Here is a 72,089-nt window from a genome sequence, read left to right as displayed (position 1 = left end):
GTTTGACCCTTGAAATGACCCTTTGACCTTTCAAATTTCCTATAAGCCTGATTTGACCCTTGGGATTTTAACTTGAGGGTCAAATTTTGTTAAAATCATGGGGATTTTGCCTTGTAGTCAAAATGACCCTCAGGATTACATAGCTAGTGAACACCCTGCTTAGTACTGGTTGCTTCCAGGAACGGATTATCATTTGGGAGTGTTTTAATAAGCTTAAAGCTTCCAACACAATCAAAATAAGATAAAATTGTAAAAACTAAACCAAACCTTATGTTAACATGTCCGAATGATCTTTCTGACACTGTTTATTGTTGGATATTAACTCACTTGTCAGAAGTTGCTTTTGATTTTTAGTTTTTTTTTTGTTGTTTTTGTAAATCACATAAGGTGCAATGAATATTACATACATGTAATGTATTCCTTGATATTTTTGTAATTGACAGTAATCATTGCAGTATTATATCATTTTAGAGATTTCTGAATAAAATTTGTAGACTTGAGCTCGAAGAGTTCACTGGAGGGCATTTATTTCTATACTACTAGTATATTAATTTGAAGTGAATTTGTATTTTCATATTCAACAACTCTCTTATAGGTGGAGGAGACTGTAGAAAAATACATGAAGGAAAATATTCAAAAGAATGCCACTGTTTGGGATAAGGTACAAAGTAAATTCGAGTGCTGCGGAATCCACAATGCAAGTGACTGGAACCGTGAGACCCTTCCATCAGCTTGTTGTCTATCACCAACTAGTGGATGTACGTTGAATGATACCAAAAGTTACTACCATGATGGATGTCTGGATAAATTTACGACATGGGTCGAAGATCATGTTTACTATGTTGGGGCTGTGGGTGTCGCATTCGCCTTTTTACAGGTAATTTCATCTTCCTCACCAAAGTTCATTCTACCATAGTGCTAAACTGAAATGAAAAAGCAGTGTCTGATGTAGTGGAATTAAATCTTTTTTTGAAACACCTGTCTTTATGCTCAACTTTGTGACGAGGTCTTGCATCTTATATCACTTTTTTTATTTAATAATCACATTTTTGTTAAAGTCTCTCATTACATGACTAATCAACCATAACAGAAAATCTGCAGGGACATATATCCTACCAGGATAAGGATCTCAGTTGAAGATATATGTATATCTTTGTATTGAAATACAAAGTTAAGTTGCAATCTTCCATAATCTGGAATCCCTTCCAAACCAGATGATTTTCAAAGTCCCAAAAAGTCCATTTTTACGTTAATATTTTTATTGAAATATAAATAAATCAATGCTGCCTGAAGTTTGGAAGTGTTCTGTTTGAATTTTGAAAAGAATAATTCTAAAATATTTGCATGAAAGAAATAAATTTATTTATTATATACATACAAATGAAATATTGAGAAATATTGATGAAATAAAATGTGTATTTTCATTTTCCGTATTTTCACTGTAAAAATTTATTTTTCACTGCAGTGAAACATATTTTTCCGTACTTTCACTGGTGTCTTGCAGGACTACTTTTTTTCTAAATAACAGGGAATTCTTTCAAATAATAAGATTGAAAACGATAAAAGTATATAATTAACAGAAAATTCAAGTTTTGTTTCCATTAATACAGGATTTTTTTACATCTTGTGGCATGAAAATTATCATATTTCACTCGTGGCTACTGCCACTCGTGAAATATTTATTTTCATTCCACACGATGAAAATAAATCCTGTATTTATAGAAAAAAATTTGAATATCCTCTATATATATGGAATTCCCCAAAAGCAAATGGTGCATGCATAAAGCTATTGTTAACTGGTTTAAACCTTAATTAAAGCAGTTGATCATTTGTTAGGATACATTTTTATTATGTGGTTATGTAAAGTATTTATGGGTGTTTAAAAACAGAAACATATGTTACATCTCTTTAGAGAATGGACCATTACTTTATGGCAACTTAATTATTGTTTATCAGTTTATGAAAATATTTCATTAGATATTGTTTTATAAACTTTTATTATCTTTATAAGAAATCTTTTACCAATGCTATGTGTTTTTTTTTCAAGCTTAGGTTTACAGATTAAGATTTTCATGATTTGCTTTTATTTTATCTTTCCAGATAATTGGAATCATGTTTGCATGCTGTTTGGCAAGAGCTATCAAGAAGGAATACGAAGTTGTGTAATCCAGTCCATGTAGTGTATGAATAGACATAATTTTTGAACCAGTCTGTTTAAATATTTACTAATCAAACAACAGGGGAAAAAGAAAAGAAAGTGGATGATTGTTTGAAGGAATTATAGCATTTTCCATTAAGTGTAGGATTTTCTGTATAACTTTTGTGGTGATGGAATAGTTATTGTGAAAAAAAAATCATTAAAAAAATTCAACAAAAACCAAATCACTGATAAAATTTAAAGCTCACCGATTTAGTGAGCGATGTTTGTTAAAAATATTTAACACTTATACAATCTGAAACTTTACATTTCTATTGAGGTCAATATGATATCGAGTCAATATTCAATTTTTCAAGTCAAAAATTTCTTATCTTGCTTTCAGTATTTGGTATTTATTGACCCTGCTTAGGAACTTAAATAAATTTTCACTGAAAAAAGTGCCCGTTGAAATTCTATGGTCACAGGAGTAAAAGTAATATGTGGTTGTTTGTTAGAAATTAGAGCTGTCGTTCAATAAGGAGTAGTTAAATTTGGTGTTAAAGTTCTTCATCATGCTTTCTATGGTTAAGGTTAAGGTTTGTAATAAACTTGAATTGGCAATTCTTGTGTGTGTTTGACAAATTTGATAATAGATTTCTTAACAAAGATACATGTTACCAAAAAACAAACAAAACAGGTCAATGTTAAGGGATATTTCTAGAAATTTCTCCTGTCAGTGCTGATCAGCTAAGTGGATACATATTTTCACATCAAAAACAATGATAATATCTAGATAGATGCATTAAAACAGTTTTACTTACCATAACAGTATTGAAACTGTGTCATCTATAAATAGAATTCTCATTTTTGTTGTGACAAATAAATTCTTTCGCTGTTTAGAAATTCTGTTTAGAATTTTAATTGAATAAGCAATATAGAGGCAATTCTTTCTTTTTATTAAATTTCCAATATAAACAACTGGTAGACAGAAAATAGTTCTGAAGTTAAAATTTACTCGGTCTTGGACTCGGAAGCGGCAAAATCAACTGTCCATATTGCCATGGTTTGTCCCGGACAAATGCAAATTTTTTCAAATATACTTAATGTTATGGATAAGTTTAGAACTTCAGATAAATCAGGACAAGAGAGTCAAAATCAGAATTTACAAGCCCTGAGTCTTGAAGTTTACAAAGAAACATTGTACCATAGATGACTTTAGATGTTGCCTTATTGAATGAACAAACAATTAATATTAAATTCATTTCATTTCTCCGTGAATCCCTTGTTTTGAAATATTGTTGTCAGAGACTTGCAAGCTCTTGCAAAGAGCTGGTACCCACCTTGGCTATAAGTTATTTTTTTAATTCTAAATTGTATCTTAATAGATTATTTAATACAAGAATTTTTCTGGTTCACATATTTGGTCTTGTCTAAGTTAAACTTGTTGAAATATATTTTTACTGCTTTATTTTATGTTTTAAGTAAAACTGTTGAAATCATGTGTAAATGTGTTCATCTGAGAGAAGACAATGTATAGTTTGTGATATAATAGAATTCATGTTACATGTTTTTATATAACTGTTTGTTGTTTCTCATTTCGTTTTGAAACTGTCTTCAGAGAGAATGAGCAATTAATTAATACAGCGCTAGCGATAACCAAATATCAGATGGCAGAAATTTAACCCACATGAAGAAATTTTTTACAGTTGTGCAATCTTATTACATGATACAAAATGGGTCTAAAGTTTAAGGGGTGGGGGTATATCATTTAAGATTTTTATGTGTGATTTTGTAGGGCAAAATAATTGACAAAGTATGATTACAATAATATATGTTTATGGGATGTTTTCTTGTATTTTGGACATTACTTCACTAAAAATATTGGTTTGAGTTACTATTGAACACCTTAATGTCTTTAAAGAAATGAGGGTGTGAGGTGTGAGACAAGAAGTCATTTATACACAGTCATATGTATATATTTTAAATGATCTTGAGGGGAAAGGGACATAATATGTACACTTACATGTATAATAGTGACATATCTAGACTTTCACTCAAAGTAGTTTTCCTGCTCTACGTCAGCGCAGTTTAATGATTTAGCATCAAATAAATCAAGTGACACTCCCCCCTCCCCCCCCCACACACACACACACAACTTTAATAAACTTCCAATCAGTTTACAGTAAGTGACATTAAGCAGAAAGTGAAGTGAAAATAATTTATACTTTCACTTGAAGACTGAATACAGTACTCATAAAGTGGAATTTAATGACCTTGTTTTGAATAAAAGGAAAGTGGCATACTTTAGTCAGGCAAAATATTCTTGTAAATCCAAGCTTGTTTTGTTATTTGAACTTACAGAAAAGTATTTGCATCATTCCTTCTGCTACAGTTTTACATTTTTGTGGGCTTTTCTGTTTTCATATAAAGAATTTTGTTACTTTACTTTGTATTACTAGTTGTATAATCATGTATGTCTTATATTAGAATCACTCTAAATTCTGGTCAATTATGAGCATTAATTTTCAAAATGTGTTTTTTGAATTTGTTTTGCTTTTTTTAAACGATATTCACTAAATTTTCTATTCAATTTATGTGGAGTACAAAAGAAAACAATTTTATTTTTTTAAGCTTAAAAAGGGTGCAACCTTGTTTGTTGATTCTTGATTTAAATATTTCACACGGTTCAAGTAAACCGAAAAAATATATGAGCCGCGTCACAACAAAACCAACGTAATGCATTTGCGACCAGCATGGATCCAGACCAGCCTGGGCATCTGCGCTGTCTGGTCAGGATCCATGCTGTTCGCTATCAGTTTCTCTACTTGTTATAGAGTTTTTAAGCGAACAGCATGGTTCCTGATCAGACTGCGCGGATGCGCAGGCTGGTCTGGATCCATGCTGGTTGCAAAGCCACTAAGTTGGTTTTGTTGTGACGCGGCTCATATGGCAATCATCTTAAGGTATAAAGGTTTGACTGTCGCTGTATTTTGGTATGAGAAGAGATCTATTTTTGTAAAATATTAAAAATTACTACTGCATTACAAATTATGTTAAATAGATTTTATCATAGTTTAACTTCTTCCTATTTATAATGTATTTTGGATACTTATATTTTCTTCATATTATTGTTGTTTAACATTAATCTTTAAAATAAAAGCTGTCTTAGAAAAAAATGAATGCGTTTTTGCTAAATATACAGAGAAAAAAGATTACTGATTTTATACCATCTACCCTGGACCCCTCAGCATTTCCTGTTTGAGCAACACTTAAGGAAGAAGAAAAAAGTAGAGCTATTGTCATGACCGTCTGGATGGCGTTGGTGTACGTTAACCTTCTGTTTAAGGTCCATTTTCTCGATTGAAATCTGCATTTCCAGTGTTTAAGTACGCTTCGAAACCAAAATTATCGTCCGGATCAAACCATGCGTTAAAGTTTGAATTTGATTGACCTATTATAGATATGTGTTACAAAGACCACATGTAAAGACAAAGGTCTGCTATTAGAGGACATTTTATATATACTTTCCAATTTAGTAAAAGTGTAATTTGCAGCATATCAAGATTGAAAATAGAACTTCCTTACCAAATTCATTGAAAACTAACCCGTTACCGTGCTGAAATTCTTATATGAACTTGTCCATTATCAATTTAGGGATATGAATTAAGTCAGTGTTGTTTGCAGCAGGTGGAAGGTTTAATAATCAATGAATTCATCTAATTGAATATGAAAGACATTTTCACATCTCGACATGTTTCTACAAACCATCACACATGGTGTTTTAATCTTAAAATGCAATCAGCAACATTGACTTGTCTACATGCCCGTCAGTACTTTGACATGATCTGGCGACTTTCTGGCCTTATCATAAGGGACAGATCTATACTTTTTGGGCTGCATGGTGATTTTGTTACCCTCTTAGACAGTTCCCAATTTAAAACAGGATAAAATTGAATTATCTACACAAATTACTGGAGAAGAAGTAGCCGTATAGAGGTACTATTTTACTTCTCAAGAAATTTAAATCTATATCCCAGAGAACGAATTTGTCACAGGGAATAGTAAATTAGGTACTGTTGTTGGAATTTGATTAAACCTCCTAACAATTATTTGATCCAATCAGTATTCTGCTACAGGAAAAAACAGATTTTTAAAATCACAAGGGACTATGTTAAAATTAGTTTCAATTTGATTTTAAGTTACAAGAGTTGTTAGTAGGACAGTGATCCACTATTCTCAAGTGTTTGATGGTAAAACAAGTGTTAGGAGTTCAAAAAAGGTCCATAATTCTGTTAAAATCCATGTTTGAGTTATGGGCCTTGTAAAGTGACCTATTATTCTTTCAAATAACTGTGTGAAATTTCAACCCATTCCCTGTTGTAGTTTAGGAGATACCAATTTGTAAGCAAAAAAACCAATGTGTTACGCTGATGGCTGTGTGAGTACAATAGCTTTCCCTATTCTTTGAATAGTCAAGCTAAAAATGGTAGGATATGATTAAATAATAAATATTTTTTTACAGAAAATTTGTTGCATTAAGATGGTGTAATCACGGGATGATTCTACACAAAAATTGTGCAAATTTTTCAACTACTTCCATGAAGTAGTGTAAAAATTAAATTTTATTAGTGGAGCACATGATGGTATAATAATTGTATCATTAAACATCATATGATTTTAAAATAATATGACCATAAAATGAATCACAAGTTAGCATTTAAAACATGTGTATGGTAAATGGGGCATTGAAGTGTATTTAAGGTCATGTGAAATCAGTTTTAGTGATTTCTAAAATGCTCATGACAATAATACCTTGCCAACATGTGCATTCAAAATATTTTTTTTAACCCAGACAGTATGTGTGTCTCTCCACTTAATGTTTGTAAATGGGCTAGTCCAGCTTCAATTTATGGAACGGTCTATTATCAATTTTGGGGATATCAAGATTTAGATTCTATTACATACCTTCCATGATGGATTCATTCACTTAAATGTAAATGTTTTATAATTGAAATATATGTTAAAATATTATATGTCCTCATGATTAATGTATTTTTAAATATCTATAAAGTGTGACATAATAATCAAATAGTCATATGTGCTTGATAAATTAATGATTATTATATATCATATAATTATAGAATGATAAACTGTGTATAAATTCATATAATAAATACATATAGATCTATAAAACTGTGACAAAATTAGTCGATTCATGCACACTATCGGAGGACAGGAATACTATTGATAGTTTAAACAATTTTATCTCTGTTTACTGGTTATGGTACATTTTAATCAAAGTCATGTACATGCCTTTATCTGTCATATGACAGTGTGTAATCAATTTTGTATAGATCTAATGTGACAATTTGACACTAGATCTAATGTGACACTTTGACACTAGATCTAATGTGACAATTTGACACTTTGTGAAAGATATGTTTATTGTATAAGACGACTTAAAGTAGGGAGGATATTTTCTGTTCTGTAATATATATCCAACTTACAGTTCAGGGGCATTTAGCAGGGTTTACATCATCTGACACCGGCCCAACAGCATATAGCATGTTACTACCAGGAGTTTTAAAAACCAAATGTCAAAATCTCTTTTATTTTGAGGTGTTGTATTATAATTGACTTGTGCATTAAATACATGTATTCACTTTTTAATGCTAGTCTCATATGAAGTTTATCAGTTTTATTTATAGAACAGAAAATGAAAATATATATTCTGACATGTTCCATTAATAGAAATGATGTAGTTAATTAAAAAAAAAATAATATTCATCCTCTCATTTCTTCATGTCATTACAAGATCTTATGACGTTGGTCATAACCACATTTACGAAACTAGTTATTTTTTTGCAGCAATTAATTTAAAGTCAGTCATGACACAGTTTCTTTAACTTTTATTCTTATTGTCTCGCATTTTTGAAGAAAAAAGGGGGATATAGAAAAAGGCTCCGTCCGTATGTCCGTCCATCTGTCTGTTCGTCCTTTACACTTTCGTGTCCGGTCCATAACTTTGTCATTTATCAAAGGAATTTGAAATAACTTGGCACAAATGTTTGTTATAAGAAGGCAATGTGTCATGCGCAACAACCAGACCCCTACCACCAGGGTCAAGGTCGCACTTGTTCATTCAAGGTCAACATTGTCTATTTGAGGGTATATTTCGTGTCCGGTCCATAACTTTCTTAATTTTGAAAAAGATTTTGTAAATACTTGCCACAATTGTTCACAATAATCAGACGATGTGTCATGCGCAACAACCGGTCACGTACCTCCAATGTCAAGGTCACACTTGGAGGTCAAAGATTAACATAGTCTGTTATAGGGTATATTTTGTGTCCGGTCCATAACTTCTTCATAGATCAAAGGATTTTGAAAATACTTGGCACAAATAGTCACTATAATAAGACGATGTGTCATGCGCAACACCTGCATTCCTACCTCCAAGGTCAAGGTCACACTTAGAGGTCAAAAATTAACATAGTCTGTTATAGGATATATTATGTGTCCAATCTAGAACTTCTTCGTAGTTCAAGGGATTTTGAAATAACTTGGCACAAATAGTCACAATAATAAGACAATATGTCAAGTACAACACCTGCACCCCCTACCTCCAAGGTCAAGGTCACACTTAGAGGTCAAAGGTTAACAGAGTCTGGTATATTTTGTGTCCCATCGATAACTTTTTCATAGATCAAGGCATTTTAAAAATACTTGGCACAAGTAATCACAATAATAAGAGGATATGTCAGGCGCAAGACATGAGTCCCTTCCTCCATTGTCACACTTAGAGGTCAAAGATTAACATAGTCTGTTATAAGGTATATTTTGTGTCCGATCTATAACTTCTCCATAGTTCAAGGGATGTTAAAAATACTTGGCACAAAAAGTTACAATTATAAGACGATATGTCATGCACAACACCTGCACTCCTACCTCCAAGGTCAAGGTCACACTAAGAGGTCAAAGCTTAACATGATAGATTTTTAAATTCCGTGTTTCATTTTATTTCTTGAATAATTTACTGTTTTATTTGCAGATGTAGCATTGATCATAATTTTGGCCTCAGATCCAATACCTCAATCTTTTGAAATGGCACAATTTTATGCTTCATATAAAACTTCCCTGAGGTGAGAACGTTGGTAACTCTGTTACAAATTGTTGTTTGACTTATGATGCAATAGGTTTGTTTATTTTAGAAAGTTTTCACTATAAAAGTGTATGTTGTGTCTGCATGGTCAGACTTGTTATATGTGCAGGCAGGCAGGATTATAATCTGGGTTTTATACATGTTACAGTACGGCCTGATAAGCAGTTTAGTATCAACACTAGCCTAATAGTTTACATATGTACATGTATATTGACAAGAAGTTATATCACGAGGGCATGGCACAAGTGATATAATGATGCACATCCGAACGACTATTTTGATTCTAACATGATATCAACAAATCAATGTTGTCGTACCTGACATCAAGCTAAATTGCGCCCAATTTGTTTCAGTACATATTTTCAGCATGTCACATTTTTAATGGTTATGTCACATTTAATGGTTACGTCACATGTCTATTAGTTTCATCACATGTCTAGATATAGAATGTCAACAGGGATTTTATAGCATAACACACACTTTCGGTCCTTCTATGTTCAAAAGGGAAAAATGTGGGTTGTGTAAGAATAATATATACATATGTAATATTGCAAAAAGCAAATTTTAATAGAATATTTAATGGTCTTCTGCTTTTGGCAGATATAAGCAGGTACAATGTAAAAAAAATAAAAAAAAATTATGGGATTTTTTTTTAAAAAAGGTAAAATAAAATAAAAAAAGTTAAGAGGAAAATTTGTGACTTGAGAGCCCTGAGTGGCCATATCAATAATTTAATGGCAATATACCAATGATTTAAAGATAAAATCCACAGTGTTAGAGAGCACAACTCTATATGACTTAAATTCTATTCAATAATTAAATTTTTTCATAGAAAGAATGTTATAAATGTTACATATGCTGTAAGCTAATCTCTTTTGCGGTGCCAACTAAGTAATTTAATAAGTACATTGTCTATATATAGAATCGAGTCATATGGTTCTAAGATAAGCCAATTTTTCAAAAAAAAGTGTCCATTTACATTATAACAGTTGTACAATTGTAATTTTTTTTTTTTTTTTTTTATAAATTCCAGTCATGAAATAGCTTCATAGTTATTTCTGATAGATTGTATTAACCCTGACCTTGCTGGGATGGCAAAAACCATTAGCCTTTGCCCAGGTCAGCCTGTACCGCCATGCAGTCTGAGATGAGAGAATAGAAAAAAACTTTGTTTTTTCAAATGTTGTAATAAGTCACAATGTGTCACTTTTATTTTAAAATTTCACCCTTTAAAAAAGAGAAATATGACTTTGTTTATATTTGATAAGTCACTGGGAAGTAAAATACTTCTTATACTGAAAATTTATATACCTTTATGCAAAATTTTGTAATATTATAAAGAAGTGTAAAAACTGAAATATTTTTAATATGAAGTAAAGAATATTTAATGATCTTTCTTTTAAACTTTGTAAAAAAACAGAATTATTTTTGTTAAGGTTAAAAATATTTTATGATTTTTTTTAAACTTTGCAAAAAAACAGAATTATTTTTGTTAAGAAGTTATGAATATTTTATGACTTTTTCAACATTTTAGACGTTAAATGTTTGCTATATTAGTGGAGCATATGATTCCATTCAAAGTTTTCTTCTTTTGCAGTTCTCTACTAATAAATTAGGACAAGTATTCCAGTAAATTTAGATATTTCATATGCATAAAATAGGACAATTATTCTAGGAAAGCATGCCTGAAATACATGTATTTATAAACAGAACAATTATTCCAGGAAAGCATGCTTAAAATATAAAACAGGACAAATATTTCTGTAAAATGTTTTATTTGATCAGAACAATAATTATTATTTTCAGGAATATGAAACGGGGACAATTATTCCTGGCAATACCTAAAATATGAATCATGACAATTAACTGTAACTTTGCCTGAGAGTCAAATTTTGCATTGATTTTACAATGTTGTAGAACAGTGATATAAAATTGCAATATATTTTCCCTTTGCATGTGGTTTAATTACTGTTAAACAGGATCCATGCTATACCAGGATAGTTGTCAACTTGTAATTAAAGTACATAAAAAATTATACTCTTATTAATGTACTTTCTGTTTTCTATTTGTGGTTATGACAAATACAGTAACAATATCACCAATAGTGCAAGTTCTACAGACATCTCATAGGTTGTTTAATTATCCTCCTGTTTCTTACAACAGCTAGGACATACCAAAAATATTCATATCTTATCATGGAGGAATTAAGGGGATTTTTCCTCCTGCATAATAATTATATGTCATCTTTGTATGATAACATCAGTAGTTTCTGAATGGCCTCATTATATATTGCCTTTCAATAAACTGAATTAGTTATTGTCACTGGCTTTTAAGCACTTGCCCCATATTGTTTTGGGCTCAAGTTACTCTTTAGAAGGAACTTCTTTCATTAGCTTGTCTATTTGAAGAAAAGGGAAGCTATTGTACTCACCCTGGAGTTTGCCTCAGCATTGGCATCACTCTTTGGATAAAATTTTGTCTGCAATTTGGTATATCTCCAAAACTGCTGAAAGGGGATGAAACAACCTAACATGATCAGAACAGGTTCCATAATTCTTAGTTACCTTTTTTAGAGTTAATGCCCTTTTCATTCTGTGAAGCATCAATAATAGTGTAGCAGCACTGTCTTATGGCAAGCTCTTGTTTCCACTAGCAAACAGAACTGGTGGATGTACTTGTTTGCCTTTAATTGCGTCTGAGATAAATTAATTTTATTATACATACACGTGGCATCTGAGGTACATGTGTATTCATTTTCCAAGCTTTTTATTTTTACCTCATTTTATATATTACATTTTAATCTGATGACTATTATTCTGCTGAATATTTCCAATTTCCAAAGAAACCAGGGATTGTGAATGACAGGTTAATTATGTTGTGGTTAATTTGAAGGAAATTCCCATTTTACTTTTTATTAACTGGCTGTATATTGTTTAGATATGTTTTATATTGTTCGTACATATTTTACCACATATCAAGTAACTGTTAGTTTGATATAAAGATTTTATAATGCTTTAAATTTCAAATTACCGAATCAATTCTGACTAAAGAATGAATTTCATTTTTTGTTAACACAAATTATATTCATTTCAAATAATACAGAAGTTCATTAATATTTTCCAGAGTAAAGTTTCAGTTGCAAATCTTAATATTATTATCTAAATTAAGCAATTTAAATCTTATAACTTCTTTAAAGTACATTAATAGCAAAATAGTTGAACCCTATATTTTCTTATCATTGTTCAAATAGTACAATAATTGCATTGTTAAATCTTTGTTATATATCAAAGAAAGGAATTTTGAAACAAATTCCTTATGAAAGAAAGTGTACATAAAAAAATTATAATGTATTCTTTCCATTTTTAGCTTGTCTTTTTGAAAGATTTTTTTTTTTCATCTGAATGGTTGTCATACCAAAAGTTTAAATGTATCCCATTACTCTAGTGACAGCATTGAAGTCATTGACATGAAACTTGGAACCTTTATTTTGTAACAATGCACTGTTGAAACACAAGGAGCATCATTAAGAATGCTTTATTTTAGAGTTATGCCCCTTTTCAACATAAAATTTTGTCAAAATTGATTATTAAGTGGAATGATTTCAAAATTGTCAAAGGACTGACACTTAACTTAAGCCTTTATGAAGTGGCAACTTGTGAAAGTTCCTATATATAATATAACTGTCTGCTTAATATAAGTAAATGTATGTTCTATAAATAAAGTACAAGTAATAAAGAAATATAGTTTAAACAAAGATTATGGTAAACACAGTATTATAAATTATTGATTTGCATACACTGTCAACAACCTAGTTTAAAGACAAACTTCTCACAGGTTAAGTTTCTGTTTGCCGTTACATTTATGTTGATTGTATATACCCCCACACAAGCAAGGTCAAATTTTATCATATGAAATTTGATTTGTTTATTCATTGAGTTGTATACAGTAGTATAATAATGGCTTGTGTTTAACTTGTTCTATAATGCAGCATTATGTTAGATATACAATAAGTTGACTACTGTATACAATCTTCAAATTGAGAAAGAATTTAACATTATAAACAGAACATATATACATGTTTTGTTGAAAGCTGTAGAATTGAGGTAACAGGATCATCATGGTTTAGATAAATGATAACATTAATTAAATTTGTATAATCATTTATTATTTAATAAACTTAAAACCATTTTCTAACTTAAAATTTTTAACATAGAGCAAAAAGTGGATTTTTCTGAGTTTTTTCTAATATACAAAAATGTACATGTCTATGCCTCTGTTTCAGTTCCTAATATTATCAAAAAAAGATTTGGCTATATTAGCCTCAGCTAGAATATAAAACTTTTACTGTAGGCAGCTTTTTTTTGCCTCATAAAGCAGTGTGCCTATAAACTGACAAGTAATAACTCATTATGGTATTAGATTAATAACCAAAATCAATGCAAACTATTTACTCTGCAAATATTTTATGACATTAACAGAATTGATTGAGATTATTTTCATTAAATATTTGTTTATAACAAAACCTAAAAAATGATTAGCCTTTGCCACTAGTATATATAGAACCCTCTGGCATACCTAGTGCGCACTGCACGCTGGCACAATAATGCATTTTGAATATTAAAACCTCTCTGTCATGGATCCTAAATAGAGCTTTGCATGATAAAATAATTCCTCTATAAAACATTTTTAATGTGACATATGGAGTGCAAACTAAACAGAAATAATTTGTTCAGTTGTACATATAAAAAAAGATATTCTGTTTTACATGCTTTGGATACTTATCAAACCTAAGTGTTTGACCTTATGGATTTTAAGTTATTGTGGTTTATTGCCAAAAAATATTTTTCACTGGCATAACATTTTTAAATCTAGTACACAACATCAATATAATTAACTTTGATAGCCGAGTTGTGGCTATAATGATACATGTATATTATATATAAAGGAAATCAACTTTTGTCATGTTATAATTATATATAAGGCAAATTAACTTTGTCCTGCTATTTATGACTTATATATTCACAACTGATTTATAAGGAAACTTATACTTATGACTGATATATTCAATGGAAATCAACTGTCGACTTAATATATACATGGCTAATATATAGATATCAACTAAATATGCCATACTACTATTTATGACTGATAATTCATGGCTAATATATAAGGAAATTAACTATTGCCCTACTATTTATGACTCATTTATGTATGATGGCTAACATGTAAGGAAATTAACTTTTGCCCTACAAATTATGACTGATATATTTATGGCGAATATATAAGGAAATTATCTTTTGCCCTACAAATTATTACTGATATATTTATGGCGAATATATAAGGAAATTAACTTTTGCCCTACAAATTATGACTGATATATTTATGGCGAATATATAAGGAAATTATCTTTTGCCCTACAAATTATTACTGATATATTTATGGCTAATATATAAGGAAATTAACTTTTGCCCTACAAATTATTACTGATATATTTATGGCTAATATATAAGGAAATTAACTTTTGCCCTACAAATTATGACTGATATATTTATGGCGAATATATAAGGAAATTAACTTTTGCCCTACAAATTATTACTGATATATTTATGGCGAATATATAAGGAAATTAACTTTTGCCCTACAAATTATTACTGATATATTTATGGCGAATATATAAGGAAATTAACTTTTGCCCTACCAATTATGACTGATATATTTATGGCGAATATATAAGGAAATTAACTTTTGCCCTACAAATTATGACTGATATATTTATGGCTAATATATAAGGAAATTATCTTTTGCCCTCTACCAATTATGACTGATATATTTATGGCTAATATATAAGGAAATTAACTTTTGCCCTACCAATTATGACTGATATATTCATGGCTAATGTATAAGGAAATTAACTTTTGCCCTACCAATTATGACTGATATATTTATGGCTAATGTATAAGGAAATTAACTTTTGCCCTACCAGTTATGACTGATATATTCATGACTGATAAATAAGGAAATAAACTGTTGCCTGATATATACATGGCTAATATATAAGGAAATTAACTTTTACCCTTCTATCTATGACTGATATATTCATGGCTGATGTATATGGGAATCAAATTTCTGCTCTTATTATAAGGAAACCAATTTTGCTGTACTATTCTTGGCTGATATACAAGCATTACTATTCATGACTGATAATTATATGAATCTGCTATTCATTGCTGACAGGGGGAAATTGATATATAAGGATACAATGTATATAAGGAAATGAACTTGCAAATATTGAGTAACAGACAGGAATGTCAGTAATTGATAGCTTAAATGAGCCGCGTCATGACAAAACCAACGTTATGCGTTTGCGACCAGCATGGATCCAGACCAGCCTGCGCATCCACGCAGTCTGATCAGGATCCATGCTGTTCGCTTACCAACTCTATTACAAGTAGAGAAACTGATAGCGAACAGCATGGATCCTGATCAGACTGCGTGGATACGCAGGCTGGTCTGGATCCATGCTGGTCGCAAACGCATTATGTTGGTTTTGTTGTGACGCGGCTTAAATTTATATCAGGAGTGTTCCTTAATATACACTACCGGTATAATGTATAGGAACTACAGACACAGCCATAGGCAAATTCTGATTTTGTACTTTTTATATTGTTACATTATTAAATTTTATGTTTTAGTTTTTTTTTTATTAACTAAGTCTTTGGTCCTTTTCTCATTTTTAAAAGTCATCCATAATTGTTGTTTATATAGGAACCAAAAATAATAAGAATTCCGTCTTTGCGACAAATTCATGCAGCAACTTACTTGGCGTGGATATATTTAACCTTTAAATGTTTACAATTTGCAAGAATCAATTATATAAAATTAGCCATCCTTAAATGGGAACATTATTGAACTACCCCTGTACAATTTGCACAGATGGACTATACATATTCTTTACTTGGCACAGACTAGATTTATCCAGATACAGTACAATATCATTGAAATCTACAAGATTGTATACCTACATGGATTGCAATTAATCAACATTTTGTTCTATTGGAAGTATTAAATGTAGCGTATAAAACAAACAAGAGCAACAGCTTGCATCTAGTACAACTGTTTTATTATAAATTTGGTAGTATCAAGTCATGTATGAGAAAAAACAAGTTAATCCTGTTTGTATCCGAGTGTCAGGAACATGTGTTAGGGGCTCTCCGTGTGGTCACATGACCTTTAAGTCGCTCACAGTATTAGTCAATATTACAATATTTCCTATAATGACAATCTTCTTTGCCTTTAATCCTCTTGCTGACACGTGTAAGGGGTTGTGTTTGGTCACATGACCTAAAAGTAACTCCCAGTGTGAGACAATATTTAAAATACCGGTACCATTGGGCTAGTGGTTAAGGCGTCTGTCTTCAGATCTGGAGGTCGAAGATTCGAGCTCCACGGGGAGCGTTAATTGCAGGATGAATGTTTCTTGTGGGACTCATTCTGAAATGGCCGCTTCGTCAGCCGCGAGGTCGTTTAAATGAATGGTTACCGATTTCTATCCGCCTGCTTGCGCCTGGCATAGTGGTAGGAGTTGGGAGGTACATGGTATGCAAGCAAAAGGTGTCTCATAAGTCAGAAATGGCTGGCCCTTTCAGTAGGGGTGACACTATAATAAACAAGACCTTTTTATAATGACAATTCTTTGTCATTAATCCCGTGCTTATTTTGTGTAATGAATTTGCCCTGCTTTAAGAGACCAGAAAAGTCTATCATTTATTATTTAACTTTTAACTTGCTGAATTTCTAGAATGACTTTTCCAGCTTCCAGTTTTGGAACTGTCCTTTATCAATTTTGTTGATATCTTGAAGTTTAGAAGCAGTCAACAATATAGAGTTAAATGTGTCAGACTGTGGGGATGTTCAGACTGACATATAGCAAAACTTTAATTACTTTTTCTGTTTACAGCACTTTTAGGGTTAAAATGAATTTTAATTTATCAGGTTCAGAGTTTTTAGTGAGGGCAATACTTTTAATAATTTCACAAAAATTATAATACAAAAAATCCATTCTTGCAATTTTAGAACAATTGGACATGATTCTTATCATAATGAAAACTTGCTTCATCACTGAGTGTAATCCTTCACTAGATTCATTGTGACAACAGAGCACATGGATCCATCATTTTTTTAGGAAGAAAACAGGGTCTGCATGGTACAGTGCAAAGAAAATTGTTTATTCATAATTTTCTTGTCTACGGTGTAGTAACAGCATACATTTTTGTAAAAAAAAACCCAACCTTTAGGGAAACAAACATAATGTGTAATGTAAGAAAATTGCGAGCTAATTTAGAAAGAAAAAAAACATTTTCAAAACATCTTACATCATAAGCATTCAGTAATGATGATTTTGTCAAAGTACATGTATATTTGTCATGACAGTATATACTTGAACACAAATATTTATACAAACATAAATAGCTTCAGTATATAAATAGCATTAAGTAGTATTATATATAAGCTGCAACCAGTATGTCATACTTGTCATAAATAAAAACTGGAAAGGCCAAGGTTGTATTAAACATCATGAGAGAGAAGTTATTATAATGTATAATGTTATCATGATAAAAATAATTACAGTGGTACTTGGATATTTTTACATAACTATTTTCCGACAGTGACCAGAGGCCTTATGAACTTTTAGTTAGATCAGGATATTAACTGAAGTTATCTAAACTTAGTCACCTTTTAAGGTCATATTAGGTTAATAGTAATCATAATTATAGCTTTCTGCCCAATATCAAAATGTACTTTGTAAATATTGTTCTAATCTTAAATGTTATGATGAATGAATATGTTTAAACCAATAATAATGATAAAAAAAATGATATTTTTCCTTATTTTGAGGACAAAAATTAAAAACAAGAGCTGTCGGTAGGACAGCAACGCTCGACTATTCTTAGTGCTTGACAGTAAAAAAGCCTTGATAATGTAAAATTTTCTAAGTTAACAAAAGGGCAAATTTTTCTTTAAAACCATGTTACAGTTATAGGCCTTGAAGAGAGTCCTATTATGTCCTTAAAGAACAGTATAAAATTTCAACTTGTTTCAAAGCCAGATGTCGATAGAATATGAAAATATCTGAGGTGGTATTTAAACTTAAATGTAAATTCTAAGTCAAAAAAGGGGCCAAATTCTGTCAAAATGCTTGATACAGTTACCTCCTCCTGTCTACAGGTAAGGGTCATGATGGTGAACAAGTGTGCAAAGTTTCAAAGCCATATGTAAATGGACTTTGAAAATATTTAAGGTATTACAAAAACTTTAACGTAAATTCTAAGTCAAAAAGGGGGCATAATTCTGTCAAAATGCTTGATAGAGTTACCACCTCCGTTCCACATGTTGGGGTCATGATGGTGAACAAGTGTGCAAAGTTTCAAAGCCATATGACCATGGACTTTGATAATATTTGAGGTATTACAAAAACTTTAACGTAAATTCTAAGTCAAAAAAGGGGCATAATTCTGGCCAAATGCTTGATAGAGTTACCTCCTTCTGTCTACAGGTTGGGGTCATGATGGTGAACAAGTGTGCAAAGTTTCAAAGCCATATGTCAATGGACTTTGAAAATATTTGAGGTATTACAAAAACTTTAACATAAATTCTAAGTCAAAAAGGGGGCATAATTCTGTCAAAATGCTTGATAGAGTTACCTCCTCCTGTCTACATGTTGACGTCATGATGGTGAACAAGTGTGCAAAGTTTCAAAGCCATATGTCAATGGACTTTGATAATATTTGAGGTATTACAAAAACTTTAACGTAAATTCTAAGCCGAAAAAGGGCCATAATTCTGGCCAAATGCTTAATAGAGTTACCTCCTTCTGTCTACAGGTTGGGGTCATGATGGTGAACAAGTGTGCAAAGTTTCAAAGCCATATGTCAATGGACTTTGAAAATATTTGAGGTATTACAAAAACTTTAACATAAATTCTAAGTCAAAAAAGGGGCATAATTCTGTCAAAATGCTTGATAGAGTTACCTCCTCCTGTCTACATGTTAGGGTCATGAATGTCGAACAAGTGTGCAAAGTTTCAAAGCCATATGTCAATGGACTTTGAAAATATCTGAGGTATTACAAAACTTTAACATAAATTCTAAGTCGAAAAGGGGGCATAATTCTGTCAAAATGCTTGATAGAGTTACCACCTCCTGTCCTCATGTTGGGGTCATGATGGTGAACAAGTGTGCAAAGTTTCAAAGCCATATGTAAATGGACTTTGAAAATATTTAAGGTATTACAAAAACTTTACGTAAAGTAAATTCTAAGTCGAAAAGGGGGCATAATTCTGTCAAAATGCTTGATAGAGTTACCACTTCCTGTCCACATGTTGGGGTCATGATGGTGAACAAGTGTGCAAAGTTTCAAAGCCATATGTCGATGGACTTTGATAATATTTGAGGTATTACAAAAACTTTAACGTAAATTCTAAGTCGAAAAAGGGGCATAATTCTGGCCAAATGCTTGATAGAGTTACCTCCTTTTGTCTACAGGTTGGGGTCATGATGGTGAACAAGTGTGCAAAGTTTCAAAGCCATATGTCAATGGACTTTGAAAATATTTGAGGTATTACAAAAACTTTAACATAAATTCTAAGTCAAAAAAGGGGCATAATTCTGTCAAAATGCTTGATAGAGTTACCTCCTCCTGTCTACATGTTGGGGTCATGATGGTGAACAAGTGTGCAAAGTTTCAAAGCCATATGTCAATGGACTTTGAAAATATCTGAGGTATTACAAAACTTTAACGTAAATTCTAAGTCGAAAAGGGGGCATAATTCTGTCAAAATGCTTGATAGAGTTACCACCTCCTGTCCTCATGTTGGGGTCATGATGGTGCACAAGTGTGCAAAGTTTCAAAGCCATATGTAAATGGACTTTGAAAATATTTAAGGTATTACAAAAACTTTAACGTAAATTCTAAGTCGAAAAGGGGGCATAATTCTGTCAAAATGCTTGATAGAGTTACCACCTCCGTTCCACATGTTGGGGTCATGATGGTGAACAAGTGTGCAAAGTTTCAAAGCCATATGACCATGGACTTTGATAATATTTGAGGTATTACAAAAACTTTAACGTAAATTCTAAGTCAAAAAAGGGGCATAATTCTGGCCAAATGCTAGATAGAGTTACCTCCTTCTGTCTACAGGTTGAGGTCATGATGGTGAACAAGTGTGCAAAGTTTCAAAGCCATATGTCAATGGACTTTGAAAATATTTGAGGTATTACAAAAACTTTAACATAAATTCTAAGTCAAAAAAGGGGCATAATTCTGTCAAAATGCTTGATAGAGTTACCTCCTCCTGTCTACATGTTGACGTCATGATGGTGAACAAGTGTGCAAAGTTTCAAAGCCATATGTCAATGGACTTTGAAAATATTTGAGGTATTACAAAACTTTAACGTAAATTCTAAGTCGAAAAGGGGGCATAATTCTGTCAAAATGCTTGATACAGTTACCACCTCCTGTCCACATGTTGGGGTCATGATGGTGAACAAGTGTGCAAAGTTTCAAAGCCATATGTAAATGGACTTTGAAAATATTTAATGTATTACAAAAACTTTAACGTAAATTCTAAGGCGAAAAAGGGGCATAATTCTGTCAAAATGCTCGATAGAGTTACCTCCTCCTGTCCACATGTTGGGGTCATGATGGTGATCAAGTGTGCAAAGTTTCAAAGCCATATGTCGATGGACTTTGAAAATATTTGAGGTATTACAAAATCTTTAACATAAGTGGTTACGTCGACGCACGTGTGACTACAATAGCTCTACTTATTCTTATCGAATAGTCGAGGTTAAAATATTTTAATAATATTGAAAAATAAGCTAAAAAATATACATTTAACTTCATATAGATCAAGAAAGTTACTATTTCAACTGCAGTTTGTGTAAACTTGACCTCTGTCCTCTATTTTTATGTGACCTTTGATTTTATTGAAGCTATATTTCAAGGAGCCTTATAATATGGCCCAAACACTTATATGGCTGATAAAATGAAGTTGTTGTGCTTTTTTTTCTGTTTTATATTCACACAGAAAACTGATCCCCAAATTAAGCTACAGAATATGGTCTTCAACCTAGGCAAATTGAACATTTATGACCTAACATTAGTAACATTATAATTATTGTTGCATATTTCAGACAAGTAAATTCAGTTTCATTTCTCATGAAACAAGTTTACGCATTGCAGGAAGAAATTATGGTTTCTGCCGGGAAATTAAACACAGTGGTTTTAATTACAGCTCTATAATGTATAAATAAAAAAAACTTCCTATTGCTTTGAATCATGCAAAATTACATGTAAGGTCTAAAGACCACATCAAGAGGAAAAATTTTCAAGTACATTACCTAACAAGTGTATATGCAACAGATTCTTTTTTAAGTATACTATATAATTCATTATCCCTTTGAATCCACTATAATTCACAGACAAGCTTTCAGTTCCACTAAATGGAACCAGTCTCTGAATATAATGCTGTGTCATACCTTATGATAATTTTAAGCCACAGAATTAAATGCCTGTTTGATTTTAACTTATTATTAAACCTCTTAGAAAGTTAATTAACTGTCCCAAATTTGAGGCATTATACAATTTTAGGGATGTCAGGATTTTAAACTTTGACATGGATTATGAAGACTTTACATCAGCATGATAATTGATTTGTAGCTCGATGGTTTCTTCTTTAATGCATGAGAACCAGTCTTTATTCTGATTAGTAGAATTTTAGCACAGATTTGTAATTGACCAATGGCAGTGCTGCATTTTCAGACTGGTATACCTGTGATTGTATGATACTAATAATTAAACATTTATCCTACTAATAGCTAAAAAGCTACAGATGTTTGGTCTTTGCCCTACAAAACAATATACTTGTCTATTGCTACACATGGGGGCCTCCGTGGCCGAGTGGTTAAGGTCGCTGACTAGAGATTACAGGTCCCTCACCGCTGTAGGTTCGATCCTCACTCGGGTCGAAATCCTTCATGTGTGGAAACCATCCAGCTGGCTTACGGAAGGTCGGTGGTTCTACCCAGGTGCCCGCTCGTGCCTGAAATAATGCCCGGAGGGTCACCTGGAGTCTTCCTCCACCAATAAAAGCTGAAAAAAAATTGACGAAACAATCTCGGCGGGACACTCTAGGATGGCCTGACTTGAGTGTACGGTCGCCCATATGGGCTTTCTGGCGCATTAAAAAAAAAAAATTAAAAAAATTGCTACACAAAACTGTATAATCCCACAGCATGATGATAATGAAATCTGTTAAACTTGACAAAAAGACTGTTCCAAATTCAATGCAGGGCAAAATTTAATGCATTTCGAAATATTGGTATGTTCAGAGACAGAAAAGTGTGAATCATCGATTGTGTCTGCAGTGATTCCAGTAAGTTACAAAACAGCTTCAGATTATGTAAAATGATAAGAAATGAGTGTAGGTTTTTCTTCTTTTATTTTCTTTTGTCTATAACAAATAACTTTTCCTTTCAAATTTTTTTAATGCTTAATGTAAAAAGGTGCTCCATAAATAAAAGGCATTCTATATCTATTCAAATCAAACGCTGTACAATAATTATCACAGTTACTTGGACGGTTTTAACTAAATTATAATCACTAAATTATAAATACACGTAACTAAGAAATAACATACAAAGTAGCATTTTAAGATCTTAAACTAAATTTAACATGAACAAAAATACTGGTAGCACACCCTCAAATTAAACAAATTCAAAATACAATACAATACCACTAAATAAAATAGTAAAAAGAAAAAAGAGAAATATCTGGTCTTCTGGTAGATTAAAGCAATAAATTAATATAAGTAAAAGGAGGCAGTGGTGTTTATTTTTTTATTATTTCTCACAATGAGAAAATATACTGATACCTTTTGTTTGAAATGAATTTAAATATACAACTTATATTATACAGAAAAGCTGAGTGCCTAGATTAAATCTTTACACATTTTTGAACAAAATCTATATTCTATAGTATGCCATTTTTATGTCAAGAATGTACAATTAATACCTCAGAAATAAATTTATTGCTAAATGACACCAATGTAATTTCTATAACAACAAAATAAAATTATCAGGGTGTTTATTTTTTCTCAAAGTACATACATGTGTAGTTTTTAGGGAGGGGGAAATTAAAAAAAGTTTGGCAGGGATATCATTTCCATTTGTATTGCATTCCTGGATGAAAACATTGTACATTGAGCTGTTAAGTTCATTGATCAAAAATTAAGATATATGAATTATAAAACATTAACTTCTGAACCCGAGTTATAGTTAAGTTTGAATAACTAATATTATCACATGTCATTGACTTTTAATGATTTTGCACAAGACACCTTTAGTCATTCATATTTAATATAATGTTGAACTCTAAGCTAGAGATAATGAAATTTATCAGCACACCCTTTTATCTTAACCTGTTATCAAAATAAAATGTCTATAGAGATAAAAGTACACACACTGTCTGTAATTTTTTGTTATTCAATGGACTGACTTTTTAGTTTTAACAAGTTTTATTATTTTTTATACATAAATTTTAAACAAATTGCATCTTATTGCATTTTCATAATGTCAGTTTTGATTGGATGGTGTCTAAAAAATGTAAGATGGTCTCTGATTGGTTAACTATTGATATCGAGCTTTCTCATTGGCTAATGCAAGTCTTCTAATGTTTCCAATACAGCCCGCAGCAGCTTCTTGTAAATCTTCATCACTTGATCCCACCATTTTCATCAGTGGCTGAAAAAATAACGAGAATAATAAGAGTTGTCCGTAAGAAAATGATCAACTTTTCTTAGTCCTTGATAGTAGGAAGATAGTTATAACTCTATGAAAACGTAACTCAGTGTTATTTGACATGTACCCATTATACTGTTTTAACCAATTCCCTGCAGTAGTTTTTAGAGCTACCAGCTTGCATCAAAAACTTAACCAAAGTGTGAGGCCCAAGCTAGGATGAGTAAAACATCTCTCCCTATAATAATTTTTAAAGTTCTTCTAAATAAATTCAGTAAAATGAACAATTATTTAAAACAAATAATGAGTAGGCTAAACAATATGACAAGGAGTTGGGACTTGGAGTCACATGACTGACAAGATGAGTCACGTGACTACAAGATGATATATTTTGACCAGCAGGATGAATGAATAGAGCCACGACTTTGACCAATTGAGGTATTGTAAAGGTATTTGAGCCAGACTTACCTGAACAACACCGGATTCATGCATTGTGATACAGTTTTCTGGATGTTTGGACAACTGGAACAAAGCCCTGGCAGTAGAACGGTGTACGCTTTCGTCTGAAGATTTAAGATATCGTACAAGCGGGGCTACGGCACCTTCTCGACCGAACGCCACACGATTATTTCCCCAATTACAACATCTTGCTATTGCTTCTGCTAGATGGCGCCGCAATTTGTCATTTGTCTGAAAGTAGAAAATTCATGTTTCGTTAAATTCTTTTCCATGTAATCAAAATGTAATTTTCTGTTTCTGTTATAAATGAGTTTTCTAAGTACTCTCTTAAGGCATTAAACAGTTTAGTACACAATCATATTTTAATTAAATTATATGTACAAATATCTTATTAAAAGATATTCACCCAGATCTGATGGGCAGGGTGGGTAAATAACCCATGAAGAGTTCACCATGAACAAACTCTGCCCTTTCTTAAACTTTAATCAATACAAAATATACCATAGATTTGTTCAACATATATTTCAGTAGAATGTCGCCAGCAAAAAATCAATCATTGTAATATAAAATATTCAGTAAAATGCAACAATTATATCAGGCAATAACCAAGCAGACTGTATCATGGGAATTATAGAATATCAAAACCACTATTTTATTTTAAAGTGGCATTCATCTGGAATGCATTTAAATAGTTCTGTAGACATTTAGATTATTAGATTGAGCTGCTGGAAATCCGACTTTGTTTCATTTATCATTTAAATCTTTTGTACAAAATGGCAGATATAAGGATGTAAATGACATAATGCCTTTGGCATCAATATAGTTTGGGCCCTCTGCCAATTCAGGCTGCACATTGATGGAGACCTAACATATTTTAATTAACTATAATGCTATTGGCTACTCAAAATCCAATAGGCGAGTTAACTAAAAAACCTGAAACAGCTAATGGACTGTTCCAGATTTAAAGCAGGGCCAAGTCCATTACACAAATCCAGTAAAGTCAGGCTTGAAAAATAAATGAGTGTAGCCAACATTAATATTACATTACTCTGCTGAATTTGTGTATGGATTAGCTAATGTTTTAGATTTGGAACAGTTCATTCAAACTTATAGGGATTTAAGGATCAAACTTAAAACAAAATTGAACTTCGAACAGTACACTCTCTAGCCAACCTGCATGGCTCTGCATACTGACCTGGCCCTATACTGGTGGGCTTATAACCTTCAGTTACAGTGGGGTAAAAGTTACAAGTCAAGAAATTAAAACCCAGTATTTTAATGCATTTGTTATAAATAAAACAAAGAACCTCATGCAAGTTACATTTTTATAGGCTTCTACATGGCATTTTGTTTTATCTGGAATTTTGCCTGGTATTTTGGTTTTTAATGTCATTCATAAAATATGTATATGTGACCTAAAAGTTTCCTAGAAAATTTTCCCTGTACAAAAGTCAGTTTGCTGACTATGTGCAAAATTTATTGTGTCTGAAGTCTTTACAATCAAGAACACATGTGAAACTTATTCATTTGAAAAGATAAGGGCAGCTTCAGCTTATATTTTCAGTTTTTGTTATATTGTTTCATCTATTTATTGCAAGTTTAAAACTTAACAAAGCTTACATGGTTAATTTAACATGGAATTACTGGACTGTATATATACCAGTGAACTCTGTTAAAAGCAACCTTTATTAATTCATGGCAGTTATTTCCTTTTTAGACAAAATAAATGTGAAATGATATATTATACATATCATAATTATATAATTATATATCATTATTCAATACTTTGGAAATGAATGACATAGAATCGCTATCATATAAAATATTTACTCTCATTTTACATGAAATATATATCACTGCTGTTTGCTTGTTTATATTGTTTGGGATTGGTAATTAATGTGGGCAGTAACCAATCAATGCCCTTTGCTCATATGTACCTGTAAGCCGGACATCCTTATGCTTTACCTGGTGATGGAATTTCATACAAATATTGATATGTGGAAGAAAAACCTATTTTAATCCAGTCCAAAGTAAATTGAAGCCTATTTTGCAAACATGGGATTGATACCTATCCAGTTATGGAGCAAAAAATCAATTTCCTGCCTTTGATAATATCAATATATCAGTCTCTAATCAGATAACATCCACTTAATAACAAAGTTTTCTTTTACTTGAGATTTGATTGGATAAAAATAATACTTTACATTGTAATATCATCCTTTAAGGGGAGGTGAGATTTCATTTTTTTCAGTTTCATATATAAATTGAACAGGAAATTTAAAGGTGCTGTCATACATGATTTTTTCCAGAATTTTCCAAATGTTTCACTTTTGTATGAAAATTGGACTTAACTTAAGAGTTAAATGTGATGTCTTTTATCACATTTTTCATTTACAATAGTAATAAGACAAAAAAAGTCACAATAGTAATAAGAACAAAAAAAAGTCATGGAACAATGGTCTCAGTAAAAGAGTGGTCCTTCATATTTTTTTTTGCAATATTTTTTTTATTTCTTTCTCCTCTATTAATGTGAACAATATATAGTAGTGTTATGACACTGGATAGTGTTTTTAGAGTTAAAAGTTATGCCCCTTTAGATACTGAATTTGAAAGGGCTTAAGGTATCTGGATAGTGTTCTTACACTTAAAAGTTATGCCCCTTTGAAAATTGAACTCAAAAAGTGGTGATGTATAAATGTGGTTCAGTGTATCATTGACCACACTGATGATTTAACGAGGCTTTTAATCAGGTCAATGAACTTTGATCACTTTATCTCTTTTAAAGTCCATATTTGTATAATCAAGACAGTAAAATGTTGCTTGTTTGACCCTCTTCAACCTTTAAGGATTGTTTAAATGTTATATAAGGTTAAAAATATATACACAGAGGGGCTCAGCAGTGACCTGAGTTGTTGCAGTGTTTGCCTCCAAACCTGGAATTATGTGTAGTTATGAGTTTAAACCATACTTAGGGTCACAACCATGTTTCTTTTTATGAAACCTGTACTTAAATTACTCACTCTGCCATTATTTTTTATTTAACCATAAAGCTGAATTTCTTATAAATTTTGTCCTGTCTGGACTGTCGATAATCAGTTTTGAGGGAATTCATATACATGTACCACTGTGAAAATTTAAAGATAGTTGTCCTGCAGTCTGGCCTGGTTCTATTGTAATTGTAAACTTAGCTAATAGCTTGAGGTTCTAGAATATTAAATTTAATAAGTTAATAACTAAAGGGACTTATAAAATCTTAACTAAGTTATTAAACCTTGTTCTTTAATTTAATCTTGAAATATTGAAAATAATTATTCATCTTCTGTTCATATTACTGTCAGATTTTCAGGCCTGTTTAATATTGAAAAAAAAATATTGAACTTATTTAATGTGACCTTATATAGCTCTTTAATTTATGAAATTGAATAGATCTAATCAATTGAATAGTTAAGCCTTATTTGAAAGCTTAAGGAATTACCTAATTATATAAAAACACAAAGTCCTCATTCTCTTCTTTTTTTTTTACTTGTAAATTTGCCAAGTGCATTTGACAAGTTTGTGATAATGATAAAAATAGTAGATAAAGAAATCTAGTGTAAAAAAAATAAATACTCAGAAAGATTTTAATCAAGATGGGCTGTCTCAAAACTCAATTTTTATTATGCCCTGAAGATCATTATAATTATATAAATGTTGTTAATAAATTTATAAAGGCAGTGATTGCAGTTATAGGTTAACGAAAGTCGTTAAAATAATATTACATGTGTGATTTGAATTAAAAATGTCATGCAATGTAGTTATTGACCTTTCTGGTTTGTATTTTGATATGTAATTTTTACACAAAATTTCAAAAGATATAAAATAAAGAAAAAAATGATATAATAATATTATCCATAACTTTTACTGTTTGTTTGTGCTTCAGAAAAACAACTGTTACAGTAACTATAATTATGGACTTTAAATTTATTCTTCTCTTATATGAAACAAAATATGCCAAAATGTAATTTTTTCTCAATATTATGTAATAGAGAAATTAATACTCATAATTATATTAATTCAAATTTTCATTGATAGAGAATTAAACAACAAACTAAAAATATGTAAATAAACTTGAATTAGCAGAATGATGTATTAGAACTTAAACTGTTGTGTTATTTTAAATTCACTCAAATTTTTAAACCACAAATTAGGCTAGTTTTACTTAAACAGGAAGCCAAAAAATAAGGTACAAAAAAAATTGTAGCTGTTATGGGCATAATCATTAGCAAATTTGAGGAGAAAAATGAAGCATTTACTCAGTTTGTGAAAAATAGCGCAATTTTTGTAACATGCTGATTTGTTATGTATCTTTTTAGTTTCACACAGTAAGTCTGTGATAGAAACAACTTTACCTTTCTGTCACCCGTTTTGTGCTGATTTGCATACTGAAATTTTATTTATGCAGATAATATAATAAATTAATGCTGATAATTACAAATCTTTGCCAATAAATTTTAAACTTATACTTTTAAATCATTTAACATGTCATTCAGAATGTCATGCTGGGGTCACATATTGGCTAAAGATCTGATTCTTCTATAAGTTAGTCAGATGAGATAATTAAAACTTCAATTGAGCAAAAACAAAAAAAAAAAACAAAAAAAAAACACCTCTCTTTACAAAAAATCGTCATATTTTATGGTTGATATTGAAAAAGATTGAATTCTGATCCTGAGACTGAATTGAAACAAATAAGTCCTGTTACAATGAACAATGGCCATGTGACCCTTGACATGTACAATATTCAGCACGATATATCTGACAACTTGGTGACTAGTTTATATATCTATGGGGTACCATTAAGAACAAATGTCACAAATGACGTGTAGATCTTAATCATGGTATCAGTCAATAAATCTATCTCTGATACAGACTCATAAGACACAATTCATTTCTCAACCTGACAAGAACGCCAGGATGTATTGGGGCAAAAAAAGTGTATGAAATATTATTAAGGAAAATAATTGATTTATGTCGAACCAATATTCAGTCAGGAAGTAAACAACAACAAATCAACTATAATTGATAAATTTATAGATTTTTATCTTACAAATGTTCATTTCCTCTATCTCCAGTTTAAACCAGTCTTCCCTTAATTAAAATCTTCTTTGTAATTTATTTGGGTATAATAAGTTAATAGAGGAATGAATCAAGGAAAATTTTACACTAAAAATATGTCCTTCAGTTTTAACCATCTTTTATTCAATCTTAAAATTCACGATGGTTTCAGGATGTGGGGGAGCTGTGTATGAAAAGTCAGCAACTTGGACAATATTACTGTGAAATCAGAACCATTGAAAGACTGACCAATTTTGTATCATTAAAATATAAATCACTGGATTCTTCAACCACATTTCTACCTATAAATAACATATCTTTGTTTATTATAATATAATCACTATAATTTTTTTTTACCGACAGTCTTAAATATTAATCAAAATAGTTATTATATGATAACTCATTACCAATTTAAAGCTTCATTATCAAAGGAACTCCACTGAGGTAAAAAAGCATAAAAAGCATAAAACTTTATTTTCTTACACTTGGGGGCACTTGAAATAGAAAGTTTTACAAAAGATAATTATGAAATATACTCAGAAATAATTACAAATTCATAAATTTAATGTTATTCTTAGCCTGATCTGAATAAAAAGCATTGCAATGCTTTTCAATTTAAGGTCATTTTTCACAATTGAATAATTATTCAGGTGAAATGGAGTGAGCCAATGATCTGAAATTTTTCACATATTATGTTATTTGTCCAGATCTACATCACATGGAACATTTAAATTTCAAAAATGATTTCCAGACCTTTCATGTCAAAATATGTCAGTGGAGTCCCTTTAAACAAAACACTAAATATTTTCTACAACATTTACAGACTATAAATACATTAAAACATCAAAACCATACCCCTATGTTATGTACCTATAAGAATACAAGAAACTTGTTTTTTATAAAGACAGACAACTTTACAGTTAAAATGGATTAAATAACAGACAAATTAACCTTGAACCAGATATGAAATATGACAGTTGTTTACAGGTCATTCCAAAGCAACCTTCGAGTCCAAAGCCACCTTTGGGTTTTAAAGAGAATCTTAGAGTTCCAAAGAAATCTTTAGATTTCAAAGAAGTCATTATGTTACATGTACAAGAAATTTTATATAACTGTGAAGGGTATTAAATTGGTTACCTAATTGATCACACTTTAGGGTGACCTTAAGCGCCAACCTTTTGAACTTCCAAGTATCCACGGCTACCACACAATGAGGGCTCAAACCCAGAATTCCCAGGTTGATAAGCATAAACCTTAACCACTCAGCTTTTTCTTTGTGTGTGTAAAAGACTGTTTATATTATAAAAGTTCCAGTAGCAGGAGTTTCAAAGAAGAAACCTGCAAATTTGAATTCTAACATTCCCATGATTCAGCCATTGAACTTCTAAGGCTAACTTACAAAGAAAGAGACTGCTCACCAAAATTTATATTAAAGTTGTTTGAAGTTGCTTGATACATCCTTTCAAAATTCCTCATAAAACTATACTTCTCAAAAGAATAAGAATAGACCTTGACCTGAAAGGTTGCAATAGAACAGACCATATTGTTGGCGAGAAGCACCCAGACCATGATATACATGTATATTATGTAACACTAGAGATAAAGACAAGAATGGTAGTGGTTTGTGCAGACTCAGTTAACCCTAAACCCGGCTGAACTCGAAAACTTACCGTGAATTCAGAACTGCCCATAATTGTAAGTTTGAAGGATTTTTTTTTTTTAGGGGTGGGGTTTAAGTTTACCAACACAGTACAGTAGTCATATGGCGCAATTTTCCTGCTTAAAAAATACTGATGAATGAACTGACCTCGGGTAACCCTCAGTGTATTATTTCAAGCATAAACAGGCCAACTGAGTAGAATTAACCACTAACATTCTGTAAGCAAGTTGGATAACTTCCTCTAATGAAAGTATTTTGAAAGTCCCTTGCAGGATTTGAACGTACAGTGGTGAAGGGCAAGTGGTTTAAAAACACTCGGCCACAGACGCTCCCATTTTAAAGGATTCTTCAAATTTAACTGCCAATAATCACTATATATATAAATAGCAGGTTGTCCAGGTCTTGCCATATCAAGAGCATAGACATATCAATATCACTGTACATGTATATAGCACTCAAAGGGTTTATCTCTGATAAACAAACTCAACTAGGGAGATAACATTGTGTAACAGAGAGAGAAAAAAAAACTTAAATAAATCAAACAATACGCAGGTGGCAGATAAAAAAAACAAAAATGAAACATGTACCTACTCTTTAAAAACTGAACTGATAGGTTGTTGTTGTTTTTTTTAAAAAAACATAAAATTATAAATTCATTTTTGCGACAGAATTTGGTAAATTTTTGAGTAAAATTGACTTTATATAAAAAGTATGAATGAAAACATAAACCAAAAAGCTTATCAATTGAATTAAATAGACCTATATTGAAAGTATTTACAACTTTTTCTATTGTACAACTTATTTAGTCTTATTTTTTGCCAGCTTATCAGATAAAAAATATCTTGGTATGTAATATATTAAATATTTATTCATTCCTCAGGAGATAGTTTGAATATTTTTAAGTCTGCACAAACACTCAGTATATTATGAGATAGACAGAAGAAGAAATAGACAGCAATGGATAGACAGAAGAAAGAATGACTACATTGTCTACATGGAGTAACTATGGTTACCTTGTCGGACATTTTCCCATACTATATACCATACAAAGAAATAAAACACAACAAAAAATTAAAGATAATTACTGGTAATGATACAGACTTTACAAACATCATAGATGAAATTTAATTAAAAGGGATTTAATTTGTCTAACTTCCGAGAAAATCAATTTGGTACATAATTATACATGCACATATTATTTCATATGATGATTTAAAATGGTAACATAAGGGATGAAGCTAAAATGAAATGTTTTTTAAAAAAATAATAAAAAAATTCACAATTAAAAAACATTTTTCTTATGAATTTTCACTTATTGTTAAAGTGGCATTTTCTAAATTTGTGTGACAATAAGCACGAGCAGTATGCATATATGCATTATTATGGCGGTGAAATCTTTAATTTTCACCTGTATTTTCTAATACACTTACATACCTTGTACTCTACCATATACATATAGTATGAGCAATATGCCATACAAAAAGTAAAGAAAAAAAATATTCTTATGTTAACTATTAGTTAAAGAAATTAATATTAATCATTATAAGTATGTAGAAGTGTCATTATTTCAAGAGATTTCAGTGGCTCTATACTATCTACAAGATTTATGGTTTAGTACTAAAATACTAACAGGTATAAGATGCATCAATAAGCAGACAGACCTGGTTTTACATAGGTAAGTAATTCTTCACCACCAGCAGTTAGAGATTTAAACTTTCCCCAAATAGTAGAAGTTGTTGAAAGCTTTTGTAAAATCATACATGTTTAGGTCATATGGCGCTGAAACAGGAAGGATGATTTTGGCTAACCTTGGGTCTAATGTACAAACTTAAAGCAATACCAGGGGTAAAAAAAATCATCCACTTAAATGGGCAAATTTAACTAAATTAATGTATTTTGCAGAAAAAATGTCCGTGGGCAAAAATGTTATTTTAAAAAAACAATATGTTCAACATTTCTAAACCAGTGTAGAAAATATTACAATGATAAACCATGTTGTATCACCTACGTAACATAAGGTAACCACAAACTCATGTATAATAAACTTTATTTATATTGTAGTCAAGTGATTCTGACACATTAACAAGGCATTTCAACTACATCACATGATGTATGAATAAAATTTAATAAAAAAAAACCTGACCTAAATATCTAATCAATAAACTACTACACAATGTCAGTGAAATTTGAGAGGTTTGCAAATTTGAACTTCATTTTTATTTATATATTACCAGGAAAATCAATACGATATGAGAGTCCTGTGCTTTGTTGTTGATCAACTAGCATGATTACATTGGATTTCCAACTCTATTAATGATACCACTTATGTCATTAAATATTGAGCCTCGGCATTGATATTTCAACATGTAACGAAAGTGGAAATTATTCTCTTTTTGTTTCAACAGCAAAACCATTAGTAGTGATGTTTATCATCACGATCAGCGCAAAATCTGGAGAGCGTGAAATAAATTAGCAACTGAAGTCCCAAATGCAGGAACAAAAATAAATGGCCAGAAAGATAATTATTTACGCATTAAGAGTTTAGCAAAACAAGTATAGCCAATATTTAAAGAACATCTAAAAATGTCAAAATTTCTAGTTTTCCAATTTGACGTTTGGTATTTTGTATGCAAGCATATAACATTTTAGGAGAATATCAAATGAATAATTGCATAAAAACAATTGATAGCTAGAAGTATGCCCATGCTAAAAATAAAATAACTTATTGGAAGTAAACAGCTTTATGAATTATGCATGGAAATGATTACCAGTGGCCGTGACATTCTACAGAGAAGCTGATGTATTGGAAAAATTCAGCATGTGACGGCCTACGTCTGACAATTATACAGCTACAGGTTGCATTTATCTAGAATTTTCTAGTCAACGTATGCCATAACAAGAGATTTGAAGTAGGCCAAATGAGAATAAACTTTGATGAAATGTTAATAATAGTTTTGTAACAGTTTATAATCATTGCTTGTTATTAAAAAATAATGACAGAAATTCATGAGATGAGCCATAATAAATGTACACAAAATATGATATAAGATATATGTTTCATCACTGGTAAATCAGTTACAATTGTAAATGACAGGATTATTTAGTCTGTTTACACCACTGTAAGACAGGATTATTTAGTCTTTTTACACCACTGTAAGACAAGTCATGTGCTTTTTTAATGTCATTCCCATGAGAATTTTTCAAATGCTAAAAGAAAATATTAGTTTCCGTAATTTTTCATATTATCAATATGTTATATGCAAGAAAAAAAATCAAACATCAGCTGTCGTCACAGACTGGAATGGTCTAACTCTTGGGTAACTGTTTAGTGTAGAGCCTCGTTACCTCGTTTATTGTAGAGCCTGTTAACAGTTACCCTTTGGCCAGACATTCCAGTCTGTACCAGTAGACAGTGTAAATCTATATATTATAGTTTTATTCAATATTTGCAATTGTCTTTTACCTGTAAAATATTGCTTGTGACAGCTTTCAAAATATTAAGATATGGCTTAAAATGCCTAATTATTACCTTTAAATCAGAAATAATGATTTGTTCCTTGTTTACTTGTAACAAACTATATATAACACTTCTATACTACCATAAACCTTGCATAAAGTTTAAATCTCTTGATTTTTATGATTCTTTGTCAAATGATACTACAAATTACCTCCCTTGGTTCCAACAACTTCTTAAAACAATGTACAATGCCTTAAAACACAACTTTAATTGGTATTACTAATCATTGTAAGGTAAGTGAAATACTCACAGTATTAGTTAATCTAGCTAACATGGGCACCACTCCATGATCTGTTATAACAGCCAGGTTTTCCTCATCTTTGGCAATGTTAGCTATAGCAGCACACACGCTGGCTAGCACCTCCTTGTGATCAGATTTTAACAAACTGACTATCAGCTCTAGGCCGCCAACAAATGACCGCACCATTTCACCCGCATCCTAAAAATATATGAACTATTGGTTAAAAATTTAGATGTACATAAAAGGCCAAACAATGTATAATATCATAAATTTCATTTAGACCCTCAAAATGAGGAATACTTCTACAACTGTAAATGAATTTCAGAGATACATGCCCATTACAGCCAAACCAGTGAACAAAGGTCATCAAATGGTTAGACTGAACATGACCTTTATCGGTAAGTGGGCTTTATATGGAGGTAACTTTGTTCTACTTAATCATTGAAGGGTTGTCAGAGAGTGACCTTTATTTACAATGTGATTTTAATTCAGAGGTGGTCTTCAACACAAGTTAGCAAAACATCATTTAATACATCATTAGCCATGGGAATCCTTATTTGAAGTAAAGGGTTATATCTGACACAAACAAATGGTTTTGTTTTTCAAAAAGTGGTGTTAGAAATTGTAGATATACATGTAAAGGCATTATTACCTTAGCATTTTCTATACATGGACAAATAGCCCAGGCTGCACTCGCTTGAACATCTGGGTTCTGATTTTTAAGCAATGACCATAGCAACCTTACACCATCCAATCTGTCTATAATACTGAAAACAAAAAACAAAAAAAAACCTACACTTACATGGCACAATCACCATTCTGTAACAATATTTCGATATGCAATGAGAGCTTAAATGCAAAAATTTCCTATGTTTTAAAAAAAGTTTTTGTTGGGTTTTACGTCAAACCAACACAGTATAAAAAGAAATTAAAAGAATAAGTAACTATGACTTTCAAATACAAATGACCCTTTGTCTTATTTAGGTTACATATCGAAGCACAAACCAGTGCAGAACCACAGTGAATGACACTTAAATAAACGGATAGCTTTTATTTTATGAAATATATTAACTTACACCATGTTATCTTGTTCTTCTGCACACTGCCCTACAGCTTTTGTAACATTGACCAAGAGAGCCTGGTTAGTTCCCGTTAGTAAGTTAACCAACGGTGAAATACCGCCTGCCTTTCGTATTGACTGTCTATTTGGCGTTTCCTTTGCTAGTTCCCCTAAAGCACCTACGACATTCACTAAAACCTGCAAAGTAAAGACATGTTTTACAGCACAATATATTTTTAACAAACCTAGTTATTAATCAGATGATATTAAAAAAATCTGTTTGCATTTCATGGAGATATTACATATGTACATGCAAATTTCAAAAAAACAGTCAAAAATATAGTCTAGGTATTACTGGTCACATGGGTTCAAACTCTGTCAGGGGCAAGCGGTTGCTTCCTTGAAGACACTGTTTAATGCACTCATTGGTTGGAAGAAATGATGTGAGACTGTTTCATTAAGCTTATTGCTTCCAACACAAACTAAAATTAATTCTAATGGACAGATTTCTGCTCAACAAATAAAGGAAAGAAACCTAGACAAGAAGTTTACCTCTTCAGGCTGGTCATTCAACAAACTGACGAGTAATTCAATAGCCTTGAGATCTTGGAATCGTTTTACATTCTCTGTACTTATAGCGCACTTCCAGATGGCACCAGTTGCTGCAGCCAGCAGTTCCTTGTTGTCACTCTGCTGTAACAAAGCCACCAGTGGATCCAACCCACCATACTGTCTGACCAGGTCCCGAGTTTCTTTCTCCTCAGCGCACTGAATAAATAAATTTTAAAATGCTATATAACACATTTCAACAAAGATAAAAAGCAAAAAATAATCTAAAGCAACTGCATAACATAACAATAACATTGCAAAGAATCTTGCTATATGTCAATCCTTTACGTAATTTTTTCCAATATTGTTTGTGGGATAAATCAAACTCAGTAAAAATATATTAAAAAAAAAAAAATTATCACTATTTAGATGGTTGCTAAGCAACATTGTAATCGCTTTTAAGTGATCAATTGCATCAGTTTTTAGGGGCATTTATAAAATGTAAACTTTGCTTATATTGACCGTATATTCGAAACAGATGAGTTAAAAATTAAGTCTAAGTCTGAACAAATGCAGGGCCAATTGTTTTACCTTGAAGATAGCTGAGGCACAATGCATCTGTAACTCTGGATCAGCTGATTTGAGATTCTTTACCAAGTCTTCTATCATACCCTCTGTCCTGATTGCAAGTCTGTAGCTAGGCTGAAATATTCCATAAAATATGTTAATATAATAAGATGTTTTAAGTCAATTTAAAATGCAAGGCAACCAAAGTAAACATTTGAGTTTTGGATATATACTTTTTAGATGTTCATGACACAAAATTCTATAAGGAAAATAGTCTTTGAATCATTGGAACTACTTATATAGAGGCTGATTCTTCATACATAGACTGTTTACATACTTACTACTATTTCAATACATAACTTTCATTTTATCAAACTTCACTACTTTTTTTATTATACGTGTATCTAAAAAAGTATTATCAAAATCCAATTTATCAGCCTTTTTATTTAAAACTATAAAACAGAAAATCTCAGAAATCTTGAGTCAAAATCATCTTATCTTTTTTTAGATTTGAATAATATTTCACATCACATTTATTTTTAACACTGTTTTTTTTTTTTCAATTTCCTTTCCAAACTCACCTCTGAGGCACATTCTTGTAGAGTACCAACCACTGGTATCAGCATGTCTTCATGTGTTGATTTCAGTAACTTTGCCAGTAATGGAATAGCGCCAGCTTTCCTCATAGCTTCTTTGTTCTTTGTACTCTTGCTACAGCTCCAGAGGGCAAGGGCGCCACATCGTGCCACCTGAACATCACGCTCCAACTCTGGTGTCATGTGACCAGTAAGAGGCGCACAGTCAAGAAGGCCGACCTAAAAGTTATAAGTAACTTCTGTCAAATAGTGACTTAGTATACAAAAAATATTTCTTTGGTTTATTTTGTTAACACTAAGTTGGCTTTAAAACTAATCTGTGTAAAAGAAAATAATAGAACAAATTTGAGAAATAAAGAAATTCAAAAGACTGTAGAAGTGTAGGCTAACATATACTTATAAAACATAAAAGAAAATCTACTTGTATGTATGAGAAAGTATGTGCCGTTAAGTTCACATGGAGTTTTGTTTTTGGGATAACTTTACGCAAAAAAACAAAAACGAGAATGATATATAAGGCGTTTTATGGTACATTTCTGTACTTATAAACACTATAACGCACCAATTTCTTGATTCCTCCATGCTGCCTTACTGTTCTACGTGCACGCCTGAACTTGGCTACATTTGCAATAGTTTCTGCGGCCAAACATTTAAGATCCTTGTCGGGGTCACGAAGAATCTTAACCATGGTCTGTAGACCCCCAAGATCTGCAATGGCACGTCTGATTTGTATATTGCGGGAAATCTCTTTTAAGATTTTTAGGGAACCGATCTGAAAGGAAGTTAATATTTAGAGTTTACATAAATCTGATTTGATCACCATATATTAATTTGAATAATTCTAATGTATATATAAGACAAAAACTGTTTTGAGTGAAATTTCAAACATCAAATATGTAGAATTAAGAATAGTACACATCAATTATCATATAGAGAATCCAATATTAAGTTTGAAAAAGTAATTTTGGAATCATAAAAATAAATGAGGGGATATTAAGGGACATAAAATTGTCATGTCTAGCAATGCAGTTAGTTAAGGCAAATCCTAGGCATCACATGATGTATAATTTCAAACACAAACCCCTCACATGGACAGAGGTGACCAATCTACTGTCAGCTGACATTTTAACAATTGCCTTGATCCATTTTAAAATTTTATGAAAATTTAAAAAAAAACAAAAAAACAAATTGGCTAAAAATTCACCGATATCAACATACCTTGCATTTAATTTCTTCTGTATCCAATAAATTAATTAGTACTTCCAGCCCACCAACATCTCTAATGGCCAACTGGCAAGTCTCTTGAGCAAGGTTAAAGTCTCGCATAGAACACAATGCAATTATTGTAGCTGTTTGGTTACCTCCCTGGATAAAATATATAAAAAAACATGATTATTTTAATAAATTTTTAAGTTTTGAAAATTTTTAAACTTCCATGACCAAATTCATATAAGAAAATATGTTGTATGGTGTAAGGGAGGCTACTATATATATATAGTACATATTATGACACTTTGAGTTACTTCCCTTGATATTTTAAACATCTTCACCTTGTATTGATATTTGTCTTTTATTCTCCTCAAATTTACAATCAATTCCATGGTATGAAAAAGACTATAGAAATATAGTCAATATCCTAGCAGACAACATTTATTTCCTTTAAAAAGTTAAACAAAATCATTTTGTTGTCATCTGACCCTATCAAACCTCTTAAGTGGTCTACCCAAAATATCTACATACCAAATATTGAACATACCAGCAAATAAACTAATAAATTACTGAAAAAAAATCTGTAAGTGTAAACCCCCCCCAGTTCTTTTTTTTCCTCAAAGGCATTAAAAAAACAACAGGAGTTGTCAGTAGGCCAGTGTCTTCGGGTATTCTCAGAAATTTATTGTAAAAATACGCAGACGCCTGGGTGAGTACAATAGCTCTTAATGTACTTCAAATAGTCAAGCAAAATATGGAAGACAAACCTTCAAATATTTGACAAGTTTCTGTATTTGCCAGTATTCTGAGGGTAAATCAGCGTTAGTTTCACTTCGCCTCTCGACAGCCTCCTCTTCCTCTTCACTCTCGGATGAACTCTCGCTGAAACTGTCCTCAGCCTCAATCGGAGTTTTACTCTTCATACGGCTAGGAGCTTGCTTCTTTTTTACTACTTTCTTTTCTTTCTCTCGTTCACTGAAAATAATTACATAATATTCCAGTTAAAATGAGGTATACTCAACAGTAATTCCAGGTATACTTACATGTTGAGATATGAGTAGTTTAGCCAGTTATGATCAATACAAAACAATGTTAGCTGCTTTAATAAAGCAATGTCTTGTCAATGTCTTGTAAAACTTGATATTGTTCAATATATTTTAGCTAGCATAATGTAAATAAAAATAAGTGCTGCCATTCAGACAGCACGCTTGACTTTATTTAGAGTGATAGTAAAACAAGAGCAAGGACAATAGAGGAAATTCACAAAATGCGAATCATTCAGTGAACATCAAAAATAGAACTATAGATCCTAGCAAATAATTGACATTTATCATTGAAAGACATGTCTGAAATTTCAAATGAATATCTTCAATGGACAGTGGTTATTTAATATGAAGTTGCATGTACACAGTTTATGCTGGAGACAAATTCAGTACAATAACCCACCATCCTTGAAATTTTGTCCCTATATTTCTCCATCCCTTCACATCAAGTAATGACTTTTATAACATCTATTAATAACTCACCTTTCTTTATATTCCTCCATTCCAAGTGCCCGCCACTTTAGTGAGGGTTCTAACTTCTTCTTTTTCTGTGATTTGCTCTTTTGTTTGGTGTCTTTATCTTTTGAGTATTCCTTTGTTAGTTTATGGTCTTGTGATTTTTCCCTGTTGTAATCGTCACCATCCTGATCTTGTTTTGTTTCTTTCTGAATCAACATCGAATCATCTTTCTCCTTCACCTGTAAGATTTCATAAAGTACCTTAGTTTTGGTGTAAATAACTGTTGGTTCAAACATATTTGAGCCGCGTCACAACAAAGCCAACATAATGGTTTGCGACCAGCATGGATCCAGACCAGCCTGCGCATACGCACAGTCTGATCAGGATCCATGCTGTTCGCTTACCAACTCTATTACAAGTAGAGAAACTGATAGTTAGTGAACAGCATGGATCCTGATCAGACTGCGCGGATGCGCAGGCTGGTCTGGATCCATGCTGGTCGCAAACCCATTATGTTTTGTCGTGACGCGGCTCATTTATTTAAGCTTGATTGCGAAACAAGTTCTTGCAACTAACATTTATCACTTTTGAGTTCGCTTCCTGGAACCATCCAGTACTGGTGTCATATGATGAAGCATGGCTATGACCTGATTAGGGCTCGAACCCATAATCCCTGGGTTGAGATGCAGACACCTTACCCACTAGGCCACCACTCCCCTTGTAAATAACTGTAGTTTTTTAACCCAGGAAATATATACAGATCAGTTATTTCAATCTATTTTTTTTGCTCAAGCCCTTTACATCGCAATTATTGTATTGACATTACATTCCTCAATTTACCAAGAAAAATAATTTTCAGTTTTGTTCAATTTTTTTTACAACATCTTTAGAAAATAATTTTGACCCAATCTATTCAAGGGAAAGAACTCATAAGAAAAGTAAATTCCAAGATATTTTAGTTGGAAAATTTTAGCATGGCTTCTTAATCTGTTAAAATGAGTCAAAATCTCACATGTATGTCAACAGGCGAGATATTGACTGGCCCCTTAGAGAAGGAGACCATATGGAAATTATAATTTTTAAATTAAAGTAAAGTTCTATCCTGTTACTAATATAGTAAGAGAAATTTAATATGTAGGAAAATACATTAGGCTAAGTTAAACTACTTAATTTATACACTTGACTTTGACATTTTTAATCATTAGAACAGTTTTTATTTAAAGCTGCCTAGCATTACCAGTTAAATCACCATGGCAACATAAAGTTAAGTTGATCAGCTTACCTTGAGAGCAAAAGCTTGTTTTTCAATCATCTCTGAAAACTTAGGGCTCTTTTCTTTCAATAATGTAACAAGTTCCCTGTAGGAGTCACCCTGTTTTGTGTAATCAAGTTCCCCTGCTTTGTTTGGATCAACTCCCTGAAATAAAAATATCCATGCTATTAAAATCATGTAATGTATAAGTGGATATTTCCATGTCTTGAAAAGTTAACAGATTTAAAATTCTCGACATATAATGTGAGAAAATATTAGCAAATCGTAAAAGGGTAGAATTTAATGATAGTTTTGTTGATAATAACTCTAGAGAAAATTAAAACGATTTTCATCAATTTGCTAAATTCACCAATATTTCTATGTCGCTAACTTAGCCACTTATACAATAAATATTAAGTTAAATGGTTGGTTGACTTGGTAGTGTGAAGAACCTGGCAGTATTTGGAGGACAGTTAAATATAAGCCTGGTCAGACAACACACATTTGTAGCATGACCCTGATCTAGACTTAAATGGCAAACCTCTGTTAACGTCTTATAATGCTACCATTAAAGGCTTTAATATAATCAAATTTATTTATCTCCTTAATGGAATCAAAAATATTTTTGACACCTTTTATGCTTTCTGATCAGAAACTTCATGACATTATGGGCACGATAGTAAAACTTACACTATTGCAATAATATCCACTGGTATTGGCAGTCACATAGACAAAGCCTGTGTCATGAGGTTTAATCTGCAAGTAGCATATATCGCCATGCAACTGTCGCCATGGTTGCGCTCTGCATTTATTTTGGAAGATATAACCGTCTCCTGCAAAGACAATGAAAAAATGTAACAAGTCAGAAATTTGCTCACAAAATTTCTAAATATGTATGAATGAGGATGCAGCCTATAATAAAACAAGATCTTCAACAAGAATAAATTGACAGACTTAATGGCAACAATGCCATTCCCAATGGTCAGCAATTAAAGGATTTTGTCAAAAGTAACATTCATTTAAATTTGTGAAATTATAAACTTGTAAGAAATATAGGTTTCTAGACTAAAACTAAAAGTTTTATGTTACAAAAGCAACTAAGTATGACAAAGTGACCAATTTACAACTTTTTACAAAGTACTACATGTATATCATTTTTGTTGCATATGCAGCTTCCATGTATATAAAATCAAAGGAGTTGAGTCAGTTGACCATTTTCTCCTCTGATAAATCAAGAGCAGAAAATAAAAAACCTACCCCAGTATTCTATTGATTCGAGACAGTATTTCTCCTCATCAGTGCCTGACAGTTGCTGCAAAATATTTACTTCACCATCTACAGTAAGTGGTGTTAACCTCACTTCACTGAAAACAACAACAGAATTCATTTAAAGATATTTCAGCTCTGCTCATCTATTTGGCATAAAAGTCTATGTTACATTATGAGGTAACACCAACAGGTGAGATTATTTAAAACTGTTCACAATCACACCTTTACACATAAAATCATTTAAGAATATTTTACACTTATTCCTCAAAGAGAAAGTATCTTATTTGATAATGGCAATTAATATGCCTATAAATAATTACCAACAATGGCCAAGTGGTTAATGTGTCAGATTATTAATCTAAAGGATTGCTGACTGTGTTGGTTCGAACCCCTTCAGGGACAAGCTGTTGTTTCTGTGAGCAAGAAACTTTACACTCATTGCTTAGAACTGGTACTAGTACTGGTTGGTTCCAGGAACGGATTTAAGAGTGTTTCAATATGAGTATAGCTGCCAACACAATCAAACTAAAATTAATTCGTATAAACTAACCCAGCAATTTGTTGAATGGACTGTTGAAGTAACTGCTGGTCAAGACGGTTGATCTGAAGCTGAAGTTTAAGTTGCAACTTCTTCTCTTCTATCTCGCTGTGACCACCTTCTCCACCTTCCTGTTTGGCTACTTGCTCAATCTCTTTAGTAATCTCTTCAATAAACCTGAAATTACAAGTTGTTTGTTAGAGCCCTCTCTTTGACCTGTTTCTATATGAAGGGGAATTTCAGGAAATTTTGCTGCACATACAAACAAAAGTGACAATACTCATGATGTTAAAGCAGCATGCCTCCAGATTCATGCTAATTTCATGAAAATTTTAAAAATGTATTTAAAAATAAAATACTGTGAAGTGAACAAAGAAAGTAATTTACACACTGCAAACGGCACTTACAATCCACGTAAATTACCTAAAGGAGCCTATAAAATATACATAAATACCTAGACTGTGTTAGTAACGCAGTAGAAAGATAGTGACTGATACTGCAAAATCGGTCATTAATCTCACATAATATGTAGGCTCCTAAATAATTAATTAAATATTGAATATTTTTACTTTTCTTAAGATCCTAGTACATTTTTCTAAGATTGAATTTCTAGAAATAATTTTACTCATCTGGATGCAGCAGCTTTAAATCTTACAGAAAGCAAATTCTAATAGGATATTTATTAGAAAATAATTGTGGGGAATTGTTATTATTATCATTTAAATTATTTAAACTTTTTGGCGGGAGATAAATCATCAGGTGCCATATTTCTGTTTTCAGTGCCAAAATTTGTTAATTCAGGCATTAACCTATTATGTCCAGTACTGTATTTGTGTGATGAACATGCCTTAAAAGTTCACTGATTTATCTGATATTAGTATTAACAGGGAATGATGGTATCTGAGAACTCAAATTGAGCAACAAACAATAAATAGTACAGCCTTGTGAGACTGCAATTGGATGTTCACACTGGTCTGGCTCTATAATGGAAGCTCCTAACTTTTATTAAAACTAGTATAGCATTCAAAGGGTAATTACATATAAAGATATTCCTAATTTTTCAATGTGTACTGTTAAATTTCATTGAATGTTATTTCTTTTATAATAAATTGCAACAGTCAACCTATCGATCAATTTCAAAAGAATTAAATCTATCAGTCACATACTAAGTTTCTTACTTAGCAATAATTGTTTTTTTTGAATTTTTTAATAACATCTCTTCTAAAAGAAAGAATATGTTACCTGTATATAGAATTATCATCGCCTTCTACAGTAGCAAATCTATCTCCAAGCATTTTTGTAGCAGGGTCACGGTTAGCTGAAAACAACAGAGCAAATTATATACAAATGTTTTAACTGCACACATAGTCAGATGTAAAACTGCGACTTTCTAAAGGTCTAATAATATTGACTTTTTATTTCATTTGCAATCTGAATAAAAAATAGCAAAGGCTTGTACTGATACTCCTAGCTCTCCATTAATAGTTAGTAACTATTTGTTTGATGTTTGGGTTTTTACATCATACCAGCACAGTAGAGGTCAACGGCAACTTTCCAGCATTACTGGTGAAGGAAGACCTCAGGTGCCCCTATGTGCATTCTTAATGACAGGCACATGAGTAGAACCACCAATGTTCTGTAGGCTCAGCTAAATAACTTACTCACAAGAAAGAATGCAAAGTCCCCTGAACCCACGGCGGTGAGGGTAAAGTGGTTTGAAGTAACAACCATAGACACCCTGTCTGCAGCATCCTCTACTTAAGTAAATGATTTACATACTGAAAATTTTTTGTCTTGAAATAATTGTATATTACCTTCTAGACAACTGCGAACTTCCATTAGCTTCTGGTCTCCAGCCATTCTTAGTACACTCTCACAAAACTCAAGAGACATAGAAGTCACTGAGTATTCATTAGTGCTGACTTTTTTCAATGTCAACATGGGAGTTCCATCTTTTTCACTTGTCTGTGTTGATACCATTTCTTCTCCCCTAGAAAACATGTATAAAGATTACTACACAAAAAATACCTTCATAGCATTAATCATTTAAGGTGACTGCTCTTGTGATTTCCCCAAAACAGCCAATATACCCCCATTGAATAACAGATGTGGACATTTATGTGTCATCTGTTTATGTAACAGTTAACTTCAATAGAGGTAAACTGTATCTAATTTATTTCATTTATCAATAAAACAATCTTATATGGCAAAGTTCTTTCAATGTTTACTGTTGGATGATGATACCAGGATATTTCAAGTTCTACATTTTAATCAAACTTTATTAACTGGTAAAAAAACAAAAGTTGAATTCAGATTCAAAACAGGTGCAGAGTGGTAATTTAAAGTCAGCAACCTTAATTACTCAGCCAACACCATAAACAAAAGTTTCTAACCACAAAATAAGTATTTTTCTACTAAGAATTACTCTTCTCTTGACTTTATTAAATGTTATGTCAAAAGAATAAAACTATTCCTTACTTTTCAGTAAAACCTCCAGATAGTTTATCTGGTCTAAGCGTAGTTATCCATGTCAGGGGTGATTTGAATACAAGTTTTGCTTCTTCAGGGTATTTACTACCGAAACCATCAACCCAGTTCATAATCGCATTGAGCAGATCTTCATTTAGTTTTGTAAATTCGAGCTTCCCACCTGAACCTCCCTTTGCAGAGGTCCACTGGGCAGCACGTTGCAGTGCTTGTCCCATGGTTTCTTATCCTTCTTTATAACTTAATGTTGTTTTCCTGGAATAGAAAAGAGTGTCAATGTATAGAATAGATCTACAATCTATCATCCTTGTACGGCTTTTATGTCAAACCCCTGATGAATATCATTTATAATACAATTAATTTATTAAATCTACATGTAAGAACACAAATCATTAGTTGGTGCATTTTGGCAGTTACCATGGGTGTTTGCTGTCATTTTTTGCTACAGAAATTATAGGAAGTTGTGGAACTGGACTAGAACCCAAAACTCTAACGTGTTTGCTTAGAGATTTGGTTATTAAATTTTTTCTATTTCAACAGAAAATATTATAAATTTCAATCTATTATCACTAAATTATAGCTAGGTTACTCAAACTTGATCAATAGATTTTCCCTGTTTACCGAGTAAGCAAAGCAAATAAACTGCATATTGTCCCATGTCATGATGTGCATGAGTCCAGGCAAGTCATCATGGTCATGGATACAACTTTATCAGTTTATAGCATCTAATTTATCAATATAATAGTATTGCTTTCTGAACTTAAATAATAGTAATCATCTTTGAATAATAGTGTGATTAAAAATAACTTTTGAAATAATATCACTAAAACTTGCATACCCAATTATTTTAAACGATCACACAAAAATAAACACAACTGTACTTACCGATATTATGCTGCAAACTGTGTACATTGGTTGCTAAGTCTCTGCGCATGTCCATGGGAGATAATCGTTTTTCTTTTTACGACTATATGTGATATTGTTATAGTCTCCAAAAAAGGAAAAGGTTGACTGGTGGTTTTCGTTTTATATAAAAAGTTAAACTATCCCAATTTTGGCACATTTCTGATTAAAAAAAGGCTCAAATAAAACATTCTCAAATGTGATTCTCCTTAAAGGCGATAATTATTGCCTTAATGTCTCATTGTTTTATGAAGATGTTACTATATATAGCGTGTCCATATAAGATGACATTGCATTAAGTAGTCGACGTAAAAGACTATATATGTTGCTCATCCTTTTGATAGTCAAATCTCATCATACTTAATTTTAAGATATTGCCATTTTACCGAAGCCTGTGTTATTATCGTCTTGTATCTTAACGCCCGGTCTTGTTAATAGATTAACGGACGGAATGGAGGTTCTAAGTTCGACAACGAGATCTTACTAAAATACCTATTCAGATGGTCATAGTAAACTGCAGATTGTTTTATGTGTAGACAAATAAGAAGTTCTAGTAAAGCAACAGCCTATCCTGCCCAGATTTTTTCTCACTTTGTACATGTGGCTTATATACGTTGTTTCTCCTTTACGACTCTCAGCCACCCAACGATACTTCATACAATGAAATTAGCCCAGTGAGTAGGCCTATAATTTTGTTACTTGAAACAATGCCCAGTACTTTAAAATACAGTTCCACAAAGGGGATGTTTCATGCTTTTCAAGTATCCATCAACGAAACCGGAGTATAAGTATTAAATTAGCTATTAAATACTTAGTACAGAAAATTCCCTATTCTGACAAAAGGTACATAAAGGGAGGCGATGTTCTCGGATTCAGATATACCATTGCCTGTCGTCACAATTAAATTTTGAAATATTTTGAAAGCCTGAGATCAACAATAAAAAAATCAATTACACCTACAGTTTGACCTAAAATCTCCATGTGAGTTTTAGCATCTGTACATGAAAAAGTATAAAGCTATATATCTAATGAAATATTTTATATAGCATTTAAGAATTTTAAAGAATAATGGTCTTTTTAAAATCATATTACGGTGGCATAGAGGGAACATCAGAAATATTTTATCTATCATGTGCGCACGCGATAGCCCCTTCGTTGGTCAATCATTATGTGCACATAGCTATCGCGTGCGCACGTTGTAATTTGGACGTGCGCACGTAGCAGCTATCGCGTACACACGTGGTTGCTATCGCATGCGCACGTAGTAGCTATCCCGTGCGCACATAGTAGCTATCACGTGCGCACCTGGTAGAAAAAAATATTTGTGATGGCCCCTTTATGCCACCGTATCATATGGTCATTTTCGAAAGCGTTACATAATATAGAATGCCTGTGTTATTTCACACACATAAACAGAATAAAATGTTATGGAACAAAAGAAATACATGCTATGCTTCTTTATTCTGTATGATGTTTTTCGCTAAGCAATGATCTCATACACTTATAGTTGCCAGCAAGACAGACATCACAAAGATACAACCAATCCTGGGTTACCAGAGACATCAGACGTATCACACGGCAGAAGAAACGCTGGTTCAAGCGTGCAAGGCAATCTAACACCCAACATGACTGGGATAGATACATAGCTATCAAGCGCCAAGCTCAGCTGACATGTAGGCGTGCACATGACCACCATGTTGCCTCAAGGACCATGAAAACCCCAAAGTCTTCTTGCAGTATATCAAATCCAGGTAAAAAGAAAACTTTGGAGTAGCACACTTGAAGAAAGACGGGATAACCTTCAGTGGAAGCAAACAGAAAGCTGACATACTTAATGACCAGTTCACCTCTGTTTTCACTAAGGAAGATGACTCAAACCCGCCACACTTTCAAAATGCCATATTTCAGATATGAGCCACATTACTGTGACAGAGAAGGGTGTCTCAAGCTTCTCCTTGGACTTAAGCCACACAAAGCTGCAGGCCCAGATAAAGTCCCCACCAGACTCCTCAAACTCTGTGCCAAGGAACTGGCCCCAGGCATGACCAGGATCTACCAGCTTTCTCTAGACAGTGGTACACTCCCAGCTGACTGGAAAACAGCTGATGTCTCCCCAATCTTCAAGAAAGGAAACAGATCTACACCATCCAACTACAGATCTATCTCTCTCACATCAATCTCTTGTAAGATCCTGGAACATATAATTGTTATCAACATCATGGCTCATTTCGACAACAACAACATACTGTCGGACTTCCAGCATAGCTTCCGACGCAGTCGTTCCTGTGAATCACAGCTACTCACCACTGTGAACAACCTTGTCAAAGGACTTGACAAAAATGAACAAATAGACGCTATCCTGCTCGATTTCAGCAAAGCATTCGACAAGGTCTCACACACACGACAATTATGGGGTCAGAGGCAACACATTAAAATGGGTCCAAGGATTCCTCTTTGGCAGAACACAGTGCGTGGTCCTGGAAGGCTCACACTCACACACATCCTCTGTCACCTCCGGAGTGCCCCAGGGCAGCGTCTTAGGTCCTCTGCTCTTCCTCGCTTTCATCAACGACCTACCGTCTTGGGTAGAGTCGAGGACTTGCATGTTTGCTGATGACTATCTCCTCGATATGACGATAAATGATTATGCAGGATGATGCCCGTGCCCTACAAGACGACCTTGACAGTCTCCAAGTCTGGGAGAAGGAATGGCAAATGGAGTTCAATGCTGCCAAATGTGAGGTCATCCGAATTACCACCAAGAGGAACCCCATTATCTTCCCATATACACCAGACAACCCTCAACGTAACCAACCAGGCCAAGTATCTTGGAGTTACCATCACACCAGACCTATCTTGGAAATGCCACATCGACAACATAACGAAAAAAGCCAACTCAACCCTAGCTTTCCTGCGCCGAAACATCCGGTCAAGCCCACCAGATGCCAAAGCCAAAGCCTACAACACCTACGTACGGCCAAGCGTTGAGTATGCCTCCTCTGTATGGTCACCTGCTGCTGACAGCCACATCAACCAACTAGAGATGGTACAAAGAAGAGCAGCACGGTTTGTCAAGAACGACTACTCACGCCAGAGCAGTGTCACAGAGATGGTAAACTCACTACACTGGACCACTCTACAGAAGAGACGGGACATGGCAAGAGTCACCATGCTCTACAAAATCAAGCATGACTTTGTAGATTTCACACCAGATCCCCCGCTACGTAATGCAAGAACATCAAGAGGCAACCCACAACAACTCAGCCAGCTCACTTGCAAGAAATATGTGTACCAGAACAGCTTCTTTCCGGCCACCAGCATCCTCTGGAATCGCCTACCCATTCAAGTTGTTGAGAAACCAACCTTGGAGGGGTTCAAGTCGGCGCTGATGAAACACACAACCACCAACTAGACACATTGCCAGTTTTTACCAGTTTTTAAAAAGATGACAATTTTTAACTGTAAAGAGGAAACCAATTGCTGCGCATGTACATAGTTTTAGTTTCATCGCGATTATGCTCTATGAAGAGTGAGGCGATTACTGAAGATGATGATGATGCGCCATTTGCTTTTAAGGCAATTTACTCACATATTTCATTTCATACAAGCAATTAAGGTATTATTATTTTTTAAAATTCAAACACTATTTTGCAGCATATATATAGCGTTATACACTTTAAAATTAAGTAATTGAGTTAAAGTGTAAATGATTAAATTGATCAACAGTTTGGTAACGATTTCGTGCATGCACTTTTCGCTCCAAAGGAAACAAACCAAAATATATCTTTGTTACAAACTTTTTTTAATGATTTGGTTTCAAAGATCAAAGACATTTTTGTTAACTGCAGGCAGCCGAGATATGCATTAATTAGCTTTATTCACTCCAAATGCAATGTCGCTTTTAGCATTGATTTTTACAAAAAAAGTCCGAGTATCATATCATAATATCATAGTAACAAGATTTATAGTAGGGTCCTTAATTATTTAATTATGATCAGTCGGCTGAGTAATCCTTAAACTTTATGCTTAATACGTAAGTACTACATGGCAATACTATGTGATACAAGCTAGGAATCAAATGTTGTAGGATTATATATTAAAGTTCCTTCAAAATAGACTTTGAGAGATAATAATTTGTATAAAAGGTAATGTATCTCTCTTTAGGTGAGGGTCCTCGATAATGCTGTTTTAACTGTTGGCCAAAGCTTTTTGTGTATTTACATTAATGTTTATATGTATAATGACTTTATGAAGTTATTATAGATCGCCAAACTCTACTTGAAGAGTACGCAACCTTTAATCCTGTATTATACAATACTGTACAACAACAAGGATTTGTCATGGTATCAATATTGGACTATGATCTCTTAAAATGAAGGCCGTGAAAAACAATCAAAGAAATGCTGATATTATCCTTCCCCAAGTCATGCCTGTAGAATTCAGTGCTTTCAAAACTGATTTCTGATGTCAATGGCCAAATGCGAATGGCCTCATACTAAAGGAATATACATATAACAAACTTTTTTCTAATCGATTAATAGTATCATTCCGCGACAAAGACGTCTTTTCGGTATAAATTAAATACATTTTTGTTATTGGAAATATCAATCAAACAGGCCAATTTGTTTACTTCCTGTCCCCAGTGACTGCATAAATTATTTCAAAATATCATTATTTGCAATGTTTTTCATCACATAGACTTGTCGACTGACTGTATACGTCAGGAAAGAATACTTTTCTTTCAGGTAATATAGTTTACAGACTTAGTCATTTGCACATATCAAAAATTTTTTGGATGCAAAATTCTGTGCCACACTGTGTCAATATTTACTAGTCAAAATATATTGACGTGCCAAAGCTTGAGCCTTGATTCTAAGATTTTTCGTACTAGGTCAGAATCTCGCTTTTAGAGGCGAGAAACATGTATTGCCCAGACACGAAAATAGCACAATATCTCGTCGCGCAGTACAATTAGTTGGAGTCCAACTTGGACTATATTATTACTGGGAACAAGTCAACTGGACCCGGCCCCAAATCACAGGCGGCAGTATCAGTGTTTGGACACCCCACCCCTATCTGCCCCTGGACCCCTACTACAACCCTGAAAAAAATAATTCAACACTCTAAGGCTTACTATAAGGTACCAAATACAAAATCACCGATGAAATTATATAAAAAAAATAATTTTCCACTATCAAAATTATAGTTATAGAAAGGTGAAAAGCCTACTATATGTTTATTTGCCAAACAATGTGGAACACGGGAAATCGTCGTTTCGGCGACTGAGGCGCATTCCCGCGGGATTTCGCTGCATCATTCATTAACATCAATAAAAAGAACTAGAATTCCACAGCTTATCTAATTCAAGTCCAACGAATATCACTATCATTCCGATTTTTTCTGTTTCACGGTATTTTTTGAATTGTCGTAGCCATTTTGCAGTCTGTTACCTGGGTTGAAATACGCGATCTGATTGGACGAGCCAAATTGGACGTCCAATCAGATCTTGTATAACACATGTAGGTATCAGAATCCAAAATGGCAACGACAAGTAAAAAATTACCGTGAAATAGAAAAAATCGATATAATATTGATATTCGTTAGACTTGAATTAAGTAAGCTGTGGAATTCAAGTTCTTTTTATTGATGTAAATGAATGATGCAGCAAAATGCATTCGGAATGTGCTTCAGTCGCCGAAACGACGATTTCCCGTGTTCCACATTGTTTGGCAAATGAACTTATAGTAGGCTTTTCACCTTTCTATAACTATAATTTTGATAGTGGAAAAATTTTTTTTTATATAATTTCATCGGTGGTTTTGAGTTTGGTACCTTAATATAGTAAGCCTTAGAGTGCTGAATTATTTTTTTTCAGGGTTGTAGTAGGGGTCCAGGGGCAGATAGGGGTGGGGTGTCCAAACACTGATACTGCCGCCTGTGCCCCAAATTGGTCAATCCGGCCCCAAGCCAATTTTATTTCTGATCAACCCGGCCCAATTTAAAAAAAAATTATTTTGCTAACACATATCAAGAAAGCAAATAAAAATGAACAAAATACATTTGTATATCTAACTATATAACTAACAACAAAAGTTTAACAATGAATATCCTTTATTTTTATTTAAAAACTATCAATTATTAAATAAAAATAAACAAGCAAACACATGCATAATTTTCTGTCAATAAGTTCTACTTGTTATTATTAGAACTGCCGATGTCCGTCACAACATACATACAACCACCAATTTACGCCTCTTCTTCTGTGTCTCTTCTACCTAGTATATGTCTATACATCATAGATGCTGTCTTCAACAGGGCTCTTGCTGACAGCTCTTTCGATCAAATTTAACACTAGTTGATATATTTTTAATGTCAATTTATTATTAATGTTTCTTTCCAATATTAGCAAAATGATGGTATATGACTCAAGTTAATTTCTTCAATTATTTTTCAAACATTCAAGTTACCATTTTTCATAAATTAACACTGAAAGAGCTAGAGCTTAAATATTTGGCATGAAACATTGTTTAGTCAGTGTCTACCAAGTTTGTTAAAATAAATGCCCTGGGGGTCATTGATTTTCCTTATTTGTATAAAGTAAAAACTTAAAAAATCTTCTTTTAAAACCCCTAAAAGCTAGAGCTGAGATATTAAGCATGAAAGGTCTTCTAGTGTGTGTCTACCAAGTTTGTTCAAATAAAAGCCCTGGGGTAAAAATTGGCCTCGCCCAAGGGGTCATTGTTTTTCCCTTTATGTATATATTATAGTATAAAACTTAAAAAAATTACCTTTGCAAAAAACCAAATAGCTAGAGCAAAGATATATAGAATGAAGCCTCTTCTAATGGGTGTCTACCAAGTTTGTTCAAATAAGGGCCCTTGGGTTAAAATTGGTCCCGCCCCGGGGTTCATTTATTTTCCTTATATGTGTATATTTAGAACATAAAAATCTTCTTTTAAAAAATCCAAAGAGCTAGAGTTTAGATACTAAGCATGAAATATCTTCTAGTGAGAGTCTACCAAGTTTGAACAAATAAAAACCCCGGCCTGGGGTCAAAATTGGTGCCGCCCAGCGGGGTCATTGTTTTTCTTTATATGTGTATAGTAAAAACTTTAAAAAATTTCTTATAAAAACCCCAAAGAGATAAAGCTTAGATATATATCAGGAAACATCTAATAATGGGTGTCTACCAAGTTTGTTCAAATAAAAGCCCTTGGTTTAAAATTGTCCCTCCTCGGGGGGCCTATATACAGGTGAGCGATTTCAGGGCCATCATGGCCCTCTTGTTAATGTTATTGATATTAATAGCTTTAAAGTCATATATCCAACATATGTTAGACCTTAAATGGAATATGCTGTATAGTCGTTGAACCCTTATTAAGTCAAAAATATTGAATTTTTAGTTAGAGTTCAGAAAATTCTGCAAGTTTAGTTCCTGAATTATCAATCTTGAATTACGAAAACCTTTTAAAAAGTTAAATATGTATAGCCTTAAAAAAGTTAAATATGTATTGTCTTAAAAAAGTATAGCTTGAAAGAAAGACGACTAAGAGGTGATTTAATAGAAACCCGTAAGATATAAAATGAAAAATATTTCTAACATATCAGCCACTAGAGGACATCATCTTAAAGTTTACAAACCAACACTAAACAAGGGACTTTCACTGCGTAAAAACTTTTTCTCCATTAGAATTGTTAACTCATGGAATGAACTTCCAGGCACAAACAGTTAATATCTTCAAAACCAGACTAGACCACCTTGGAATGTTATGAACAGATATGGAACCCAAGAGGAATCGCCTACTATTAAACTCCCATACAAGATGTAAATGTGAAATGTAAATGTAAAGCGTGTTTAAGTCAATAATTTCAGATAAAAACAATTTTTAAAATCTTACACCAATTGGCTTATATTTCTATTTTTTTTAACCATTTATTACAAAAATAAAAGATGCTGAACATTTCACAATGATCAACGTGAAAAAAAAAATGTAGGTGTTTGCCCTGAATCACAGGAGCTTTATATCCTGTCAATAAATAAAGAATTAAAGTTCAATATGTACTCCTTATATAATAAAGAGTCATGCAATTAAATAGTTTTCATTGTATTTATATTTTAAGGTTGAACAGAGTTTAGTATCAGCACAAAGTTATGGATTGTGATGAAAAGAAGTATGCAGGTAAATACAGATGTTTTATGAACTCTTGTTTTGACTGTTTAATGTTAGTCTTCAATTTGGCGTCTGCAAGCTTAGCTCAATAGAGCATCAGATGTGTAATTCAAGGGTTGCTTGTTGAATCCTTGGCAGAAATATGACTTAGAATTTGTTATAATCGGTTTAAAAACCAGACAAAGAAATTTTTTTTAATTAATGTGTAAGTATAATCTAGAGATTTTTTCAATAGCGAAATTGGTCATTAACATTTAATTGATTTTAACATAACTAACAAGGTGTAACACTTTCCTGACAGCACATAAATTCACTGTAAGCAGATTGTCTTATATTTTAGACACAACATTTATGCACACAATTAGGTATTTTCATTTAATATTTAAGCCCAAATAAAAGAGAGTTTGTCAGACCTATGTTTTTATGAATAATATACATGTATCTTTTTTGCATGATTTTGAATTTCATTTTTCTTAAGCTCCCCGTTTTTTATGTACAGGAAGTCTTTCTGGCAGTGATGGAGTTCATGAAACTAGCTTCAACACAGGTAAAACCTTTATTATCATACAGGAAATTTTATTATTAACTATATATATATGGCGGTGATGCATGGCCGCATTGTTATTATGTCAATCTAAAAATCTAAGGATTGCTGGTCACGTCCTGTTAGGGGCAAGTCATTGCTTAGTATTGATTGGTTCCAGGAACTGATACAACAGTGTTTCATTAAGCTTAAAGCTTTCGACACAATCAAACTAAAATGAATTCATGTAAAGTAAAGCAATATAGTTGAAAATTTTCTTGACTTTTTAGAATATCAACTTTTTGAGATGTCAAGATAAAAACAAGTTGATGCTTGTCAGTCCACAGTATAGAGGCTGGTTAGACTTCACAGCAGTGTGTGCTGACCTGGCTCTATACTGGTGGCAAAGGTTAATAAAATTTGGTTCCAGCGGGTTGAAGGAAAGAGAAGTTTCTTTGGACAAAAAAATTTAGTTTATAAAATAATTAATTGATATATATAAAGGTAACATTTTCCCCAGAGTACAGCAAATTTTGATAAGAGAAAGACTTTGTTTTTCATTAATTTATATAAATGGTATTAGTTGTTGCATATCTATGTTATTTTAAATTACACATTGCTCTCAAAAATAATTTATGACAATCACATCAAATCACAGGCCAGTCTGGTTCTCTGGTAACTAGCATTTTATATTTCATTTGTGAAGTAGATGCAGATTTTGAGTGCATTGTTGTTGAATAATGCACAGTTTAAGTTCAAATGCACATAAATATAATCAGGAAGGCCTGAGTAATTAATTTCAATGCATTTGAATGATAAACCATTAATTATAATACTATAATGTAAGTAAGATTGATATCTATTACCATACTAACATGCAAATAAAAGAGAGAATTGATAAAATATGTGGACCTACGTTGATTATCGAGGTTATTATTAATCCTGATGTCATTTGGTTTATTGACATTGTATATGACGTGTAAGCATTCATTTTTATGCTGTGCATGTATTGTGTTATAATGCACAATGTTTAATAGGGGAATTATGTGAAGTGTGTTAGAATACAATACATACAATATATTTTATCATTCTCTATAGCATCGGAAGGGGCAGGAAGTGATCCTAGCGATCGTAGTTTGATGCACGACTATAGGGAAGATGAGGAACCAGTCCGGTCCAGTCGATCTATGCCTGTACCGGAACATCTTCAGAAGCGGCCACCTACAGACATTGAAGCACCCCCACCATCTTATGATGAAGCCATAGCTCCTCCTACAGCAACAGCAAGACAAGCAGAAGGTAAAATATGTCTGATTCTAATCACAGATTAGATACCCTGATACAGGGTTGTTTAATGTTAAAATGTTTATTTATATCACAGAGGCCTGGCACAGGGTTTGTATAATGTCAAAATATCAATTTATATCATAGAGGTGTGGCACAGGGTTGTGTAATGTTAAAATTTTAAATTATATCACAGAGGCCTGGCACAGGGTTTGTATAATGTTAAAATGCATATTTATATCACAGAGACCTAGCACAGGGTTAGAATAACATGAAATGTGTTATTTTTATCACCGAGGCCAGGCACAGGGTTAAGTAACATTAAAAAGTGTTATTTTTAGCATAGGGTTAGAGTAATGTAAAAACATAATTTTTAGCACAGGGTCAGGATAGTGAAATAAGAGATTGAAAAAATAAACCTAATACAGTCTACTCCACTTATAACGAGATCGGTTTTAACGAGGTACCGCTTACAACGTACATTCTACTGTGTCCCGGCCTTTTTCCTTCTATTTTCCTTTTGTTTTTTAACGTTTATAACGAGATCGGTTTTAGCGAGATATCGGTTACAACGTACATTATTTCGCCGTCCCATGCGTATTTTTCAGAATTTTAACGAGGTCACTTCATTTGCACTTCGTCTGCATCAGTTTCTCACCTTGAGAAAAACAATGATGACCAATAATAAAGGTCAATTAAGGAAGAAATTATTGAAACGGGGCGAGATAATGGATCTAGCAATTAGCGATCAAATGTGTCAGCCTTGTTTTGTCAGCGCTCCGGGCTAAATTGTCCTTAAGGTGACGAAATGTCATAACAAATCAATTTCATTGAGTGCTTAGCACAAAGGAAGCGGCTAATTTCTTGCGGTGCTATTCGGTGTTCGTGAGAAATGCACTGTGTGACTTTTGAAAACGAATTTTAAAATGTACATATTAATGAGAAAACACACGCGGTTAGACTTAGGTTGTGTTTACATGTTTTCTTTAAATTCTATGATAGCTAGATATATTTATATACATGTATATTTAAATAAAACAAAAACTTCTGATTGCAAAGAGTTACCTCCCATTATATACTCTTCAAAAAGGATGCACGCGAAAGGGAAAGTAAATAAATGATGCTCGACGATGTCGGATTTCTCAATTTGTTCTGTCCTGGTTATAACGAGGAATCATCCGAAGTCCCGACGATCTCGTTATATTCGGAGTGCACTGTAGTTTTTTATCTACATACAAATAATATGATTTTAGCACCACCTTTCAAAGAAAAAAGATTACTCAAAGTGTTCCAGATTTATATATTCCACTTACAGCTATAAACTTTATGTAATTATCCTTAAGTAGATGCAATGTAGAATTTTAGCATATAATGAATTTCCATAAAATTAATTTGAAAATTACTTGTTTATTTTTTAGCTATTTTCTCTATAGTTTTGCTTGTTATGAAATTGAAAGATTTTTCATAGGAAAAAACACACACTTTGTGCATATCTGTAATTAATTAATGTATTAACTAAAGTTAATGTTATTTTGTCTTATAGGTGAGGAGGATTCATTGACCCCTGATGAAATAGCCGTGATAATGAGGTCACGAGAAGATGTCAATACAGCTGGTGTTCATGACACTTCAGCTGCCAATGCTGGTATGATGAATTAAAAAACTTATTACTTTTCTTCATAAATGAGACTTGCATGCTCTCTGCTTTTTCTAGATTGTGTAATAGTTAGTGGTTGAAATATTATTAATAATTAAGATTAAGTTAGTGATGAAGATAAAGTTAGCGGTTAGCAGTTTAGATTTAGTGAGCACTTCATAGTTAAGATGTGATAAGTGGTAGTATTTAGTTATTGGTTAATGGTAAAGTTTTAGTTAGCGTTTAATTAGTTAGTACTTCAGCGGTTCAGTATTAGGAATTTATGGTTAAGATTTATCCCTAAGCATTTTACAGTGCTAGTTTGATACACTATATTTTCTAATAATCCAAGCATTGGCAGATACATTAGATTTACTTTGATGTTTACAAATGTTTGTTGAGATTTTCTGACATACACAGTAAGGGTGTTGACTCTAGGACAGGGATGATTTTTTTTTTTTTTTTTTTTTTTTAGAAAGAAGCATATTCATTTATTTTCTAGAAATATGATTTTTTTTGATATTTTTTTTTTGGATGATTTTAAGGCATCCAACGATAGTTAGTGATTAGTGGTTAAAATTAAATATTTAGTTAAGTGGTTAAGATTTATTTAGTGGTTAAGATTTTTGTACTAATATAAGACTTTTGATAGCAAGGAAAACAAGTGCAAGTAGATTAACAATATTTTCTAAACCACCTTTAAAATTTGCTTTTTATTCTCTTGCAAAAAACACACATTCATGATATTGCTGGTTTTATACAGATGCATGTATAATTTTATATTTCACTGACAACTTCAATATTTCACAGTTAAGAATACAATATTTTACTGATTAATTTCAATGTTTCAACTGATAAATTTGATATTTTAACAAACAAATATCAAATTCTTTTTTACAAATTTCATTTTTTTCACAGATTCACTGGTACATATATCAAATTTTCGATGACATACATGTACATCAAAATTTCAATAACATATATCAAATTTTAGCTGACATATAACAGATTCTCGCTGACAAATTTCAAGTTTTCACATAAAAACTTCTTAAACCTTTAGGAGCTTATTACATCAGTGTTAAAATGTACTTTTCACTACATGTAATTTTTCAGAAGATGATTTGTCTCCGGATCAGCAGGACATGTACAATCAAAGACAAAGAGATCGCAATAATTATCTCCCTTCTGCCGAGAGACGTCAAAGTTTTGAGGAGGCCATGGAAATGGTATGTGTGCATTATAAGTTATTAAACTTGTGCTTGATATAGGCATGCTAGCTTAGTTTGAGGCCCATATTGTTATCTTTTTATCTGGAGGTACAGTCACATCTGTGGGACTTTTTATCTAGTTTAATTACTTATATGCATTTAAGATGGGCTTGTGTTTAGGCAATTTATTACTCTAGTACCCACCAAATGCTCTTAAAGTAGGCTTACGTTGATTTGATGTTATGAGGTTATTATATATTGTTGAGTAGAATACTGAATTCTCCTAGATGAGTACACAGCTGTCAAAACTATATTGGACGAGGCACTAGCCAAGTCTGATATAGGTTTTGCAGCAGTGTATGAGTGTAACAGGATCAGTGTTGTTGTCAACTATGTATAATAACCTTTTTATTTCACACCACCATTTCTTGACTTTTTGACAGAGCTTTGTGACTTTAATTAAAATAAGAATTTGAATGGAAGCAAGTGTATGATGTGCATTTGATAAAGATTCTATGGAGTCTTAAAATGAAAAAGAGGCCAAAAGGGGTGTAGGATTATGATAAGAACTGTTTGGACTCTGGGAACGAAACTGAGGCTAAATTGAAAAGATTGTATCTAATAAAAGTTTCTTTTGAAACATCACATGGTGCAAATGCTGAAAGTGCATTGGTTATATTTTGTAAGGTGTGAAATAAATTACTCTAGTACACATACTGTCTTCCCTTTGTCTTAAGGTTGACGTGTTCTAAAATTTAGTCATCATTTTTTGGCTTTAATTTTTATTGTGTTGTTTTATCTTCACTTTTTTACATTCTTTCTTATTATTTTTTTAGGATTTTGTTTAAGATTTAAATGAGCACTTATATAAACTCATACATGTATTAATGTTGTCCCTTCTAATTTTAATTTGTTTTGATCTTGCCCGTATTTCTACGTATGTTGGAATATATTTCATTTAACTAATGTTAATATATAAATAATATAACATATGTTGTTACTGATTTGGTTTTTGGTTATCTTTTACAAATACAGGATTCAGGATCCGTTGTTAAGGTTAAAGTTTGAATATTCAGTCAATAAACTTGCTGTATTTAATACATTTTCTGTCTTGTAATGTAACAAATTGTAATACACATAAAATCTACTTGTTCTGTGTGTTTTGAAATGCTAAGATATATGTCTTTCTTTTACATGTTTTAGTTACAGTCGAACTTCGTTCGCTCGAACTCGGAGGGTCTGTGCAAATTTGTTCGAGAGATCGGTAGTTCGAGCCAACCGAGGTTGAACTATTATTGCATATAACAGAGACCTTTCTCACGGTTTTCAAGCTTTCATCGGTCAAATGATAAATACGTCAACATAATTGTTTGTTGGTACATCTCTTTGTCGAATACGTCATATTAAGAATTATTATCCTATCGAAATAACCTAATAAAACAGTATTAACGGTACACTGTGTGAATCAAACTCCTCACAGCGGTTACGTCACGCTTTGCTACTTTAACTTTGTTACTGTACAGATCAGGGGAAGTAACCGCTGCGAGGAGTTTGTGTGTGAATCTATATTCATGCATATTTTAATTGGTTGAGTTCGATTGGACTATCATTATCCAAACTGTGAACAGTGTTCAAAATATATTTATTTGTTTATCATGGGATGAATTTTATTTTAAACAATGAATTGATAAAATGTTAAAAAACAACATTTTACAGTAGCATCTATTTGTAGTCATTTACTAAAATAAACACACGTACAAGTATCATTCTATAAAAAGATTAGACTGATACAATTCACCTTACATGAACAACGGTTGTAATTAAAGCCATCCGGTTAAACGTCATTTATTAAATTATTGACTTTTGCGCATTTCAGCTGTTATTTTCTTTTTATCGTTACTAAAGACAGCAAATATACAATTTTATCAGAACAAACAAATCGGTTACAACACCTTTTATCATTTAACCTTAAGCGCCTTTGTCTCGATCACGAGGTGTTAAAAACATGTGTCGCCGATGGTCAATTATTTAGAACATGTCGATCCGCAATTTTTGCTGTCTGTGTTCGACCGAAAAGGTGTGATTTACACTATATTTCTGCCGAAGGGACCAGAGATCAGGTTCGAGAGTTCGAGCGATGGGTGTTCGAGCGATCCGAGGTAGAACAATATATATTATATAGGAATTTTGCCGGGACTGAGCGATGAGTTCGAGCGAAGGGAGGTATTCGAGCGATCCGAGTTCGAGCGAACGAAGTTTAACTGTATTATGATTCTGTGTTGTCGTCATTCAAAAACTTTAATGTAGCCCTTCATTCAAAAATTTTGAAAGTTATCAAAATGAAACTTGGAATACTTGTTTATCATGATAAGGTGCAGTTGTTAGACAAGGGGCATAATTCTGAAATCTATATTTTTGGAGTTATGCCCCTTATTAACTTTGTTAAAATTGGTTTATGTAGTTGTTGCCCTTAACCCTTTACCCCATATATACGCGAAACAACGCACTTTCGACCCCCCCTTTTTTAGGCCTCAAAGAGTGAAAAAATGTCCTATTTGGGCCCCAAACACATGTTTTCGTTTGAGAAATGTGGCTTAAAAAATTGAGCACTTTTTCGGCGCCGCCCCCATCCAAAAGATACATCAGGGGGTTGCCAGAAGGGGGATGTGCCCCCTTCTGTTAGGGGGGTTTGAAGGGGGGCGGAGTCCCCCTCATCGCCAAGAAAATTTTGGACTTGTGAGAGGCTAAAAATGACCCCAGGTCGATCATAATGTAACGTGTAACCAACGCTGAAAAGCCTTTGACTCTATCTCAATCCCTTGAGAAGTTGCAGCACTTTGAAATAAATTTTGATGGAAAAATCGAGGCAAAATAGTGATTTTTGGCAATTTTGAGATGCCCCCTCGTTGCCATGGTAACAGGAAATTTAAGACTGAGCATGTCGTTACAAAGGCAATGGTCCAGTCAACATTTGTGCCAAGTTTGATTAGTATTGAAGCATTTTTCATAGTTTCATAGCAGTTTGAACTTGTAACAGGAGGCTTTTCAGTGAAAACGGCCATTTTCCACAATATGCTCATGGGGGAAAGGGTTAACTAAAAAAATTATAAATGTTACAAAACAACAATTTTTCACCAAAATTAGGTGAAAGACCACATGTTAACATGGAAAAACTAGTTTTTAGGTGATTTCAAAGTTTTTCATTATTTTTTGTTAACCCTTTACCCCATATATACGCGAAACAACGCACTTTCGACCCCCCCCCCCTTTTTTTAGGCCTCAAAGAGTGAAAAAATGTCCTATTTGGGCCCCAAACACATGTTTTCGTTTGAGAAATGTTGCTTAAAAAATTGAGCACTTTTTCGGCGCCGCCCCCCATCCAAAAGATACATCAGGGGGTTGCCAGAAGGGGGATGTGCCCCCTTCTGTTAGGGGGGTTTGAAGGGGGGCGGAGTCCCCCTCATCGCCAAGAAAATTTTGGACTTGTGAGAGGCTAAAAATGACCCCAGGTCGATCATAATGTAACGTGTAACCAACGCTGAAAAGCCTTTGACTCTATCTCAATCCCTTGAGAAGTTGCAGCACTTTGAAATAAATTTTGATGGAAAAATCGAGGCAAAATAGTGATTTTGGACAATTTTGAGATGCCCCCTCGTTGCCATGGTAACAGGAAATTTAAGACTGAGCATGTCGTTACAAAGGCAATGGTCCAGTCAACATTTGTGCAAAGTTTGATTAGTATTGAAGCATTTTTCATAGTTTCATAGCAGTTTGAACTTGTAACAGGAGGCTTTTCAGTGAAAACGGCCATTTTCCACAATATGCTCATGGGGGAAAGGGTTAACTAAAAAAATTATAAATGTTACAAAACAACAATTTTTCACCAAAATTAGGTGAAAGACCACATGTTAACATGGAAAAACTAGTTTTTAGGTGATTTCAAAGTTTTTCATTATTTTTTGTTAACCCTTTACCCCATATATACGCGAAACAACGCACTTTCGACCCCCCCCCCTTTTTTAGGCCTCAAAGAGTGAAAAAATGTCCTATTTGGGCCCCAAACACATGTTTTCGTTTGAGAAATGTTGCTTAAAAAATTGAGCACTTTTTCGGCGCCGCCCCCCATCCAAAAGATACATCAGGGGGTTGCCAGAAGGGGGATGTGCCCCCTTCTGTTAGGGGGGTTTGAAGGGGGGCGGAGTCCCCCTCATCGCCAAGAAAATTTTGGACTTGTGAGAGGCTAAAAATGACCCCAGGTCGATCATAATGTAACGTGTAACCAACGCTGAAAAGCCTTTGACTCTATCTCAATCCCTTGAGAAGTTGCAGCACTTTGAAATAAATTTTGATGGAAAAAATCGAGGCAAAATAGTGATTTTGGGCAATTTTGAGATGCCCCCTCGTTGCCATGGTAACAGGAAATTTAAGACTGAGCATGTCGTTACAAAGGCAATGGTCCAGTCAACATTTGTGCCAAGTTTGATTAGTATTGAAGCATTTTTCATAGTTTCATAGCAGTTTGAACTTGTAACAGGAGGCTTTTCAGTGAAAACGGCCATTTTTCACAATATGCTCATGGGGAAAGGGTTAACTAAAAAAAAATATAAATGTTACAAAACAACAATTTTTCACCAAAATTATGTGAAAGACCACATGTTAACATGGAAAAACTAGTTTTTAGGTGATTTCAAAGTTTTTCATTATTTTTTGTTAACCCTTTACCCCATATATACGCGAAACAACGCACTTTCGACCCCCCCCCCCTTTTTTTAGGCCTCAAAGAGTGAAAAAATGTCCTATTTGGGCCCCAAACACATGTTTTCGTTTGAGAAATGTTGCTAAAAAAATTGAGCACTTTTTCGGCGCCGCCCCCCATCCAAAAGATACATCAGGGGGTTGCCAGAAGGGGGATGTGCCCCCTTCTGTTAGGGGGGTTTGAAGGGGGGCGGAGTCCCCCTCATCGCCAAGAAAATTTTGGACTTGTGAGAGGCTAAAAATGACCCCAGGTCGATCATAATGTAACGTGTAACCAACGCTGAAAAGCCTTTGACTCTATCTCAATCCCTTGAGAAGTTGCAGCACTTTGAAATAAATTTTGATGGAAAAAATCGAGGCAAAATAGTGATTTTGGGCAATTTTGAGATGCCCCCTCGTTGCCAGGTAACAGGAAATTTAAGACTGAGCATGTCGTTACAAAGGCAATGGTCCAGTCAACATTTGTGCCAAGTTTGATTAGTATTGAAGCATTTTTCATAGTTTCATAGCAGTTTGAACTTGTAACAGGAGGCTTTTCAGTGAAAACGGCCATTTTCCACAATATGCTCATGGGGGAAAGGGTTAACTAAAAAAATTATAAATGTTACAAAACAACAATTTTTCACCAAAATTAGGTGAAAGACCACATGTTAACATGGAAAAACTAGTTTTTAGGTGATTTCAAAGTTTTTCATTATTTTTTGTTAACCCTTTACCCCATATATACGCGAAACAACGCACTTTCGACCCCCCCCCCTTTTTTAGGCCTCAAAGAGTGAAAAAATGTCCTATTTGGGCCCCAAACACATGTTTTCGTTTGAGAAATGTTGCTAAAAAAATTGAGCACTTTTTCGGCGCCGCCCCCCATCCAAAAGATACATCAGGGGGTTGCCAGAAGGGGGATGTGCCCCCTTCTGTTAGGGGGGTTTGAAGGGGGGGCGGAGTCCCCCTCATCGCCAAGAAAATTTTGGACTTGTGAGAGGCTAAAAATGACCCCAGGTCGATCATAATGTAACGTGTAACCAACGCTGAAAAGCCTTTGACTCTATCTCAATCCCTTGAGAAGTTGCAGCACTTTGAAATAAATTTTGATGGAAAAAATCGAGGCAAAATAGTGATTTTGGGCAATTTTGAGATGCCCCCTCGTTGCCATGGTAACAGAAAATTTAAGACTGAGCATGTCGTTACAAAGGCAATGGTCCAGTCAACATTTGTGCCAAGTTTGATTAGTATTGAAGCATTTTTCATAGTTTCATAGCAGTTTGAACTTGTAACAGGAGGCTTTTCAGTGAAAACGGCCATTTTCCACAATATGCTCATGGGGGAAAGGGTTAACTAAAAAAATTATAAATGTTACAAAACAACAATTTTTCACCAAAATTAGGTGAAAGACCACATGTTAACATGGAAAAACTAGTTTTTAGGTGATTTCAAAGTTTTTCATTATTTTTTGTTAACCCTTTACCCCATATATACGCGAAACAACGCACTTTCGACCCCCCCCCTTTTTTTAGGCCTCAAAGAGTGAAAAAATGTCCTATTTGGGCCCCAAACACATGTTTTCGTTTGAGAAATGTTGCTTAAAAAAATTGAGCACTTTTTCGGCGCCGCCCCCCAACCAAAAGATACATCAGGGGGTTGCCAGAAGGGGGATGTGCCCCCTTTTGTTAGGGGGGTTTGAAGGGGGGCGGAGTCCCCCTCATCGCCAAGAAAATTTTGGACTTGTGAGAGGCTAAAAATGACCCCAGGTCGATCATAATGTAACGTGTAACCAACGCTGAAAAGCCTTTGACTCTATCTCAATCCCTTGAGAAGTTGCAGCACTTTGAAATAAATTTTGATGGAAAAAATCGAGGCAAAATAGTGATTTTGGGCAATTTTGAGATGCCCCCTCGTTGCCATGGTAACAGGAAATTTAAGACTGAGCATGTCGTTACAAAGGCAATGGTCCAGTCAACATTTGTGCCAAGTTTGATTAGTATTGAAGCATTTTTCATAGTTTCATAGCAGTTTGAACTTGTAACAGGAGGCTTTTCAGTGAAAACGGCCATTTTCCACAATATGCTCATGGGGGAAAGGGTTAACTAAAAAAATTATAAATGTTACAAAACAACAATTTTTCACCAAAATTAGGTGAAAGACCACATGTTAACATGGAAAAACTAGTTTTTAGGTGATTTCAAAGTTTTTCATTATTTTTTGTTAACCCTTTACCCCATATATACGCGAAACAACGCACTTTCGACCCCCCCCCCTTTTTTTAGGCCTCAAAGAGTGAAAAAATGTCCTATTTGGGCCCCAAACACATGTTTTCGTTTGAGAAATGTTGCTTAAAAAATTGAGCACTTTTTCGGCGCCGCCCCCCATCCAAAAGATACATCAGGGGGTTGCCAGAAGGGGGATGTGCCCCCTTCTGTTAGGGGGGTTTGAAGGGGGGCGGAGTCCCCCTCATCGCCAAGAAAATTTTGGACTTGTGAGAGGCTAAAAATGACCCCAGGTCGATCATAATGTAACGTGTAACCAACGCTGAAAAGCCTTTGACTCTATCTCAATCCCTTGAGAAGTTGCAGCACTTTGAAATAAATTTTGATGGAAAAAATCGAGGCAAAATAGTGATTTTGGGCAATTTTGAGATGCCCCCTCGTTGCCATGGTAACAGGAAATTTAAGACTGAGCATGTCGTTACAAAGGCAATGGTCCAGTCAACATTTGTGCCAAGTTTGATTAGTATTGAAGCATTTTTCATAGTTTCATAGCAGTTTGAACTTGTAACAGGAGGCTTTTCAGTGAAAACTGCCATTTTCCACAATATGCTCATGGGGGAAAGGGTTAAAGGAACTCCACTGACATCAAAATGACTTAAAACATCAACTTTGATGAAATTCTTGCATAGATTAAATGAAGCACATTAATGGAAAAATTCTGCAAAGGAAAATAAAGAAATATACACAGAATTGAATATTGATTTATATGTGCAATTTTTAGCTTCGCCCAATGAAAAGCGATGCAACACCTTTCATTCTTGTGTCATTTTGCACACAAAAAAATAGTTGTTCTTGATAGACAGGGTGAGAGAATGATCTGAAAATTTACATAGAAGATATTGGTCAAGTCCTACATCTGGTTATACAAAAACCTTTAAAAAATATTTTCGGTAAAAAACCCTCAGTGGAGTCCCTTTAATACGTATTATTTTTTTGTAAATAAAAAAAAATTAAATTTGTACTTGTGATATTGTGATAACCTTGTAATATAATAATGTAATACAAATATCAAATCAGTCAACATCAACTGTTAAAGGCTTAAATTTCTCTTTTTTCCACAGTTTATTAGATGGATGCAATAAAAATTCCATTATCAAGGACCACCATGATAAAATGGCAGCAACTGCGAGTGAGCCGCATTGGACAAAACAATAACATGGCTATAAACTTCAGTTGCATGTCCCTTTACATTATGTCCAAAATGTAAGGAAAATCGACTTTTCTGTACTTAAATATTGCAGCAATTTAGATTTAATACATAAAAAAAAACACTGATGCCAACTCAGAAGTAGGGGGGACTTAAGTGTCTGTAGTGGTTTAACATACAAACAGATGCAGTTATGGCACACAATAAAATATGGTAAGTAGCAAGCTTTAATTTTGTTCAGGTTAAGATAATATTGAATGTATGAAGACAATTACCAGCTGGAGAAGGTTCAAGAATTTTCGGAAACTTTCCTGAAAAGAACAATCATCTAAATTGTTACATCAGGAAAACAACAATCAATTATTGATGGTGTACTTGAACTCATGGGCCAATGCCGTCTTTTGAAGACTGATCTTACTGTTTGAGAGGCCATTATTCTTGCATTCTTCACTGAAACAGCTGGTAAGTAGGAATTTGTACCATGACAAGTATCTGACAAACTTGGTTATCTATAGAAATCCAAAATTTTCAAAATGAATATAAGGAGGATGGCTGCCAAGTTATTTGAACTTCTGCAACAACTATATTACTTGCGGAAATTGTGTAGTAAAAAAAACCTTAGAGAAACATATCAGGGAATTCCATCACTGCAGAGTCATAATATTAGTTAGTTAATGAGAGGATTCATGAGACTGATGCATCATGCAGAATAAGTGAAACATTTCTGTGTACAAAACTAGCATTCCCCAGGTTTATTTAGAAACAAAAATGATGAACAACATAATTGGAGTAATAAGTTGAGCAGATTTTGACGTTGGCCCAGTGACCTAAATACAAAAACAACCAAATTTTGTAGTTCGGGGAAATACCAATGAAGAATAATGACATCATAGTTCGGAAATGAGAAGACGTTATTTCTATGTAACATTGTTGATCAACTTCAATCTATACTTCATATTCACACAATGCCATTATTGAAGTGTGCACAAGTATAAAGTACCACTTTGTGTACACAATTAAGTCATCAAACAGTGTGCACAATTAAGTCACCATATGATGTACACAATTAATACTCACCATAAAGTGTACTCAAGTCATTGTACAGTGTACACTAATAAATCACTTTACTATGTGCACAATTAAGTCACCATAATTATAGTATACACAATTATACACAGGGTGCAAAATGATCAGTATTTACTGTGCACAAAATGATACCATATAGTGTACACAAACCACTAAACAGTGTACACTGCAGTATGCAAAATGATCACTATATAGTCTGCACAATATGTCACTATACAGTGTACTCAATTTAGACACCATATGTTGTATACAACTATAGTTACATAGTATGCAAATTGATCACTATACCATGTATAATACAATGTATGTCACTAAATAGTGCACTCAATTAAGACACCATTAAGTGTACACAATTATACACCATATGCAAAATGATCACTATACAGTGTGCATTATAAATATGTCACAATGTCCACCAGTATACATTAATTATCACCATACATGCAGTGTTCACAATTATAAGTATTCACAGTACACAACAGTCTCCAGTCTTAGCATATCTATAACAACTTCTTCACAAACACAACATTTTCCAAGGTATGGTTAAACAAACCTTTATCAAAAATATCATGTTTTAACCATATTGACAAGGTGGGTAATAATAATAAAACACCTGTCAAGTCAAACTGCATTGTATTTGGTTTTTTTAGTCCATCATATTTATTTTTCATGTATAAGCAATAAAAAAAAACATTTGGCAACAGACAAACCAGGTCATTTTACTGATTTGTCTTTTTGAATTGATTGTCTGACAATATGAACTCATTTATCAAGAAGATACCTTCAAATCAACTACATTGACACAACTCTTTTAGCTTAATGACAAGATAATTGTATTATATTATATTTCAATTAAACCAGGTGCAAGGAGTGTTTGAATGTATTTAAATAAACCATCAAGTTAGTCATTGGATCATAAACTTGTATGTTTAAGGGACTAGTCACTAAGGCTTTATTGTTTTTTCAACTCTTAATTGCAATTTGTATTTTGGTAATAGCTTTTGTTTTGACTAAATGTGATATAAATTTATATCTCACTAAAGTGGGGGGGGGGGAAACTGCAATATTTTCAAAAGCACATAGGTTTATAAGAGACAGCCTGGATATTTTCTCACTTCAATGCAGATATACATGAAATTATATTTCACATTTATGAAAAATCAAACAAAAACATTAAACAATTAATAAGCAATTTCTTTATCCAATACCAATAGGTATTATATTTTTAATTCAACAAACAAGAATTTTAAAGATTTATAAATTTACATACAAATTTTACAGCTCGGTTGTAATTACATGTGAATGATCTTTCAAAATCTAAAATTCCAAACATATAATATTTCTATTCATATTTGAGCTGCATTCAAAACAAACAATTTAAAACATGTCAGTAACAGCATGACACCTTTCATTCCGAGGTTTCAAATTTTCACTTTTATCTATCACAAAAGCATGAGATTTATTTACTAACATGCATCCTGACATAGCATCTGCACCAAAATACCTTTTAATTTACATTCCTCAAATAGTTTATACACTTTGGTCCAGACTAAATGATTGTCTTCCACTGACAAATAGCCCAGTTTTTTTTTGTAAATGAATTACTTTGAATATAGTTGGATAATTATAAAACATGAGTTTGTTATCCTAGAGATGAGTTTATTTTTGGCTCAAGGTTTTGGCGAAATATTAACAGGTTTTTTAAATAAACTGTATTGTATATTGTATTGTATTAATGTATTGTATGTGACCATCAGTTCATGAACATCATTTGCTCGTTCATCAAAAAGTGTTCATGAATATGGTTCATGAATATCAAGATATTCCAGATGTTCAAGCAATTTAGGTCAAGCAAGTTCATGAACATGAAAATTTACAAGTTTATGAACTGACACAAAAATTATGTTTTTTTTTTAAAGATTTCAAAAGTTCAAAATATTAAATCGATCACACCTGAAGATTTTAAAAGGATTTGGTCAGAAATGCATGTTGTCCATAAAGTTCATGAACTGTTCATGAAGTAAGTACATGAATCTGTGGTCATAATGAATACAAAATATTTGTCAATATTATTTTTAAATTTCCCCTTCTTATTTTCAGTCGAAAATATTAAACATTACAAGGAAAGCTGTTGCAGGAGAACATTTTGTTTTGAAATAAATAATTAGTATAGACCAACTTCTTTAAATAAATCTGTTGTATCAAAGGTGAGAAATGATTCAGTTTCTATATAAAGTAAACTGTGATAAAACTAACCCAACTGTGCTTTTATATATAAAACTGATCTTTTGCATAATTTTTGACAAAATGGTACCAGAATTGTTTTAACAATGCAAGAGGAAAATGTATTTCAGAAAGCTTTGATATCAGATTCTTCTTTTATGATGTAACATGTGTATATACTTATAGCAAACATTGAAAAAACTTTTATCTAAACATTCAGTATAAAACATATCACATCTTTGCATATTTTTGTTCATCATTTTACAACATACAGCTTTTTTCATCAGAAAAAGAGATGAACAAGAAATACACATTATGAATTTATGCTTCAACAAGAACCCTACTGTTTGAATGTAATTAATGGTGAACACCTGTTTACAGACATGTCTGACTTGAAATATATATTTATGATTAATCGGTCAACTTTAGAGGCTAGAATATTTCAACATAATATACAGCTTTCATAGGAAATGATTTCTGAATATATTATGGCTAAGTGGGCAATGGGTATTCAAATTAATATACTGCACTATTCACATGTAATCCAATGAGAACCTTCCTTACAAAGTTTCCAGCCATTCAATCAAACATTTCCTTATGACGTTTCAGGTCATCCAATCAGAACCCTACAATTTAGATTTTGGTCATCCAATCAGAAAGCTTCTTACAAATAAAGCTTACAGGAGTATCTTTCCTCGCGTTAATGACAAAGTTTTTTTTACCAAACAATCAAAACTTTATTAAAGTGAAAACTGTTCAAAACATTTTGTAGACCCTGAATTACTTAATCTTTGG

At 32.9% G+C, this 72,089-nt stretch overlaps 3 protein-coding genes across 4 annotated transcripts in view; 2 read left to right on the top strand and 1 right to left on the bottom strand.

Moving 5' to 3' along the window:
* The window catches only part of LOC132751964 (CD63 antigen-like), a 14,305-nt gene extending 11,044 nt beyond the window's left edge, over window positions 1–3,261 (top strand). The window contains exons 4-5 of the mRNA XM_060742191.1: window positions 596–877; window positions 2,101–3,261. Coding sequence (XP_060598174.1) covers window positions 596–877; window positions 2,101–2,166 — 348 coding nt within the window. The 3' untranslated portion in view covers window positions 2,167–3,261. The remainder of the gene's footprint in view (window positions 1–595; window positions 878–2,100) is intronic.
* A 19,519-nt stretch (window positions 3,262–22,780) lies between these two features.
* LOC132751962 (outer dynein arm-docking complex subunit 2-like) lies at window positions 22,781–47,083 on the bottom strand. 2 transcript variants are annotated; one of them, XM_060742188.1, is made up of 21 exons: window positions 46,980–47,083; window positions 46,086–46,349; window positions 45,422–45,597; window positions 44,850–44,925; window positions 43,620–43,784; window positions 43,058–43,164; window positions 42,491–42,633; window positions 41,831–41,965; window positions 40,573–40,787; window positions 39,814–40,021; window positions 39,056–39,202; window positions 38,400–38,609; window positions 37,823–38,056; window positions 37,266–37,376; window positions 36,678–36,893; window positions 36,142–36,323; window positions 35,718–35,832; window positions 35,075–35,263; window positions 32,321–32,341; window positions 24,563–24,784; window positions 22,781–24,097 (listed from the first exon to the last, which is right to left on the bottom strand). In XM_060742188.1, exons 2-21 carry the CDS (start codon window positions 46,310–46,312, stop codon window positions 23,984–23,986), a joined length of 3,213 nt encoding a protein of 1,070 aa, XP_060598171.1. In that variant the 5' UTR covers window positions 46,313–46,349; window positions 46,980–47,083; the 3' UTR covers window positions 22,781–23,983. The 2 variants fall into 2 exon arrangements, with proteins under 2 accessions (XP_060598171.1, XP_060598172.1); XM_060742189.1 differs by lacking the exon at window positions 32,321–32,341.
* A 4,507-nt stretch (window positions 47,084–51,590) lies between these two features.
* LOC132751961 (uncharacterized) lies at window positions 51,591–60,988 on the top strand. The gene is made up of 7 exons (XM_060742186.1): window positions 51,591–51,742; window positions 55,119–55,177; window positions 55,668–55,715; window positions 56,790–56,990; window positions 58,519–58,620; window positions 59,725–59,837; window positions 60,855–60,988. The coding sequence occupies exons 2-7, from the start codon at window positions 55,150–55,152 to the stop codon at window positions 60,885–60,887; spliced, it is 525 nt and encodes a 174-aa protein (XP_060598169.1). The 5' UTR covers window positions 51,591–51,742; window positions 55,119–55,149; the 3' UTR covers window positions 60,888–60,988.
* Window positions 60,989–72,089: the final 11,101 nt, after the last annotated feature.

This window comes from Ruditapes philippinarum, unplaced genomic scaffold (genome assembly GCF_026571515.1).
Source record: "Ruditapes philippinarum isolate M1 unplaced genomic scaffold, ASM2657151v2 ctg1029_1_1_1_1, whole genome shotgun sequence".
Lineage (NCBI taxonomy): Eukaryota > Metazoa > Mollusca > Bivalvia > Venerida > Veneridae > Ruditapes > Ruditapes philippinarum.
The sequence above is the reverse complement of the archived record's forward strand: the minus strand, read 5'-3'. Positions and strand labels throughout refer to the sequence as shown.

What these genes read in the sequence shown, in the direction of transcription:
- LOC132751962 (XM_060742188.1), bottom strand. Translation starts at nt 46,312, where the DNA reads ATGGGACAAGCACTGCAACGTGCTGCCCAGTGGACCTCTGCAAAGGGA. An exon ending in TCTGGAGGTTTTACTGAAAA is followed by an intron (nt 45,598 to 46,085) that starts GTAAGGAATAGT and finishes CATGTTTTCTAG; the next exon opens with GGGAGAAGAAATGGTATCAA. An exon ending in CAGAAGAAATTAAATGCAAG is followed by an intron (nt 38,610 to 39,055) that starts GTATGTTGATAT and finishes ACTTCCTTTCAG; the next exon opens with ATCGGTTCCCTAAAAATCTT.
- LOC132751961 (XM_060742186.1), top strand. Translation starts at nt 55,150, where the DNA reads ATGGATTGTGATGAAAAGAAGTATGCAG. An exon ending in TGATGAAAAGAAGTATGCAG is followed by an intron (nt 55,178 to 55,667) that starts GTAAATACAGAT and finishes TTTTATGTACAG; the next exon opens with GAAGTCTTTCTGGCAGTGAT. An exon ending in TTGAGGAGGCCATGGAAATG is followed by an intron (nt 59,838 to 60,854) that starts GTATGTGTGCAT and finishes TTACAAATACAG; the next exon opens with GATTCAGGATCCGTTGTTAA.